Genomic DNA, 60,948 nt, shown 5'->3' with positions numbered 1-60,948 from the left:
TGGTCCACTGTGCTTCATTAAGTCCAGGGTCAACGCAGCCGTCTACAAGGAGATTTTGGAGCACTTCATGCTTCCTTCTGCAGATGAGCTTTATGGGGATGCTGACTTCATTTTCCAGCAGGACTTGGCACCTGCCCACACTGCCAAAAGCACCAAAACCTGGTTCAATGACCGTGGGATTACTATGCTTGATTGGCCAGCAAACTGGCCTGACCTGAACCCCATAGAGAATCTTTGGGGCATTGCCAAGAGAAAGATGAGAGAGATGAGATCGAGCAATGCAGAAGAGCTAAAGGCCACTATTGAAGCATCCTGATCTTCCATAACACCTCAGCAGTGCCACAGGCTGATAGCTTCCATGCCACGCCGCATTGAGGCAGTAATTGCTGCAAAAGGGGCCCAAACCAAGTACTGAGTACATATGCATGCTTATACTTTTCAGAGGTCCGATATTGTTCTATGTACACTCCTTGTTTTATTGATTGCATGTAATATTCTAATTTTCTGAGATTGTGGATTTGGGGTTTTCATGAGCTGTATGCCATAATCATCACAATTATGACAAATCACGGCTTGTACTATCTTGCTTTGCATGTAATGAGTCTATCTCATATATTAGTTTCCCCTTTGAAGTTGCATTACTGAAATAAATGAACTTTTGCACGATATTCTCATTTTTCAAGTTTCACCTGTATGTCTTATCAAGTGCATATTGTAGACAGGTGTATTAAACCTATAACACTCAAGCTGTCTTACTATATTTAAATTCTCACCCACAAAAAAGTTTAAAAACAAGAGTTCTAAAAAAGAGTTCATCTTAGATAAAGTAATAAATTGGAATACAAAGCAGATTTATTAAAATTAAAATATAATATGTTACTATATCTGGTAGCTTTTAATAGACTTGCTGATTAGAACTGAATGATGGGCTTTTATAATTTGATTATTGATAAGGGATGAGATAAGGAGAAGAGATTTTTTTACTGAAGTTATACTCTGGAGGAGGGGGAATCAACTTGTATATCTTTGTTTTTTGTTGTTTGTTTCTTTTTATTTCCTTTTTCTATCTCTTTTTACTTCTCGTTTTCTCTTTACTTTTTATATTTTTCTCAGTTTGTATTAGTCTTTGTATTTGCAATCTCTAATAAAAATTATTACAAAAAGCTAAGAGCAATTCATCTTCCATACACAAAATAATCTTCACATATTCCCATATACTTTTATTTTATATAGAAATTGGTCAGGGATTTGATTTTTTTAACAACATTTTTACGCTACTTATTCTATAATGACATAAAATATTTCTTAGAAACATTAACACAAAGCATACAAAGTGCAACGCTTTAAGGAAAATTCCACCTTAAATGTAATCATGAAATAGATATGTAATAGAATTGCAGCATTTTTCCACTTAACGGGCTGTGACACAGTGAAGTTCTTTGTTCTGTGACTAGCGAAAAAACTCTTCCATTATAAGAAATATATATATATATATATTTAAAGAGTTTGGACAGCATGATTTTATGTTGGAATAAATAGCTGCATGATTGGACTTAGGTTAACTGTTTATACTATACTAAATGAATAGGAAGCTGTCCATTGTAATTTCTTGACAGTAGAAACCTTGGGTGGAGTGATGACAACAAGTTTAATATTTGTAATTTATGAGTCCAAAGGGTACAGACTAAAGATGTGTGGATTGTTTTAAAAAAATGACAGCATGATCTATCTCAATGCTTGTTTGGCTGCTGAAAGAGAAATTTTCCTAATTCAAAGTGCCAAGTTATGCTTTTTGTGCAGTTGTGCAAAACAATAAGCCATAATAAAAATAAAATCTTCTGAATATATTTTTCTGACCAATGGTTTTCATTTTAAATGATCAAAATAATGAAAGCCAAGTGTATTTCTCACTTTAACACTTTCTGATCAAACTATTCAGCTGAGTCTTCTAGAAACATGTAGCAGTTAGCGCCCTAGTGTCAAATTAATGGTACATATAGTGGTCATTATTGCTGTGCAGCATTTTAGATTCCATCTACTGAAGGGTTCAGAGTATGTGTAGCAACAATACGAAAAACCTTAAATTAAGTACATCTTTCCTAGGAAAACACACAATTCCATTCAGATGTGCAAGCAAGTGCTACATTCATGTTCCCACATAACTGAAACACTCTTTGTAAATGGAATCCAAAACAATGCAATCTTATTTCATAACACAACTACACAATAGTGCAAATACCTGCAAAATGTTCCCTTTCACCAAGGTCCTAGTAGTCAGTATAACACAATCATTCCCCTCCCACTAATGAAGTTAATTGTGCATTGACAGAGAAGGCAGAATCTATTGCCGATGTTGCACATTTAAGTTTTCAGATAAGTTCATGATACTTCTGGTACCAGGTTGTTGCTTCATTGGCATGTGGTGGTACTTGATACCCCCTTCCTGTAGAGAGTAGGTAGTAGCGGACAGAGAATCTGCTTGCTCCCTGTGCAAAGAGTCTGCCAGCTGTACCTATATATAAGAAATAAAATGCAATGCAGTTAAAAATGGTTCAACAAGTCAAAAATAATGAATTCAGGTTTTATTGCAAATGTGTGATTTTTTACCTATTTGACTATACTAATATAGTTACTAATATATATATAGTCACATATACTAATCATGGTCCAGATTTAGTACAACTATAGACCAAAGGCTTAATTAAACTGGAATTCTTTGGTTTAATCAAGGGGTTGGACAAGTTATCAGGGAATAGATTGTTTTTAACCTATGTCATCAAAATTCTTTCTTAATTCTATTTTGAATCAGACATTTTTCTATTGTATTTTGCAACAGCTCCAATCTTTCTATGACAATCTTGCTTGGCATCAATATTTCAGTTTATTTGGATTTTCAAGTGCGAATAGAATAGAATAGAATAGAATAGAATAGAATAGAATCTTTGTCACTTTAAATGTACACTAATCAACATATTAAAATGAAATTTCATTGCATTCAACTCTCAAAAAATACCATTATGCATATGCCCATATATACACACACGTATATGACATAGAGAAACATCACAGTCTAGTTTGAATGTATACATATACATGGCAAAAAAAGGAATCCTGCGAATTTACAAGACGGATAGCATAAGGAACAAAGCTGTTACAGAATCTAGTAGTTCTGCTATAAATACTTTGAAACCTCCTCCCAGAGGGGAACAATAGAAACAGACATGAAGTGGGGTCTCTCACAATGTTTTGAGCTCTAAGCACATAGCGCTTATAAGTGGTATACTGAATAACAGGAAGTGAGCTTCCTATAATCTTCTCAACTTTCCTCACCTCTCTCTGTATGGACCTTCTATTTGAGGCACCACTAAACCAAACAGTGATGCAGTTTGTTAAAATGCTCTCAATCATGCCTCTGTAAAAGGGGCCAGGACAGAACGAGAAAGATGTGCTCTCCTCATCCGAGGCAAGAAATGCAAACGTTGGTTTGCACACTTCACTAAAGATAACGTATGAAGAAACCAAGTCAGATCAAGTCAATGTACATTTGGAAAATCAATCCAACTGAGTTCTATATCTCACATTAACACTTCAAATTTGTTATAAAAACTAAATGTGTTTTATGTCTAGTGATTGATAGCATCTATTAATAAGAGTTTATTACTGATAAAGTGGGTTCATATTTCCTACTTTAAGTTCACCATGAAAAATGACTTATTTTAAGTGCTAGCTTACTGGCTATAATATCAAAAACCATGAAAATCAAATCAGGGAGTTTCCATGTAGCAAAAGGAAAAAACAAAAGGAACAAGGAAGTTATTATGGTGCATAAAACAAAAGGAAGGGCACTTGACAAAGACAATGTGCTAAAGTCAGATTTAGAAATAATGACCTCATGTACACTGCCCATTTTCCTGCATAATAATCACATCAAAACAGTTTGTTCCAGATAACAAACTGTGAGAGGTAGGTGGTTAAGAAATATGAAAAATAAATGAACAAACATACTGATGGTTGCATGATGTACATAAAATATAAGCAAATTTTTCTACACATATACATATAGTACTGAAACTAATTTACAGTTAGCTTCCTCCTATGTTAGAAATATTTGAAATGTATATAATAGAGAATGCTCTTTTTACTTTCATGCTAAAGAACTGTTAGTAGAATACTGTAAGTAAATGTACTTCAGAATGAAACTATTTTAAATCAGTTGAAATCTTTAAATATAAAGGAGAGAGTTTAAACAGCAGGAACTCAGAAAATACAATACATTTTACTATCAAAGAAAAACTTTAATTAGAATAAGTTACCTAAGAGTCTTTTTTTGAATCCTTGCACAAATCAATAAGAATGGAAAATAACCTATCTGTCAATGCTGCTAACATCAGATGTTCTTGCTTGACAACATAGGGAGATATAGCCTTTTTCTTTAACTTGTATGTTACTTTTAGAGTTAGAATTGGTGGACGTTGGGGGGGAGTAGGGAGAATGTATCTCAAGACTGTTTGTAATAAGAGAAGATAAGAATTGGCAGGTTAAAGAAGGGAGGGAAAGTTTGCATTTTAAACTAATTGTAAAATGTGATTTATGACGTTAAATTAAGGGGAGTGAATTGTGCTTGATACTATGTGTTTAGGGGAGGGGAATTCACATTTCAGCTTCGACCATGTACATGCTGAAGCTATGCTCTTTTGATTAAAGACTCCTGAAGGCACGGGTTGGCAACCTGCGGCTCTGGAGCCGCATGCGGCTCTTTCAGCCGTCTCCTGCGGCTCCCGGTCCTCCTCCGCCATGTACAGTCCCGAAAAAAAAGTGGGATTAAAAAAATTCAACCAATCAATTCAAACTTCTCACAAAAAAAACCTCGCAAAGTTTGAATTGATTGGTTGAAATTCTTTGGTTTGTGTGACTGCCCACAAACCTCTTTTCTTCTTCGGACTGCACATGGTGGCAGCGGAAGAAGAGACTGAAGGACTGCTGGAAAGGTGAGTGGGCCCTTTTTCCACCTGTTGTGCCTTCCTCAGGCTGCCTTCTTCCGAACACACCGATGCCGTCTTGCCCAACTCCCTCCCCACCCAACTCTTTCGCAGCAGGGCCGTCTGGCCCTTTTTCCACCTGCTATGCCTTCCTCAGGCTCCCCTTCTCCGAACACACCATTGCCATCTCGCCTGACTCCCTTCCCACCCCACTCTTTCACAGCAGGGCCGTCCAGCCCTTTTCCCACCTGCTGCACCTTCCTCGGGCTCTTCTCCGAACACACCCCTGCCGTCCGGCCCCTTTTCCACCTGCTGCACCTTCCTCAGGCTCCCCTTCTCTGAACTCACTGCTGCCACCTCGGCCAACTCCCTCCCCAGCCCAGTGAGCAAAACAATGGAGGGCAGCAGCCCAGGAAGGCGCAGCAAGTGGAAAACCATGGGAATTGCAGGATGGAGAGGGCAGCTTGCCTTGGAGAGGGAGGGGGGAGCTCTCCTCGGCTGCCTTTTGTTCTCTCTCTCTCTCTCTCTCTGCCCTATTCCCCTCACTCCTTTTTTTAAAAAAATCTTTTTTTCTTTTTTAAAAAAACCAAAAGTGGCCAGGATTATGAAATCAAATTGGGAGGGAGAAGGGAAGAGTTTGCTTACTTTTGCTTTCCAAAGCACCCTCGGCGTCACCCAGCTTCCTCGCGAGGAGCTCAGCCTGGATCAGCTGGTGGGCAAGTCATGTGTCCTGGCCTGGCCGCTCTCCTCTCTCCCGCTCTTCTCTGGCCCAACCCGCTGCCCCAGTTGGCATGCTTGCAGATTCCACCCTCCCCCCCAAAATAAATAAATAAATAGAAAAGGCCAATTTTAAAGGTTGCCCAGCTAAAAGGGAGGAAAGAAGCTGGGCTGGAGCGCCCTGGAAAGGCGAGCAGGCAGCGCTTCTACACAGGCTAGTTGGACTTTCGGCAGGTTTTGCCTGCAATTAAGGCAGGGTGAGGTTTTTGGTTTAAGGGAGGTTGAGGGGGGAGCTGCTTGTGGGGTCACGTCTGCTCACATGTGCGAATGTGGTTTTTTTGCAGGGAGGCTGCTATGCTGAAGGTTATATATTCCTTCCTCTTCCTTCCTTCCCTTATTCTTCCTGACTTTCTTCTTCTTTTCTTGTCTTACTTCCTTTTCTCCCTCCCTCTTTCTTTCTTTCTTTCTCTCTCTCTTTCAATAAGCAAACAATCTGGGCTCTGACTGGCTGCTCCATGCTTCCTCCTCCTCCTCCCCTCCCCCCAAGTAAACTGCATGCAAAAATCCCACAAAAACCCCAAATCCCGCAGCAAGCTGAGATAGGTAAGTCTGAGCAGCAGCCTCGGAAGATTTGCTGCAGCAGCTCCTTCTCCCCATTGGCCTCCTCTGCTCCCTTGGAGCAATCTTTTCCGAGGGGAGGAGAAGCCAGGATGGCAGAGCCGTCCATACCAGAACTGGATGGGGGCAGGGCCGGTGCATGTCTCACCTTAGGCTCTACTTTTCTTTTTTTTTATTGAAAAGTTTTAACATACATTTTATCTTTAACAGTCCCCCCTCCCCCTCCCCTCTCCCTCCCTCCCTACCCCTCTCCCCCTCCCCCCCGACTTCCCAGAGCTAAGTACAAGGTATAGAAAAAAAAACAATCATAAACAACCATATACTAACAACCATAAACTCTAAAATCTATCACTCTCTGGCTTATATAGGATAATACAAACACTAATAATATTAAATATATAGAGAGAAAAAAAAGGAAAAGAAAGAAAAAGAAAAGGAAGACTTATTCAAATGCTACATGAAACTTTTTAGTCCTATATTTGTTCTGGATATACTCAATCCATTTTCTCCATTCCATAATATAACGTTCTTGCGAGTGATCTTTCAAATAAGCCGAAATCTTTGCCATCTCTGCCAGGTCAGAAACCTTTAAAGTCCATTCTTCTATGGTCGGCAGTTCCTCTTTCTTCCAATACTGACCTATTAAGAGTCTTGCTGCCGTAATTAAATTCAACATCAACTTAGTGTCCACAACCGTAGCATCTGTAATTATTCCCAACAAAAAAAGTTGCGGACAAAACTTTATCCTTTGCTTGAAAATCTTCTGCATATTCCACCAAATTTTTATCCAGAAGGCCTTAACCTTTTTACAAGTCCACCATACATGAAAATATGTTGCATCTTCATCACCACACCTCCGACATTTTGGCTGATAATTCGGATACATACTTGCAAGCTTTTTAGGATCTAGATGCCATCTATAAAACATTTTATAAAAGTTCTCTCTTAAATTTTGAGCTTGTGTAAATTTTACGTTCCTCACCCAAATCTTTTCCCACGTATCCATTGTAATAACTTCTTGAATGTTTTGGGCCCATTTTATCATACAGTCCTTAACAAGTTCTGTTTCTGAGTCAATCTCTATCAATGCAAGATATATCCGTTTAATATGTGCTGGTCCCTGATTTCTAATTTGCTTTATCAGATTTTCATCAGTCATTGTAAAACCAATTTTCTGATCTTCTTTCCACCTGGCCTGTAGCTGAATATATTGAAACCAAGTTTGAACAATCTCCTCATCTCGCAAGAGGATATATGGTTTCAGACTCCAGACATTTCTTTCCAAGCTTAAAATCTCTTTATACGTAGTCACATCATGTTTAAAACCAACATTTATATTTTCTATTGCGTGTTTTGGAATTGCCCACAATGGTATCTTACAGTCTAACTTATGTCTATACTTCTTCCAAACTCTCAGCAATGCCTGTCTTAAAATATGCACTCTAAACACATTATCTACCTTCTTATCATACAACAAATATGCATGCCAGCCAAACAGCAAATCATGGCCCTCAAGATTTAATAATCTCTCTTGTGTCAAATTAATCCAATCACTTATACCTGCTAACGTAGCAGCTTCATAATATAATTTAAGATTAGGCATTTTAAGACCACCTCTTTCACGAGTATCCTGCATAATCTTAAGTTTAACTCGTGGCCTTTTCCCTGCCCAGACAAATTTATTGATACCTCTCTGCCATTCCTCCAGATTAGAATCTTTCTTAAGAACCGGTATCATTTGAAATAAAAATAAAAATTTAGGCAGGACATTCATTTTTACTGCTGCGATTCGCCCCAACAAAGACAATTGCAGTTTTTCCCAACTCTCCATTTCTTTTTGGATTTTTCCCCATAATTTTTCATAGTTATTTTTATATAGTTTTGTATTAGAGGGTGACAAAAGCACCCCCAAATATTTGACCCTTTTGACAATCTCAAATCCAGTTAACCCTTCTAAAAGGGCCTTTTGCGATGCTGTCATGTTTTTAACCAAAAATTTAGTTTTTTGTACATTAACTTTAAATCCAGAAACCTTCCCATATTGCATTATTATCTCCATCAGGTCCACAACAGAGCTCTCCGGCTGGGTCACTGTAACAACCAGATCGTCTGCGAACGCTCTCAATCTATAATCCTGATCTCTAATCTGTATACCCTTAATTCTTTCCGAGTTTCGTATTTTTACCAATAATATATCCAATGTTAACACAAATAACAAAGGCGATAACGGGCACCCTTGCCTTGTACCCTTCTCAATATTACATGCTTCTGACAAACTATTATTAACTATTATTCGAGCTGTTTGTTTTTGATATAATGCCCTAATTGGTTGCAGAAATTTATCCCCAAAATTCATTTTATCTAAAACTTTCATCAAAAATTGCCAATTCAATTGATCAAAAGCTTTTTCAGCATCTAAAAAAATTAGCGCCGCAGGGATCTGGTTGTTCCTTTCCAAAAATTCCAACACATCAACTATATGCCTCACGTTATTTTTCATTTGCCTACCACTAATAAACCCAGTTTGATCCCCATGAATCACCTGTTGCAGAACCCTCATCAATCTATTAGCCAACACCTTAGCAAATATCTTGTAATCTGTATTTAATAGTGATATCGGTCTGTAGTTTTTTACTTGAGTAACATCTTGGTCTTCCTTCGGAATCAAAGAAATAAAGGCAGTTCTCCAAGACGGAGGCACCTTTCCCCCTCTCTGGATTGTCTGGAACAATTCCTTTAACGGTTTAATCATCTCTAATTGTAAATTTTTGTAGTAGGCCGCAGTCAGACCATCTGTACCTGGCGCTTTATCCACCTTCAACTCCTTAATTGCTGTAAGTATTTCTTCTTCTGTAATCAATTGATTAATCTCCTCTTTTTGTACTTGCGTAAGAACCGGAATGCTAGCATTCTCCAAATATTCATCAATGTCTTTTTCGTTAATCTTCTCCTTAGCATATAATTTAGAATAAAAATCCACAAAGGCTTCCTTAATAAGATCCTGTTGAAACACTACCTTTCCCTTATGTTCAATTTTGTCTATATTAGAAGCCCTCTGCTTTTTCCTTAGTCTATAAGCTAGCCATCTACCTGGCTTATTAGCATTGCAAAAAGTGTTATGCCTGGCAAACCGCAAATTGGTAGCCACCTGGTCAGCCATTAGTTTATCAAATTGTCCTCTTAATAGCTTAATAACCTCCTTAGTCTTCACATCCAATGGATTCAGAATCAAGGCATTCTCTTTTTCCTTAATTTCATTCTCCAATTCTTTCCTTCTAGCTTCCAAAGTACGTCTGTGTTTATTATTCATATATATCAACACCCCTCTCATATAGGCCTTGCTAGCATCCCAAACCATATCCATAGAAGTATCCTTATTCATATTAATTTCAAAAAAATCCTTCATTCGCTGTTTACACTCTTTCACATTTTTCTGATTTCTAAACAAGTTCTCATTTACGCGCCACGAGCGCCTATCTCTGTTGTCCTTATTGATCTCTAACCATACTGGACTATGGTCAGAAATAGCTCTTGCACAAATCTTTACCTTCTTAATCCTAGAAAAAAAATCGTTAGTCAACAAAATAAAGTCAATCCTGGAAAAAGATTGATGTCTATCAGAAAAAAAAGTATAATCCTTTTCATGCGGGTGTGTGTCACGCCAAATGTCTCGCAATTCCAAATCATCCTTCATTTCAAAAAAAGATTTAGGCAGTCTGGCATGACACGGAACACGCTTAAAAAAACCAGCCTTATCCATCTGTACATCCAAAACACCATTCCAGTCCCCCATAAAAATAAACGATTTGTAATCCAACTGAGTAAGCTTTGTATGAAGTAAGCTAAAAAAGTCAGCTTGTTGTTGTTGTTGATTAGGAGCATACAGTCCAACTAAAAGCGTTTTTTTGCCTTCTAGCAACAAATCTATCATTACGTATCTTCCATGCTTATCTGCTTCAATTAAGTCCGCTGTTAAAGCACTTTTAACATAAACAACCACTCCGTTTTTCTTATTCATTGCAGAGGCGACAAATTGCGTACCCAACCTTGAATTCAGTAAAAACTTTTGGTCCATAGCCCTAATATGCGTTTCTTGCAAGCATATAACATCAATCTTAAATTGTTTTAAATATTGAAAAACTTTCTTTCTCTTCTGAGGCGAGTTTAGTCCATTAACATTCCAGGTTAGAAATTTAGTCGCCATACTTATCATCCCGAAGCTGTTGGAGCACATCTTTAATAGCCCCTCTGTCGACTTTGGGCCGCGCTCCTCCCACTGCCTCACTGTAAGTACGCTTTGAAAGTTCCATAAACTTCTGCTGGTCTTGTTCTTTTATTTGTTTTGCTCTTTTTAAAGCAGCACGCGTCACCCTCAGCTCTCCAACATCAGCCAACGAAGTTGTAGTTTGATCCCCTCCAGCACCATTCTCCTCTGTCTGTCCATCTTCAGCCTCTTGAAGTTTTCCTTCTCCAGATCCCTTTGCCGCTTCCAGAAGTGATAGTGGGGTTGCTTTTAAAACATTATTGTAGAAATCACGCGCCTGTGTCACAGTAACCAGACAGTATCTTTTACCTTCATGCATCGCCACCAATCCAACTGGAATCTCCCATCTGAACCTTATATCACGTTGCTTAAGTTCCTGCACAAGAAATGCAAAGTCCTTTCTTCTCCTTAAAATCTTTGGAGGAATTTCCTTTAAAACCAAAACTTCTTGGTCAGCAACCACTACTTTAGTATCATAGGCGGCTTGAATAACTTCATCTCTAGTTTCTCTCTTTGCAAAATAAACCACCACATCTCTAGGTAGCTTCCTCTGTCTAGCAATCCATGAATTTACACGAAAAACTTTATCCATGCATCCCTTTATTTCAGGTGCTGGCTGACCCAATACTGCTTCCAGAGCTTCAGAAATCAGCTGCTTTAGGTCTTCTTTAATATTTTCTTTTAAGCCTCTGATTCTAACAGCATACTGCATCTGATGAAACTGAACAAGACTCAATTCTCTGTCCATTTTATCTCTTAAATCTTCATTCTCCAATACCTTTACTTCTAGTACAGCATTTTTTGAGTCAAATCTTACACTTTTTCTTCCAAACCTTGCACACATTCAGCCACACTTTCCACTGTAGACAAAATGTCTACCCTCATCGCACTAAATTTCTCTTCCATCCTCTCTTCTATCCTCTCCTCCATTTTCTCCATTTTCTCCTCCACCTTTGCCAATTTATCACCCAGTGTTTCTAAAATTACCTGGGCATGTTTTTCAAGAGCATCTTGTAAATCCTTCGATGTCAATGCAGCAGGAGGAAGCAAGGCTTGCAACGATGTCTGTTGCACCGGGGAAGTTCCAGCACTCCGAAGAGTTTTTGAGGGAGGTTTAGCCGCCATCTTTTTACTTTCACTTGTTACGCACTTTCACTTTAAGTTTAAAAAGTCCATTAAGCTCGAGAGTAAAAATAAAAGTCCTCTTCACCTTTTCCTCCTGTACCGCTCTGCCTGCTCCTTTTATTCCAGGGTCTTTCCTTCTGGCAGGGGTGGTCGCAAACGCCTGGCTCTGCTCCAAGAATTCCGGAGCAGAGACGCTGAACAGCTGGGAGCAACCCAGGCTACGGGGGAGTTCAATCCTTCAGCCGCCCAAGCTTTAAGCTCAGGCGGCCCCGGAGAACTCAACCCCTACCTGGGGCCTCACCCCCTCCTCTTCTCCCGGGGAGGGGGCTTCAAATTCACCCGAACAGCTGATCGGCGCTGTTTCAGGTGAAAACAACACAGCTGAGCAGCGGGCAGCCTGAAACGGCTGTCTCCGGCGCCGCGCCACCACCGGAAGTCCGCTCTACTTTTCATTCCAGCCTCCTGTTCTGCACATGTGCACGTGCATGCGTGGGCACTTTTTGCAGCTCCCAGCTTTTTTTTTTGTGAGGGAACCGGTTCCAAGTGGCTCTTTCACTGTTTCAGGTTGCCGACCCCTTCCTTAAGGTAAACAATGCCTTGAGGTTGCTGATTAGTGTACATTTAAAGTGACAAAAGATTCTATTCTATTCTATTCTATTCTATTCTATTCTATTCTATTCTATTCTATTCTATTCTATTCTATTCTATTGATTACAGTCTTAATAGATTTGCTCAAAGGGCCTTTGTAGATGTCCTTTGGATGATATAACATTTCTGTAGACATAGTACTGCTGTTTATCAAAAAACAATCCAAATGATCCTTCTTGTATGACAGACTACAAAATTAGATAGCTTTAGCAGAAAGATGATATTAGGGAATATATTAATAAAATAGTACTGTCAGTGTGTGGATTATTCTTGAAAACTTAGATTTTTGATCTCTTCATTTTTGTTTGATGTAAGAAAACTTTACTTAGATGAGGGTTGATTGATGAGAGTTATTTATGGGAGGGTTGACTTCCTTGATTATGTAAACATCATACAGATGCAGAATTATCTAAACTATTGGTTACCATTGTAGTAAAACAATACTTAAATTTTAGAAAAATTTAATATTATTCAAAGTTACTGCAATCTGTTGAGGATTTTGGCTGGCAATCATTATGAATATCATAGTACAGGCATTGTGATGAATTTTTCTACATGTCTTAATTTTATCTGAAGATAAGAAACCTTTTGATTACAATAGAAACAGCATCTGAAGTAATATGTTGAATAGAGAAATCAGCATCTGTAGTAATATATTGAACAGAGTGAATGCAAATATCACAATATAGCAATTGGATTACATTACTGATGGACATAGTTTAAAGTTTAATATTAAAGACTAATTTAAATTAGATTGTGTTGATGCAGTAAAACAACTCCATTTGTACTTTACTTAAAAAAAGATATACAGTAGGTCAAGAAAGGTCCTACGTGCAGCCAGGCATAATATCAAATCAAATGACAATGAATTAAATAAAACTTGGGGTTCAATATGGTATAAAATAGATATATAATGTAATTCAAGAAATGATATATGCAATAAGTCTGCTATAGGAATTATTTTAAAAAGATAGGATGCTTTTGCTACATATACACATAGTCCTTGACTTACATCACAACTGAGCCCAAAATTTCTGCTTCTAAGCGAAACACTTATTAAGTGAATTTTGCCCCATTTTACAACCTTTCTTGCCAAAGATGTTAAGGGAATCACTGTAGTTGTTAAGTTAGTAACACAATTCGCCCAGGTTCGCCTGGTGCGTCAGTTGCGGCCCTATCTGGACCGGGATACCCTGTGCACGGTCACTCATGCGCTCGTGACCTCTCGTCTGGACTACTGCAATGCTCTCTACATGGGGCTTCCCTTGAAGACCACTCGGAGGCTCCAACTGGTACAGAATGCGGCCGCGAGAGTTGTCTTGGGAGTTTCCCGGTACTCCCATGTTACACCTTTGCTCCGCGAGCTGCATTGGTTACCAGTTGTCTTCTGGGTGAGGTTCAAGGTTTTGGTGATGGTTTTTAAGTCCTTACATGGCATGGGTCCGGAATACCTCGGGGACCACCTGCTGCCGGCGTCGACTCCCCTCCGCCCTGTGCGTTCCCACAGAGAGGGCCTCCTCAGGGTGCCTCTGGTCAGAGAATGTCGGCTGGCGGCCCCCAGGGGGAGGGCCTTCTCTGTGGGTGCCCCGGCTTTATGGAACCAACTGCCGGTGGAGCTCCGGATGGCACCGGATCTCCGCTCCTTCCGACGCGGGTTAAAGACCCATTTATTCGTACAGGCTGGCCTGGCCTGATGGGGGAGGGTTTTTATGGGTTTTTATATTTGACTGTTTTAATTGGGCAATTTATTTAATCTTTTTTTAACTTTTGTATCGCTATTTATATGCCCTGTTCACCGCCCTGAGTCCTTCGGGAGAAGGGCGGTATAAAAATCCAATAAATGAAATGAAGTAAATCTGGCTTCCCAATTGACTTTGCTGGTCAGAAGGTCACAAAAGGGGATCATACGACCCTGGCACACTGCAACCATCATAAGTAGGAGTCAGTTGCCAAGAGTCTGAATTTTGATCATGTGACAATGGGAATGCTGCAATGGTCATAAGTGTGAAAAACAGTCATAAAACACTTTTTTCAATGCTGTTGTTACTTTGAACAGTCATTAAATAAACTGTTGTAAGTCAAGGACTTCCTGTACAGTAGCAACATGCTCAGAAAATATTTGTGTACTTGCAGACGTTGATGTCAGTAAACTCATGGCCAAGTTCAATTTTTTCAACTCAGAAAGAAATTCCCTTCATTGCTGTATACAGAATAGAATAGAATAGAATAGAATAGAATAGAATAGAATAGAATAGAATAGAATAGAATAGAATAGAATAGAATAGAATAGAATAGAATAGAATAGAATAGAATAGAATAGAATAGAATAATAGCTTTATTGTCACTTTGTATGTACACTAATCAGCATACATTAAAATGAAATTTCATTGCATACAGCTCTCAAAAGGTCACCAACTCCAGTGAAGAATAAAGAAACATTATTACTTTTTCTTTTAGCTGCCCCTCCAGCTAAAAGGACATTCAAGTGAGATTTACATTAAAGTACATTTGTTCCAGCTCACCTGAAGGTAGCATTGCTGTGGAAGATGTTGATGCATAGATTGCAAAGATGAGGACTGAGATGGAAGTGCTCCGGAAAATCCTGGATGCAATCCTGCTTGTCTCATAAGCACCACTGGTGAACTGTTGCTGGAAGTTTGTGCTTCCAAACCTTGGCAAGATTGTATTTTTTGAAAATATCTGTGAAAAGAAAGTCTTACAATTTTCAGTAAAAACTCTATACAGCAAAATTTAAATGTAATTGATTATCTGTTAGGAACAACAGATAAAAATATGAAGCATTAAGTAACCAACCCTATTCATTTCTACCCTTCATGAAGAGTCTGCGTAACTAAAATCCTTTTGGTAAGCCTTCCAGCATGAGAGAAACTAAGCAGGGAGGACAGCAATGTTGTGAAGTCAGAAACTGATTTAACATTAACAGTACTTTTCTTTTGGTGCTGATAAGATGACAACTTATTCTGCCATTCTGAGTTAGAGGAATTGGAAAATATGGAATAGTATTTAAATTAGAAATTTAGGTTTTTGGCATTACAATGAAAATTAAGGAAAAACATCTTCACAATAATAAAGAAGAGTTGTTGAGGAATTATCAGTAGGAGAAAGCTATTTGGTCCAAAAGCTTACCATAATTATTACTATATCCTGGATAATCCATCCTGTGAAGCCCATGTTTTCTACATAAGCCTCCTGTTGTGAAAAAGCTATATGCTGTTCAGATATTGTTACAGACACAATTGCTTTACAAATCAGGACTACTATATAAAGGCTTCAGTTCCTAAGTGGAACTGCAGCTTTGATGGTGACTAAATTTGATAAAACTTGTTGCTAAGCAATATTTGCACTTACTGAATGACTCTATTTGCACTTACCTGAAGCTCTCCTGCGCCATATGCTTCATCATTATGAATCTAATTTTTGATGGTCTTGATTTTGTTCTATTAGAATTTACATCTTGCCTGGATACGTTGTTCTGCCCAAATGTGGACCTCAACTTTTTAAAATTTTGCTAAAATGTGAATTCATGACAACCATCTCAGCCCTGCCTTCCCAGATCCATTCATCATGTGACAAAGACCATGAGGTGGACCATAACTGTAGAAACCAGGACACTATGAGTTTTCGTCCTCCCTATGAGTTTTGGTCCTCCTATGGGCCAGTCACTCTTTCTCGATACTAGGAAGAAGAGGGTAATGACAAAACACTTCTGGAAATGTGGACAAGAAAACTGCAGGGATTTGTCCAGGCACTTGCCACAAGTCAATAATGAGTCAAAGACATGAAAAAAATTACTAGTAGTACAGTTCTATTATGACAGCACATATATTTCTATATCCATCACAAATTAAGGCCTATCTTAAGTATCAACAATCACAGAGCGAGACTTCCGGGTGGCAAGGCTCCGTTGATGGCAGTCGTTCCGACCGTCAGCCCCATTGTTTTCCATTGAATCACGAAAACAGCAACAATCAGCTGTTTTGCGGTTCGGGAACCCCCCCTTGGGAGAAGAGGGGAGGGTGAGCATTCAGGTAGGGGTAGAGCTCCCCTAGACCCCCAGAATTATTATTCTGGGGGTTGAAGGGTGAGAGCTCCCTCGGAGCCTGAATCAGCTCCTGACTCGGGGACTCCTCTGTTCTAAGGCTTTGGAACAGAGCAGGATGCTGCAACCATCCCTGCAATCAATATCGTACTTTGGATTACTTGGATGCAGGCAGAGCTGTGCAGGAGAATATTGAAATAGCAAGTATATGATCTTTAACTCCGGTGTATTTTAAAAGAAAGGAAGGAAGATTGCGCAGGAGTGAATTGCTAGAGAGAATGGTGAAGATCAAAAGGACAAGGGCAATAAAACAAAATAAAAGACTGAGTGGAAAGAAGAAATTGGATTATAAAGTGACTTTGTGCAAAATATTTGAAATTGGTTTAAAAGTGACTTGAAGATTTGGATATTTGACTGGGAAGTAATAAAGTTGCAAATTGGGTGGAAAAGTGAAAGTGAGAAACGAAAGTTAATTGGGTGTTAAAATGGCTTCTAAACCACCCAGAGTTTCTACTTCGAGAAGTGCGGGCGCATCACCAACTCAGCAACAATCTATACTACAGACTTTGATGCCACCCCCGCAGCACCTACACCTGCATTGACATTAAAAGATCTACAAGATGCTTTACAAGATGCTTTAAAAAGTCAATCTGAGCAAATGTCTAAGCAAATGGCAGAGCTTATTGATGAGAAAAATAAGGAAATATGAGAGGACATTTTATTGGCATTTCAGGGGCTGGCAGCTTGTATTGAACGTTTGGATGAACGTGTGGAAGAAGTAAATCAAAATAATTTGAGATTGGAGGCTAAAATGTCTGAAACAGAGAATAAAATGGATAAGATTGATGGCGATGTGGTTATGATACAATACAGAGACATGGAGTTTGCCCTGAGGATAAGAGGTTTGAAAGAGGATTCAAAGGAAAATTTGAAGATTTTAGCAGAAGCTTTGGAACCTATTTTGGGGTGTCAAGCTGAAGATATCACGGTGGATATAGATAAAATATTTCGTTTCAACTCCTGTATTGCCAGGCAAAGAAAATTACCAAGAGATGTGGTAGTTTATTTTACAAAGAGATCAATTAGAAATGTGATTGTTCAAGCTTTTTACAATAACAGATTTAAAGTGGCTGGTCAAGAGGTTTTGATTTTGAAAGAAATTCCTCCAAGAATTTTAAGGAAAAGGAAAGAGTTTGCTTTTTTGGCAGATGAATTAAAGAAAAGGCAGCTCCAGTTTTGATGGGAGATACCAACTGGATTGGTGGTGAACTACGTAGGTACAAGATATCGTCTTAATACAGTTTTGAAGGCACGAGATTTTTATTGCAATGTACTGAAAGCAGGTTCTCTGCCATCCCCGGAATTTAAAAGAAGGAAGGAAGAAGGAGTGAGACGGGCACAAATGGAAAATATACAGGGAGATGCAGAAATTATTTCATTGATTGCAAAAGAAGCTCAGCAAACTTTGGAAACTGCGCAGCCCCAGGGATTGTTAGAAGAATCTAAGACTCAAAGAGTGACACTGCAGCTAGACCAAAGCAACAAGAACAACAGAAATCTATAACTACAACTCAAGAACTTACTTATAGTGAAGCAGTGGGAGGTGCGCGACCAAAGAGGCAGGTGCGTGAGGATCTGCAAGACGCGCTCCGAAAGCTTCATGTCGCAAAAGATGGCGACAAAGTTTCTAACTTGGAATGTTAATGGTTTAAATTCACCGCAAAAGAGAAATAAAATATTTCAGTATTTGAAACAATTTAAAAATGATGTTACATGTTTGCAAGAGATGTATATTTGTGTATCTGATCAAAAATTGATAAATTCTAGATTGGGTACTCAGTTTATTGCATCTGCTTCAGAAAAGAAGAATGGAGTAGTTATCTATGTGAAGAAGGATTTATCAGCTAATCTAATTGAAGCAGATAAACAAGGAAGATATATTATAATTGAACTTTTAATAGAAGGGCAGAAAATACTTTTAATTGGACTATATGCACCTAATCAACAGCAAGGAGAATTTTATAAATTTTTGCAATAAAATAATTCAATGGGATTATAAATCGTGTATTTTGATGGGAGACTGGAATGGAGTGCTAGATACACAGAAAGATAAAAAAGGACCTTTTAAAAGCACACCAAATCATGCCAGATTGCCTAAATCTTTTTTTGATATGAAAGATGATTTGGAATTGAGAGATGTCTGGAGAGAACGAAACATGGATGAAAAGGATTTTACCTTTTTTCTGATAGACATCAATCTTTTCCCAGGATTGATTTTATATTGACTACTAATGATTTTTTTCTAGGGTTAAGAAGATTAAGATATGTCCAAGAACTTTATCAGACCATAGCCCAGTATGGATGGAATTGGACAAGGGAAAGGGAGATAGGAAATCTTGGAGGTTAAATGAAAATTTGTTTAGATATGAAGAAAATGTGGAAGAATGTAAAAAATATATGAATTTTTTATAACAAATATGCATAAAGGTACTTCTATTGAAATGGTTTGGGATGCAAGTAAAGCTTATATGAGAGGAGTGTTAATATATTTGAATAATAAATATAGACGTAGATTGGAATATAAGCATAAAGAGTTAGAGGAGGAAATAAAGATGAAAGAGAAGGCTTTTATTTTAAACCCATCTAATAAGAGGGTGAAAGAAGCAATTAATCTGTTAAGAGGGCAGTTTAATATGTTGATGGCAGACCAAGTGGCAACTAATTTATGGTATGCTAAACATAATACTTTTTGTAATGCTAATAAGCCAGGTAGGTGGTTAGCTTATCTGTTAATGAAAAAAACAAAAGTCACGTAATATAGATAAGATAGACTATAAGGGCAAAGAGGTGTTTCAGCAAAATTTTATTAAAAAGGCTTTTGTTGAATTTTATTCCAAATTATATGTTAGGGATGTAACTCAAGGTTTAGATATAGATAGATATTTACAAGGTGTGAATATCCCTGTACTTACACAAGAGCAAAGGGAAGGAAGGAAGGAATTGATAACTGTTGAAGAAATTATTTTTGCAATTAAACAATTAAAAGTGGGTAAGGCACCTGGAACAGATGGTTTGACAGCCATTTATTATAAAAACTTACAAATAGAAATGGTGGAACCTCTAAAAGAATTATTTAGAACAATTCAGTCTGGAGGAGAAGTGCCTCCTTTGTGGAAAACAGCTTTTATAACGTTAATTCCAAAGGAAGATCAAGATCTTACTCAAACTAAAAATTACAGACCAATATCGCTTTTAAATACTGATTATAAGATATTTGCTAAAATTTTAGCAAATAGATTAATGAAGGTTATGCAGCAAAAGATTCATAGTGATCAAACAGGATTTATAAGTGGTAGACAGATGAAAAATAATGTGAGACATATTGTAAATTTATTAGAATTTTTGGAAAAAAATAATCAAGTCCCCGCAGCGCTGATTTTTTTGGATGCTGAAAAGGCCTTTGATCAATTGAATTGGGAATGTTTATTTAAAGTATTGGAGAAGATGGAGTTTGGGGATAGGTTTTTACAACCTATTAGGGCAATATATCAGAAACAAACAACTCAAATAATAATTAATGGTAGTTTAACAGAAGCTTGTAAAATTGAAAAGGATACAAGACAGGGATGTCCGTTGTCACCTTTGTTGTTTGTTTTAACATTGGAAATATTATTGATCAAGATACGTGATTCAAATAAGATAAAAGGGAATTAAAATAAAAGATCAAGATTATAGATTAAGGGCGTTTGCGGATGACTTGGTTATTACATTAAGTCAACCGACTTTGTCAGTTGTAGATTTGATGGAGATAATTTTGCAATATGGAAAAGTTTCTGGATTTAAGATAAATAGGCAAAAAACTAAAATACTGTCTAAAAATATGACTATAGAACAAAAGGAAGTCCTAGAAAAATTAACAGGATTTGAAATTGTTAAAAAGATTAAATATTTAGGGGTATATATTTCAGTTTCAAATGTGAAATTATATAAAAATAATTATGAATTGTTATGGTTAAAAGTACAAAAAGAGTTAGATAGTTGGAGAAAATTACAATTGTCTTTATTGGGAAGAATTGCAGCAGTGAAAATGAATGTCTTACCAAAATTTTTATTCTTGTTTCAAATGATACCTATACTTAAAAAAGACTCAAATTTGGAAGAATGGCAGAAAGGTATTAATAAATTTGTTTGGGCAGGGAAAAGACCGAGAGTAAAACTTAAGATAATGCAAGATATACGTGAAAGAGGTGGTCTTAAAATGCCCAATTTTAAATTATATTATGAGGCTGCGGTTTTATCATCAATTAGTGATTGGTTTAATTTAACACAAGGAAGATTATTGAACATTGAGGGATGTGATTTATTATATGGTTGGCATGCATATTTGTTGTATGATAAGAAGGTGGATAATATCTTTAAAACTCATATATTAAGTTATGCTCTGTTGCGAGTTTGGAAAAGATACCGATACAAGTTAAATTATAAAATACCAATTTAGGCAATACCTAAACACGCAATAGAAAATATAAGTGTGGGATTTAAACATGATGTGACTACATATAAAGAAATTCTTAGAATGGAAAGGAATGTATGGCAATTAAAGTCGTTTAATATTTTAAAAGAAGAAAAAATAGTTCAGACCTGGTTTCAGTATGGGCAGTTACAAGCTAGATGGAAAGAAGACCAGAAAATTGGCATTTTGACAACTGATGAAAATTTGGTAAAACAAATCAGAGATCAAAGTCAAGCGCATATAAGAAGGATATATAATGCATTGATAGAAATAGATTCAGAAACGGAACTTGTTAAAGATTGTATGATAAAATGGGCCCAGAATTTTCAGGAGCCAATAACGATGGATATTTGGGGGAAAAATTGGGTCAGAAATGTAAAATTCACACAGGCACAAAATTTAAGAGAGAATTTTTATAAAACATTTTATGGATGGCATTTAGATCCTAAAAAATTAGCATGTATGTATCCAAATTATCAGCCTAAATGTTGGAGGTGAGGTTGTGATGATGCAACGTATTATCATATATGGTGGACTTGCAAAAAAGTTAAAGCTTTTTGGATTAAAATTTGGTGGAATATGCAGAAAATATTTAAGAAAAAGATAAGGTTTTCTCCACAGTTATTTCTGTTGGGTATTATTACAGATTGTACTGTTATAGAAACCAAATTGATGTTGAATTTAATAATGGCAGCAAGACTTTTGTTATCTCAATATTGGAAGAAGGAGGACCTGCCTACGATAGAAGAGTGGACTTTAAAAGTTTCAAACTTGGCAGAAATGGCAAAAATCTCAGCATATTTGAAAGAACAATCGCAACAGAGATATATTTTGGAATGGAGAAGATGGATCAATTATATTCAGAATAAATATGGGACTAAAAAGTTTCATTTAGCATATGAATAAGTATTAGTATTATAAGATGTATTATTATTTAGCTATTATTATTTAGTTATTTAGTTATATTTAAGGGGAGTTAAAGTGCGATAGAATTTAAAGTGTTTTTTTTAGTTAGTTAGCATATTTTAGCTTAAGTTTGTAAATGTTAATACCCTGTATTCAGCTCTGGGAAGTCGGGAGGGGGGGAGGGGGAGGGAGGGAGTTTATGTTTTTAAAATGTATTTTAAAACTTTTCAATAAAAAAAACAATCACGGAGCCAACTTACACACAAAAAAAAAGATTAGTACATGAATAGGAACAAAATAGTGTACCTGGAAAGTTGGGATTTGAAAGTTTAATCCGCGGATGGGGGAGGGGGAGATGTAAACTATACAAATAGCTCTTTTATTATTTTGAAGGGTTATAGTCCAGTGAGCAAGCACTGTTAACAAAACCACTGTTATCAAGACAAGAAAAATATATTTTGAGCATAAGGAAAAACCTGTAACCATTTTGCACAAGCGTATAAAAACAAAAATCTAACTCCAAAATTGCAGAACCATTAAAATCATTCTTTTGGAATCTGAGGTAAGGTATCTTTTTAGCAACAGAGGACACCTACACACAGAACCATGGATAACAAGGACCCCTTGTATGTTTAATATATAGCATGGACTGCATAAAAGAATGCTGTTTGTTTAATAAATTTTGAAACTTCCACGCCAACAGTTGCATGAGACATACTTTTCGCTGTGTCCAGCCACATCAACATCTGTTATCCTTGCATGACAGGATCCAGGCACCATTGGCTGAACAGGTTGACTAAGTAGCAGTCTAGATAACCAGAAATGAAAGAACATATTTAATGCCAAAACAAATAAATTGAAAGGAGGAAGGAAGGAAGGAAGGAAGGAAGGAAGGAAGGAAGGAAGGAAGGAAGGAAGGAAGGAAGGAAGGAAGGAAGGAAGGAAGGAAGGAAGGAAGGATTTGCAGGTTAGAAGGTCAGAAAATATCTGAACTTTATGCAGTTCTGTGTAACAGGGCACTGTGAATCATTCTATTACAGAGAGTCCTCGACTTAACAATCATGATGGAACCCAGAATTGTGGTGATTAAGTAAGTCACACCCCAGTTTATGACTTTTTTTGCAGCAGTCATTAGGCAAATCCATTTTCCACAATGTGTGTTTTTTTGCCAGAAATTGAAAGTAAATGCCGGATACCAGCAAAAAATGCCAGAAATCATGGTCATGCAACTGTGGGATATTGCAAACAGTCATAAATGCAAGCCAGCTGCCAAGTGGCCAAAATGGGATCACACGATTGCAGGGGAGATGCAACTGTCAGAACTTCAAAACTGGGTCATCTAGGTAAGTCTATCATAACTTGAAACAGTCACTAAACAACTGTTGTTAAGTGAAGACTGTACAGTCATGCAAATGACATGAAACAGCTCTCTTAGATCATTAAAGCTGTGACTTTTGCAAGGGTCATAAAGTTGCTTAGAAAGCTGATGATAATACTCTGTCTCTGTGTATGGGTGTGTGATGTCAACACTGCTAACATCAGATGTTCTTGCTTTGACAATATATGAAAATGCAGCCAATTTCCCCTTAACTTGTGTATTACTTTTAGAGTTAGAATTAGATGATACTTGGGGGGGGGGAGGAAGAATGTGTATGGGAATTAGTTAAACATAGCAACATCGTAGTAGAGTGTTTTTCAAGGTTGCTTGAAATAAGAGATGATAAGAAATGGTGGGTTGGAGAACTGGAAAGAAGGTCTGCATTTCAAACTAATTGGAGAATGCGATTTATGAGAGTTAATTAGGGGAGGGAATTGTGCTTTGATACTATGTGTTTAGGGGAGGGGAATTCAGATTTCGGCTTCGACCATGTACGTGCGGATGCCATACTACTCGAACAAAGATTCTTTAAGGTAAACAATGCTCAAAGTTCTTTGAAGGGTTTCATCTGTCAGGATCATGACATGTATATGTCTGTATGCACATTTGCTATTGTGCATTGTGAAGCTACTTGTTTTGCATATTGTGAAGCAACTAAAATACAATTCATGATATATTTTAGACAAATTTTGTTTCTATTTCATACATAGTTTTTTTTTAAAGAAATTGCATCTCTATGTGTATCTGTATAGTGGGCACTCTAAAATGAGTTTAAAATAAGGTATTTTCCCTATAAAAATAGATGGATTGCTAATGTCAACTTATAGATCAAAAATTAAAAAAATGTATTTCTGAATTTATTCTGTTTGTATATTTTTCAATATATTAAATTTCCTGATATAACTTTGGTACATGTCACCAGAAAAACTATGTAGAATGTATAAAGTTTTCTTAAACTTATGCTGGAAGTGTAATAAAAAATGAAGGAACATTTTACATGCTTGGTAGACATGTAAAAAGCCAGAAAAGTTTGGACTCAATTACATATAATAATTCAGAAGATTTTAAAAATTCACATCTTTTGCATTTTTGTCTTTGTTCTTTTCTTCTTTCCTTTTTTCATTCTAAATATTAGTTCTATTTAGTTTTTATTGTTTGTATTTAAAAAACATCTTCCTGATGAAAGAATACATATTTATATTCTACATATTTATGATGTTTATTTGTAGCATAACTCTTTTAAAATTTATACCTTTTCTATGCTCTGCATAACATTGCTTACATGAAACAGAATAGCAGGATAGATTATGCATGTATGTCTATATGTCTGTTACAGTGATAATTTAAACCTCTGATAAAAAATTTTAATATACTACTGCAAATAAAGATGAATATTTGTCTTAAAAAAAGAAAACCACAAGCTTATTGCAATTCTTTTACCTTAGTTGTTGATCATGGCCCAAGTCTGTAAGGCTTTGCTGGAGGCTGCTATCCTGTGAAATAGCAGAAGATGGTGCTATAGCCAAAGATGGTGAGAGCACAGAAGTATTGCTCAAGGGCGAGGTTAAATTGCCAGAAGAATGACAACCATCTTGAATCTCTTCCAAGGTTCTCACAGATTTCTTATCCTAGAACAGTTTAAAGTAATAACGTGTAGTGGCTCTGCCGAATACTTTTGTTATTTTGAGGAGTTTAGTGACATATTTTGATTTCCCCTTCATATTGAGAAAAGCCTAAAATATTATAAGGTAAAAAGGTAAAGTTTCCCCCGCACATGCATGCTAGTCGTTTCCGACTCTAGGGGCCGGTGCTCATCTCCGTTTCAAAGCCGAAGAGCCAGCGCTTGTCCGAGGACGTCTCCGTGGTCATGTGGCCGGCATGACTGGACGCCAAAGGCGCACGGAACGCTGTTACCTTCCCACCGTAGTGGTCCCTATTTTTCTACTTGCATTTTTACGTGCTTTCGAACTGCTAGGTTGGCAGAAGCTGGGACGAGTAACAGTTGCTCACTCTGTTACGCGGCACTCGGGATTCGACCCGCCAAACTGCCGACCTTCCGATCAACAAGCTCAGCGTCCTAACCCACTGAGCCACCACGTCCCTTAAATATTATAGGAATGGCATATTCAAGATAGGATGAAATATATTTGCTTTATTAGAAATTTATCAATAAATGTTTCTTCCCTGAAATTATAAATACTATATATAAACAGTGTTAATATGTGCATGTATGTCTGTGTGTTTGTGTATATGTCCATCCATCAACTAATCTCATGATAAGTACTGTATATTGTATATTTTCAATTCAGTAATTGCAACTTGCTGGATAAAAGAATTTGTTTAAATAATATATATATATATTGGTGTGTTCTGCTAACCTGTATATTGGAATCTTGTACCATGCAGAGCTGTTCTTGGATTTTCTGCAACTCTTCTTGCTGCCACTGAATGTTAGCTTGCAGTATAAGGGTCCGCTGCTCAAGTTGGTTCTTGATGGTTTGGAACATAGTAAATTGGGAAGAGAGCTTAAACAAGAAATAAAGATTTTTGAGTCTCTTTTTACTAAGTTTGGTCAATATCATAAAAGCTGTGGATCTCAAACATGCATCCCCCTCTGGTCATTTTGGGGGGGACTTATAGTACCTCTTGGGAAGGAATGGGCCAGCATGGAAGAATAGAGTGCGCCTGGGGTTATCAAGCTCAGGTGGCCAGAGTGTTCTCCCTTGGGCTCCAAATCCTGCATCAGCATGTTGTTGGAGCCCCACTTGTCCTCATAGTTTTGTCTTATTACAGCTGGGGTAGAGAATGGTCCCATACATGGACAGGACAAGCAGGGCAGAGCATTTTAGCTCTGGATGAACATCAGTGTTTCAATCTTGGCAGCTTTAAGATGAATGAACTTCAACTCCCAGAATTACCCAGCCTGAATTCCACCTATTTTAGAACTGTCAAGGTTAAGAAAACTGGTCTACATTGAGACATTTCTGCTGCCAGCACCGTTCAACTTGCTACTGCTGGCATGCAGAGTTGGGTCTGCTTTGGAGTGGCTTTTTTTTGTAATTTGATAAATTGATGTTTGGTACATGTTGCAATGCTACTAATATTCTGTATTTTTGACTGCTAGACATATTTATGTTAACATATAGGGGCTTCCCATGTACAAGTAGTCCTCAAAAGTACAACAATTGAGCTCAAAATTTCTGTTGCTAAGTGATACATTTGTTAAGTGAATTCTGCCCCATTTTACAATTGTTAAATGGATCACTGCAATTGTTAAGTTAGTGACATGGTTGTTAAGTGAATCTGGCTTCCCCATTGACCTTGTCAGAAAGTCACAAAAGGTGATCACATGATTGCAATCATCAAAAATCTGAACCAACTGCCAAGCGTCTGAATTCTGATCATGTGACCAAGGGGACGCTGCAACAGTCATAAATATGAAAAACAGTCATAAGTCACTTTTGTCAGTGCCGTTGTAACTTTGAATGGTCACTAAATGAACTGTTATAAGTCGAGGACTACGACTATTAGAGCCCTCAAGCTGTGTTTCATGTAACACTTATAGCGATTTCAGTTTGATACTTCGGGGGTAACTGTCCTAGATAACTCATATGCACAGTACAGATAAGTAGCTTTGCACAGCGAACATCCACATTTATTTACAGTGGTGAAAAAGTAGCTTTGTGACAAATTCTTATATTTACAGCCACTGCAGGTCTGTAAAACAAAGGAAAGTTAGTTAGCATAGTTGCAATTTCATTTGATGACCATTTTTGTTTAAGACCAAATCTGTTGTTGAAATTGTAGTCACTAAATGAAGATTACCTGTATCAGGGAAGCAATATAGTTTAATAAATAGGCTTTACTCATAATTCACTAATCTTTCTCTTTTATAATAAAATGCAGACATTTTCAATACAGCTTGGCTTCTTAAGATATTTTCCCTTGAAATTCAGGTAATTTATTTATTTATTTATTTATTTATTGATGGGATTTATATCCCGCCCTATCTCCCGAAGGACTCAGGGTAATGCTCAACTTACAACCATTTGTTTAGTTTCAGGATTTGGGTCTTCCGAGCTTTCGGACTTGTGCTAAAGCCCATCTTGAGGAAACTTCTCCAAAGCTCGGAAGACAAAACTTCTGGTACAAGTAATGTAATCAAAATTCAGGCACTTGGCAACTAGCATGTATTTACAACAGTTGCAGGGTTCCAGGATCATGTGATTGACATTTGTGACTTTCCCAGCCAGCTTCTGACAAGCAAAGTCAATGGGGGAAGCTGGATTCACTTAATGACCACATGTTTGATTTAACGTCTGCAGCAATTTGCTTAACAACTGTGGCAAAAAAATGGAGTGCGACTCACTTAACTGCCATGCTTAGCAATGGAAATTCTGGTCTTGATTGTGGTCATAAATTGAGGATTATCTATATCTTGTTATGTAATATATTTATTTTTATCCCACCTTTATTATTTATTATTAAATGTCTTAACTGAAGATACATTTCAGCTTTTGAATGATTTTCTCAGTTAGAGGAACCTTTCTTCTTTGAAAAACAATATTTAATACTGAAATATGGACAAGTAAGCTTTGTTCCTTTTCCTTGAAAATAGAACTAGGTCCTGTGTTCCTTTTAGAACTTGGGTCAGCCAACTAAATTACCTCTCCATCTCTCGTAAAATAAAATTATTTATAAAAAGTAATACAATTTGGACTTCATTATACATTAACCATTAAAAAGAGCCTACATGCTTTTATCATTGTTACTGCATTTATAAATTTTTCTAATTGTTCATTTTGTGTTCTATTACATGATGCCAGCAGTAGCAGCAGAGATCTTGATGTCCAGATGCTTTCTATTCTTCTAGCACCGGGGAAACCAATGGAAGAGAAAACTTCTAGGGGTAGTAAAATGAGCTGGTTTACAAGGCAGGGCAAGCTCAGAGAATTACTTCTTGTCAGTGTGAATAAAACTGTTGTTACATAATCTTGCAAATTCAATTAAAAATAAAAAATTCACATAAACTTTATGCATCCTCCTTGTTTGGAGCAGATTTATCTTCATATGTAAACTCTAAAAATATATCTTAAAATGTCAACAGAAATATATACATTTATTAAGTCTTACTTGAGCTGTAGCAGGTAAGTTAGACCTCTGTTTTGGTAAGTTCTGCTGTATGATAGGTGATCTTTGCAATGAGGAAGACTCTGGGATGGGCTTTGTTATTGTGGCTGTAAGATATATTCATAGTAAAAATCATTGTTAAACAATATTTAATCTTTTTACACACACCTACATCCCCTACATAGCCAGCTATACAACAAATAACTAGATTGCTCAGCAATCTGATTGAGTCATGTCTGAAGCGGTATATAAGTCTAAGTGTTATTGCTACTGCTATAACTTCATTCATTCAATTTCTATAGCTGTGGAAAGTGGCTTTGGATGACTTACATGGCCAATATTCATTATTTATTTATTTATTCATTTATAAATTTATTATTTATTAGATTTGTTGCCATCCATCTCACCTCAAGGCCTGAATTTAACAGATAGGGCCACTTTTAAAATCTTTGTCTCCAATGTGCATGTTCCGCATACTTATTACTTTAATGGTCTGGCAACTTACATGGCCATTTTAAAATAACAATGTGACCATAATAAATACGAGTCAGTTGCCAAACATCTGAATTTTGATCACATGACCATGGAGATGTTGTAATGGTCAGAAGTGTGAAAAACAAGTCAATTTTTTCAGTGCCATTGTAACTTCGAAGGTCACTAAGTGAACTGTTGTAAGACAAGGACTACCTGCGATAATATCACAGGTAGGGTTTGGGTGTTGATTATCTTTTCATAGAATAGAATAGAATAGAATAGAATAGAATAGAATAGAATAGAATAGAATAGAATAGAATAGAATAGAATAGAATAGAATAGAATAGAATAGGTTATAATAGAATAAAATATATTCTCATGTGTTTGGAGTCTTTTCATTTAGTGCCTCGGAGTTCTGATTTATTTGGTTCTATCAGTCGAAACCTTGACATAGGTTTTGGAGGAGGTTCGGAGTAAGATAACATTATTTATAAAATGTTATAAAATAATTTATAAAATTATTACAATGGAATAAAATATCCTCTCGTGTTTGGGGTCTTTTCATTTAGCTTTTTTTTGGAGGGGGTGCAGGGTAAGATAAAATTATTTTTAAAAGACTGTAGTGCAAACTTTTGTAATAATGTTCAACTTAAAATATTTGAGCAAATGTTTCACTTGGTATGACTATTCATTTTTCTACTACTATGCTATCATAGGTTTATAATGAAAATAGGTCAGCATTTATTCAAGCAACATTCTAAGGGATACTGTTTATCTAAACATTTCAATCTGCACTGTTCACTTGGTTCAAACCTCACTTCAACCATGCACTCATTAGGTAAACTTAGTAGATGGCTTTATGGAAACTGTGTAGCTGGATATAGGCGGTACACAGGCAATCTAATCAGGACCAAGGACCAAGTGACACTATGATGGTCAGTGATAGTCAACGATATATAAAATAATAATAAAATCCTCATGATACCCAACTGCAATAATATCTTTGCAGATATTTTCCAACTTATATTGTTCACAGTGCTCTATGAACGTAAGAGAAGAGCACCAACAACAATCTTATTCACTGCTATGAAAGAAAATATTGAATATTCAGCTCAATTTCTAATTTTTTTTTTGACAAACTAGGAAATTGATAACTGGGAATGTATTGTTGTTGTTGGTTGTGAAGTCGTGTCTGACCCATCACAACCCCATGGACAACGTTCCCCCAGACCTTCCTGTCCTCTACCATCTTCTGTAGTGCATTTAAGCTCACACCTACTGCTTCAGTGACTCCATCCAGCCACCTCATTCTCTGTCGTCTCCTTCTTCTCTTGCCCTCAACCTTTTCCAGCATTAGGCTCTTCTCCAGGGAGTCCTTCCTTCTCATTAGGTGGCCAAAGTATTTGAGTTTCAACTTCAGGATCTGGCCTTCTAAAGAGCAGTCAGGGTTGACCTCCTCTAGGACTGACTGGTTTGATCGCCTTGCAATCCAAGGGACTCGCAGGAGTCTTCTCCAGCACCATAGTTAAAAGGCTTCAATTCTTTGGCGCTCAGCTTTTCTTATGGTCCAACTTTCACAGCTATACATTGCAACTGGGAAGACCATAGCCTTGACTATATGCACTTCTGTTGGCAGGGTGATGTGTCTGCTTTTTAGTGTGCTGTCTAGATTTGCCATGGCTTTCCTCCCCAGGAGCAAGCGTCTTTTAATTTCTTGGCTGCAGTCCCCATCTGCGGTAATCTTGGAGCCCAGGAAAATAAAATCTGTCACTACCTCCATTTCTTCCCCATCTATTTGCCAGGAATTGAGAGGGCCAGATGCCATGATCTTGGTTTTCTTAATGTTTAGTTTCAACCCAACTTTCGCAGTCTTCTTCTTCACTCACAACAAGAGGCTCTTTAGTTCCTCTTCGCTTTCTGCCATTAGAGTGGTATCATCTGCATATCTTAGGTTGTTGATATTTCTCCCAGCAATCTTAATTCCAACTTTTGATTCATCTAGCCCTGCCTTTCTCATGATGTGCTGTGCATATAAGTTAAACAGGCAGGGTGACAGTAAATAGCCTTGCCGGACTCCTTTCCCAATTTTGAAACAATCAGTGGTTCCGTGTCCAGTTCTCACTGTTGCTTCTTGACCCGCATATAGGTTTCTCAAGAGACAAATAAGATGGTCTGGTACGCCCATCTCTTTAAGAACTTGCCACAGTTTGTTGTGATCCACACAATCAAATGCTTTAGCATAATCAATGAAGCAGAATTAGATGCTTTTCTGAAACTCCCTAGCTTTCTCCATGATCCAGCGTACGTTGGCAATTTGATCTCTAGTTCCTCTGCCTCTTCAAAATCCTGTCTGTACTTCTGGTAGTTCTCGGTCCACATACTGCTGGAGTCTAGCTTGCAGGATTTTAAGCATAACTTTATTAGCATGAGAAATGAGTGCAATGGTGCAATAGTTTGAATATTCTTTGTCACTGCCTTTCTTTGGAATTGGAATGTAAACTGATCTTTTCCAATCCTGTGGCCACTGTTGAGTTTTCCAAATTTGCTGGAAAATTGAATGTAGCACTTTTACTGCATTGTCTTTTAAGATTTTGAATAGGTCAGCTGGAATACTGACACCTCCACTAGCTTTGTTGTTGCTCAGCTTTCCTAAGGCCCATTTCACTTCACATTCTAGGATGTCTGGCTTGAGGTCAGTGACCACCTCATTGTGGTTATCAGGGACATTAAGCTTCATAGAACTGGTCAATTTCATCCTCTTCAGCACCGGTGGTTGGAGCATAGACGTGGACTACTGTGATATTGAATGGTTTGCCTTGGATTCAAACTGAGATCATTCTGTCATTTTGGGGGTTGTATCCCAGTATTGCTTTTCCTACTCTTTTATTGACTATGAAGGCTACTCCATTTCTTCTGAGGGATTCTTGCCCACAGTAGTATACCTGATGGTCATCTGAATTAAATTCAACCATTCCTGTCCATTTTAGTTCGCTGATTTCTGAGATGTCGATGTTCAGTCCTGTCATCTCTTGTTTGACTACATCCAGCTTGCCTTGATTCATGGATCTTACATTCCAGGTTCCTATGGAGAAAAAATCTTTACAGCATTGGACTTTCCTTTCACCACCAGATACATCCACAGCTGAGCATCCTTTCGGCTTTGGCCCAGTCATTTCATTCTTTTTGGCACTACTAGTACTAGCCCTCTGCTCTTCCCCAGTAACATATTGGACACCTTCTGACCTGAGGGGCTCATCTTCCAGCGTCATATCTTTTTTCCTTTTGGTACTGTCCATGGGGTTTTCATGGCAAAGATACTGGAGTGGGGTGCCATTTCCTTCTCCAGTGGATCATGTTTTGTCAGAACTCTCTGCTATGACCTGTCCGTCTTGGGTGGCCCTGCATGGCATAGCTCATAGCTTCATTGAATTACACAAGCCCCTTCACCACGACAATGCAGTAGTCCATGAAGTGGGGGAGAATGTATAACTGGAGAATATTATGTGACATTTTAGTAATATTTATATCAGCCTTGGTGGAGCAGTGGGCTAATGCCTCCTTAAGTAACACCAGCTGCCTGCAATTAGTGCAGGTTCGCATCCTACCAGGCTCAAGGTTGACTCAGCCTTCCATCCTTCCGAGGTAGGTAAAATGAGGACCCAGATTGTTGGGGGCAATTAAGCTGACTTTGTAATAATGCCGCTTGGGGGTGTGTGTGAAAGCCCTAATAAGCAGGCATATACATAGAATGAAGGCTACTGCTAAGCTTGTAAGTCTTCAGAGAAGGGCGGGATATAAATGGAATTAAAATAAATAAAAATAAAATAAATCAAGTAGCAGCCTGATCTCTGCATGTATTTTGAGCCCTGTTTGATGGGCATGTGAATCCTCAGATCTGGAATTTTAATTCTTGCATTCTTTTAATTTTCTTTTGCAACTATATACTCCCTTCTATTCCTTCTATTCTTGCTATCTTTATGATAGTAAACCTATATTAGTTTAATCTTTCAATTTTCTTTTATACAAATTATAATATTTATAATTTTTCCTACACTGGGTCAAATAATACATTTCAGTTCTTAATTCCAAATTAGTATTTTGAGAAAAACCATAACTTACTTGCCGTTGCAGGCAAGGATGAAAGCAAAGATTTGTGTAAACCATGAGAAGACATAGAAAATATCTGGTTGGTGTTGAGAACCGCTGTGTCTAATTCAAGTGATTTAAAATGCTGCTGAGGATTCAAATCCAGGACATTGTCCTTGAAAATAAAGCAAAAATATATATTATGGTAAGTACAAATGTAGACAGAAAAACGTTGAAAGAGTGTACAAGGGAAGAAAGTACTTTTGATGTTAACCACACACTCTTTTGAACAACATTTGTCTGCAGCTTTTCAGAAATGCATATGGAGTTCCAGATATCCCGTGAGCACAAACAAGAGTGACCCAGAGTCTATCCTCTCTTTACATTTCAAGCATTGCAACGTGCTTCTCAAAATGAAAAGATTCAACAGGTATGTTTCAAAGTATAGATAGGACACTGCAAGTTATAGTAGTCAAACCTCAGGTGGTTGGCAAATCCAAGATGAAAGAACCACATGAATTTCAGAAAAGCATTTTTAGCACTTTTCAGGAATAAAAATATCATTTTGAAAACTGTAAATTCCTAGGCAAACCAGTTAGGGCAGGGTCTCTTTGATTTAAAGCATTTCCTGTCCAAATCCTGGTTAGGGTTAGAATTAGGATCTTGTCACACTCACTAACCTCTTTCTCCACTTCCTTCCCACTGTCTTCTATAACAGTACCCCAACCTGTACATTAACTAAATTATGTGGTACTCTGGCTACAGTCGAAACATAACTTCATTTATCACTCTGCTTTTTCTCTAAATAATGTAATACAAGAAAGGAAATGAATCCCTGCAGATTTAACATGGCTAGTCATTATCAGGTATAGGGAGCAGCATTCATTTTCATTTGGAGGTCATGAGCCAGTGCTGTCAGAAGACGTTTCCACAGTCATGTGGCCAGCATGACATTGTGGAGCGCTGTTTCTTCTCCACCAAAGTGATACCTATATATCTACTCACATTTGCATGCTTTCAGATGGCTAGGTGGGCAAGAGCTAGGCGAAAACGGGTGCTCACCCCATCATGCAAACTCTTTCCAGCCAACTAGCTGAGCATCTTAATTGCTGAGCCATCGCACTACTCAATATAATACAATATAATACAAAAACTACCTAAAATTTGAGAGTCAAAATCAAAAACATTTGAGCCAAAACATTGGAGAAAACTTTTGTCTCTATGTGTGTATGTGTATGGGCATAAATTCACATTAATTCAGTCCAAATGTTTTATAACTGCTGATGCAAAAAAATGGAAATATTAAACGTAGGCATTCTGTTATACCTTTAATACTGAAGAGATGATATCTATAGGTGCATCTTCTAAAATCAGATTTTGCTGCCTTTCCACTCGAACATCTGCGTAACTGAACATTATAATTTTCCATGGAGAATTATATTCGTTCTATCATTTTCAAGCTCTAATACATGTAATTAATTATTTAATACATGAAACTGAAAGTATTATTCAATTAAAACATGAAGTTTATCTAATTCAAACATGTATAATGGATTACATGTTATATCTATAATAAGTTTATCCATATGCAAAAGAAAAAGAAAATATTGTCTCTAACCATAGCATATATCTTCATAGGACTAGGCTTCAGACAAAGAACATAGATTTGGAGTCCTTTACTAGTTCTTTAGATCCGTAAGTACAAGTTTTGTAACTGCATATAAATAATACATAAAATACAATGACATGCGTTGCTTTCTGCTATCACTGGCCATATTTCTACAGTATGCTGCTCCAAAATGTATTATATAACCTACCAAATTACTCTACTTTCCGAACAGGCAGTGTTTGGATTTAACTTTGATATTTTCTTTGGAATCCAATTAACAAGTCACTATCATCAGTTCATAATAAACATTAGAATTCCTGTTTTTATACCCTATTTTGAGCCAAACCAGGTGTTATTTCCAATGTCACACCACACTCAATGCAATCATCAAGATTATCTTAATCTAGCTATCTTCCCAGGACACTGAAAAGAAACAATTTGTTACATTCCTAATCATCATTTCTCTTCCTACTCTCAGAACTTTTTAAAATATTTCATAGATTTAAGTAGTCATTATACTACTTTTAACTCTTTCATTACAACCACTACCATAGAGAGGTCAAGTATCTTATTAAATACAATTTATTTTAAAATTGTTAAATAAAGTAATGTAAAATATTATAATAAATTGAATTAAAATAAATAAATAAATAAATAAATAATGAATAACTTATTAAAGTTAATTATTAAGTTTATTTACAATTCCTGAGAACTCAAAATATTGACTGCAGTTTTCCATATCACCTAGAGAGAGTCAGCCATTATTGTATATTGAGTACCCTTAAGCTAGATCTTCACATTCTTCTAGTACATCAAGGTCTCTCCTTATAGCATGTTAATTGATTTTCCATACCTCACTACTGTATGAGTGCACACAATGAATTCTGGTTTGGAGTTCCACTGATGGTAGGTGATATAGTAATGCGTTTGTAGCCAGATCCATTGCTGTCCTTTGGTCAGAAATCTATAGCAGCAAGATTTCCCTTTGCCAAATTGCATCACTATTTGTGGATAGAAAAAAAAATTGCAAAAATATTACAAATCAGTCAGTTAAAAAGTATTCTGGGATATTTATAAATTTCCCAGCACTGTCAAATTTTCCTATGGATACAAGAATTCTGTTGCTAAACGTGAAATAATGCATAATACATTAAAGTACATAAATTTATTTGGTTACATGCAGTTAATAACCATGCACCATGGAAAATATTATATGGATTATCAAGCTGAAAAGAACATTTTAAGTATGATGTGCTTATGCATTTCTATCTCCAGCACATGTCCCTATTGAATAAAAATCCTACATAATCTGTGGTAGTATTCAACCAGTTCGCACCACTTCAGCAGAACCGGTAGCTAATTTTTTTGTTGCCCAGGCCCAGAATGGACTTCCAGAAGCGGCATCCACACAGTGAACCAGTTGTTCACATATATGAATCGCACCATTGTACATAACATATACTATAATTAAATTGCATTATTAGTGTGTAAAACTTGTAAACAATTTGTTCAATTGTACTCATTGAGGGTAGCTGAATTTTATTGCTATATTATAATTTTATTGCTTGTTATTATGGTACTATTATTTTATATTTCCTTTTGATTTGAGAATGTAAGTAAAATTTGATATTGTGGAAGTAGTAAAAGAAAAACTGCTTGCATACTAATGTCTGTGATTTATTAAATGAGAAGGAATTGGGCCTTGAGTTTCCTTTCTAAAACAGGAGAATGAAACACAAATCTGACCTGTCAAATTAAATGGTTTTAAACTGAATGTTGCACGGATAAATAGTATAGACCAATTGGCTTAACCATGACTTGTAGATTTAGGATTAATATTACATGGAATGGGCCATATTCACTTTTATAAAGTTTCAAATTAGCTTTTCCACATTTGAGTTTTTTGCTAATTAATAATTGCTGACTGCAGGACTTCTGGTTTTGCATCACAGTGAGGCGGGACAGAATAAGGCAAAGCTCTGTCTTCCGCACCCGATTGTGCCCTGCTGGGGGCCCTGAAAAAGGCCTAAAGTTGCCCAAAGAGGCAATGAAGAAAGAGGGGTGCCTTGTTGATCATGGAGAGATAGCAGTGTCTCCATTCAATCCAAGGAACGCCCTTTAAAAACCAGCAGGAGAAGACTGGCCACACCTCTGTGGCCCGCCAGTAGCTGCTGACAACTGAAGAACAAACGCTTTAATTAGCACATTGTAAACAGCATGTTTGGACTGGGTGAGAATATTGATCCTTTCTTTACTATTTTACAACTGAATTTCCTGGGAAAGGCTCCCAAGAAGCTTAAAACCTCCGGATATGAACGGAAGCAGTGTTTTAATTTTTTTATGGGAGACAAAATACATAATACTGAAGTGAAAGTGATACAAAGCTACAGTTTTGATAAATCTGAGAACTGAGATAATTGTTAAGATTTTCTCTTTGGGGAAAAAAAACTTTTGACGTGAAATATAAGAAATATAAGAAATCAACCCTTTGTTTTAAGAGTGGAAATTGGACTTTGAATGAAATCTAGTGGTGGATTTGAGTATAGCACTATAACTAGCTCCTTGGCTTCTTGGTGATTTTCAGCTTAAGGGAGAACATCTGGCAATAAAGGAAAATATTTTGGCATATTTATCATCCTGACCTTAATGGACTATAAATACCTACTGAGCTTGGACTTTTAATCTCAAGAGTTAGTGGGAGAGAAATAAAAAATGACTTTTGAATAAGTCTGGCTGCAGGCAGGTTGAACATTTTGAACACTGGGAACATTGTGGATTACAACCTTGCCTGACTGATAATTTTCAGGATACTTGAGACAAAGGATTACTATAAAATATTGCTATTGGGATTGGATTATGAAGGCTATATATGTAGACCAAAAAACTAGAGGAAATTTTGTTCCACTGTTACTAAGACTGGTGATACTAGAGGATTTCTAGGAATTTCAAGAAAAAACAAATACCTTTCAGAAGGAAATACTTTCTATGCTACAGCAAATTCATCAAACAATTCTTGCACACAAAGAGAACATAAAAAGAAACCATAATGAGACTAAAAATAACCTAGATGATATAAAGTACCAAATCTCCAAATTGAAGCTACAACTGGAAAGCTCCCAGACAACGACTACAAAGTATGAACAAATAAACCAGAAATCAGAGGATGAAGCAAAAGAAATGGACCTAGAAATGGAGGTGATAGAAGAAAGGAAATATGGGCTGCCATACACAAATGAAATAATCATGACCTATCTATAACAATTAAAATACAAAAGACCCTTTACTCCATTCTGCAAAATACACCTAATGACAAGGAAGGAGATTCTAGAAAATGGAACATAGTGCGGGCAGGGGAAATGTCTAGGGAATGTGGATGGGTGGAGTTCTTCCCCAAAAATAATCTATCTAAATTGTCTTTCTCATGCCAAGCAGCTTTCACAAAAATAGAAAGAAAATTCTTGGGCAATTTAATTGCCTTTGCGGGAAAAGCTGCTTAGCAAAGAAAGAAAGTGAGAGTTAGACTTAAAAAACAGAGGATTTGATCTATCAGAGGGGTCATTATCTGTTTAATATACCTGTTTGAATATGATTAGAAGAACAGATGACCCTTAGATATAACTAGATTTTTAGAATAGAAGATATGATTTAGAATTAAAATAGCATTTTTTTGATATGGGAAATTTGAAAATAGGAGGATTGGTATGAATAAAATTTTTAGCTATATAAATGTAATTAATATAATAACAATCATAACTGACAAAGATACTTTAAATATTGATGGGAAATCAAACTTTAATAAGAGCATGAAAAACAGGATATTGACATGAATTGGTATTATTGTTATTTCTATAATATTAACAAAATATGATGAAGATGTCTATATCTAATTTTGTATACATCAATAGTACTAAGAATTATAATTATTTAATGAGGGGAAAAGGGAAAAAATATGGGGAAGAAAGGAAGATCAAGGAAAAATACTGGATTGTGCAGTACTGAATAGATTCATATTGAAGAAGTTAATGTTAAATATGTGAACCAAGACAACATGTTGTTTACTAAGCTCTAAAGATTGTAATTTTAAAAAATTAATAAAACCTATAAAAATAATAATTGCTGAGTGCTATTTGTACTATTTTACGCCTATCACTTCTAAGATTTAATAAAAGAAACGAAGAATAAAGTGCAGCCAAAATTAACTCACATTATTTCAATCACTTGTCTTAAATACCATAGTTTTTAAAAAATACCCTTTAAATTCTAAATTACAGATATTTAATATCTGCATAATTTTGAATAGATGACAGGTTTACAATGTTATCAGCCAAACACCTGGTTTACACTTTTAATACAATACAGACAGGGCAACAGCTGTCTCATTGGATTCTAATGCCCACAGGAAAGCAATACTCACAGTGTTCATGGCATTGTGCCAAGAGCTGTAGGTCATCTATATGATAGTAATCATAGCCAGAAGTTCCCAGCACTTCAAAAGGCAAATATCCTATAATTGGTGGGGCTCTATATTAAGATAAATAATTTTGTTTAAGTATTACAAATATTAAGAACAACATTTGAGTTCTGTGGTGCAACAGAGAAAATTCCAACATACAGAAGCACAACTAACACAAAGGGACAGGTGTGTTACTGCTGTATACTACCAGAAGACAGGAGGAATATATAAATACCTTGCACAAATCTTACCAAATCATTTTTAAGTATTGGAATATGGAAACAAAGCAGAGGAATTAAAAGCAAAAGCAGTGGGAAAAAGTTAATTAATTGGTGACTGGGAGCAATACAAACTACAAGACTGGTCTCAAACAAAAAAGACCAAATTCCAGGTTGAATTTAAAAAAGAAAAATATAATGATAAAAAAATAATGTAAATAATTTTAGGCCACACTGCTGTAATAGATTGGGGAAAGTACTGCTAGAACCTGGTAGTCATGTCTTAAAGTCTTTTAAAGGAAGGTTCTTTCTAATTAAGGATAATGGAAAAATATCATATATCCTATCTATATAATTTGATATCACAAATTCTAGGATGAGATGTGTGATACGATTTTTTGGTTGTGGTTGTTGATTTAACAACCAACATTAAGAGTGTAGATAACAATCTCATATAGAATTTTTAGAGTACCGTATTTTCCGGCGTATAAGATGACTTTTTAACCCATGAAAATCTTCTCAAAAGTTGGGGGGTCGTCTTATACGCCCAGTCGTCTTATACGCCGGAAAAAAACCACATAAATCAATCGAGTGTCCCCGTTCTTCCAAAGCAACTTCAAGCCTCCTTAGTCCAGTCGTCCCTCCAATGTGACTCTCCCTTCCCACCCCCAAGAGCCTCTAAGCCCCTTCCCCTCCCCCTTGCAAACGCCAGACCCCGGGAGCAGCAGGAAGCCCCTCCCCCTCACCCAAGCAGCATCTGAGCATAAGCAGAGCGCGCCCTGCTACCCGCTATCTCTCCTGGCAGTCTGGACAGCGGTACTTGGCAGCCTGGCGCCCCTCTTGCCCGCAGACCACGCAGCAGCCATCGCCAGCCGGCCTCGGCATGGCCGCCCCAAGCCCGGCTCTCCAGCGCATCTTCCGGGCCCGCCTGGCTGACCGCCTCCTGGGCAGGGCTGTTGTGATTCAGGGTCAGCCTGTGGGTTCGGCAGTTGGGTCGGACGAATCAGAGGAGGAGGTGGGTGTTGAAGACCTTGCTGAGGGGGTTGAAGATCTTGCTGATGATAGCCCTCAGGCAGGCCCCTCCCACTTGGTCACCATGGAGACCCAGCTGTGTGAGCCTGACAGTGTGGATGAAGATGACCCACAGCTGGCCCTGTTCAAGGACGCCCGACGCAGGAGGCAGTCAAGTAGGAGTAAACAGAGGAAGGCTGTGGGGCTTCTCGGAAGGAGGCAGAGAGAGGCCACGCCCTGAACTCTTTATAAAGGGAATGTTTGGGGAGGGCTGGTTTGCTGAAAGCAACCGCTCAGATAGTGTTTCAAAGCTCCGGTATCTTGGTGTCTTGTTTGTTTTTGTAATAAATTTGGCAGACGTATTCCAGCCTCTTGCCGTCTGTAAAGGGGTTGCCTTTTCTGCAAGGCCGGTAGCAGGCTGGTACAGAACAAGGGCTTGGCTCCAGACACGTGGCTGCTCCGTCTGCAAATCCGCTCTCAAAGCTGGATTGCGCTCAGCTGTGCAGGCTGCCAAAAGGCGGGGACTCAGAGTTCCCACGGTGGTTGCGGCTTCTGGCGTGCCGTTTGCAGAGCCTGGCCTGGAAGAACGTGTCTTGTGAATGCAGCTCTTGCGTTTATTCCAAAGGGTGGGTGGAAGGAAAAGCCCCTTTGGGCTTCAAAAGGGAGGCTTTGCACAGACGGGGCTGAATCAGGCTTGTGTCGAACACTTGGCAACTGGCATGTAAGTATTTTCCGGCGTATAAGACAAAAAATCTTGAAAATCTTCCCAAAAGTTGGGGGTCGTCTTATACGCCAGAAAATACGGTACCACGTTCTAAAGCAGAGGTCCCCAACCTTTTGGTCACCAGGGACCGGTTCCATGGAGAAAGGTTTTTTCCACGGACCGGAGACTGCGTGGTTTTGTGTGCTGCCTGCATCCCACGGATGGGGCTTTGATTGTTTGTGTGGACTGGTTGCTGGTGTGCCGTGGCCCGGTACTGGTCCACGGACCAGGGGTTAGGGACCTCTGTTCTAAAGGTCATAACACATTAGAAATAGGATACATATAAAGTAATAATGATTCCATTATTAAGACTATGTAGTATTTATCTAGCTGGGTCAAAACTTTTGATTAACTTTAATCAAAGTTAAAGTGGGAACTGATATTTTTTATAAACTTTGCAACCTTCCTCTTGCAAATCTTTTCCATCATTTTCTGCCTACCCAGTTGGCAACCTTATAAATTTTCAAAATATATAAAAGAGTAAAATTCTGGAGGGTGCCCAAATTTAAAGAGCAGCTTTTGAAAGATAGGCTACTTATGTGAGTAAGCTTAAGTGGCAAATATTTGGTCCCTTGTTTCTCCTAAGGCACCTGTGGTCCCTTTATTATGGCTAAAGGATCATCCAGAATTGGATAACCAAAGTTTATCAGTCAGTTTACTGATTTTGGGGTATTTGGATTATGCTTTATTTTTTAAAAAACAATAATTTATATTTATAAATTTATAAATTTATATTTATAAATTTATAAATTTATAAATTTTTATATTTAAAAATGGCTTTAAGTTTATCTAGTCTTAAAACTGCCCTGCAAATCCACCCTACCAAAATAAGAGAAATAGAAAGGGAATAAGGAACATTTCAGTTTTGTCCCTTTTTATAAGTGCACTTACTGAATTTAAGTGTCACAGAGGTACTTTTTTCAAGAGGCCACTGGGCTTTCTTGTTTTTCTTTGAAGATTTTTTGCTTCTCATCCAAGAAGCTTCTGTTGAAGAGCTGAAGAAGCTTCTTGGATGAGAAGCAAAACATCTTCAAAGAAAAACAAGAAAGTCCACTTGCCTCTTGAAAAAGCACCTTTGGTAGAACCATGACCTGGATGACTGAGAATCTCCATATAGACATTCTGAATTTAAAGAAATTACCTTTCTCTACTTCACAGAAAGAACATTGTTGGCTACATATCCACTATGTACGTATGAGTTTATTTTAAAATTCTAACAAAGGAAGGGTGAAGGATGAATAAAATGTCTAACATTTACTTTATCTGATCAACAGCCCCATAATTACGTTAACTTGGAAAATTCAATTCTTTGTTTATATAAGAAAATATGCCCTTATGAATACAGCATTATATTGTTTTTAATTTTTTCTTGATTCTAGTTTTTGCATGGACTTTAGGAATACAGTATATATCTATATTCTGCATATTCTTTGCCTAAAAGTCCAGTGCAACTACATCGGTTTATTTTCTTTTTTCTTATAATATATATATTCTACTTTATACCAACACATACAAATAACTCATACAATATTCATGATATACTTCCAAAACTTATAAAAATTAATTGTTGACTAACAAATGTTTGATTTAGTGATAATTTTAATAATGTATGCCATTATACAATTATTTACAGAACAAACAAAGCACTATTTTATAAAACTTAATTCATGTCAACAACAATAATCAGAGGGCGGGCATCGTTTTTACTAACCTGTGATCCAGAAATAAAAATTTCCATTCCAAACTGTGTCTTGAAGTGAATTCCTCTAAAGATTCTTCAACTATGCACATTTCCTATATTAGAATTAAATTCTGTTAAGTTGCAGTAGTACCTTTTGCCCCATTTCATCCATTCCTTATGAAAGAATGAAAATAAAAGGCTAAAAAACAACAACTATGTATTAAAAAAAGGGACGCGGTGGCTCAGTGGGTTAGGACGCTGAGCTTGTCGATCAGAAGGTCGGCAGTTTGGCAGGTCGAATCCCGAGTGCCGCGTAACAGAGTGAGCGCCTGTTACTCGTCCCAGCTTCTGCCAACCTAGCAGTTCGAAAGCACGTAAAAATGCAAGTAGAAAAATAGGGACCACTATGGTGGGAAGGTAACAGCGTTCCGTGCACCTTTGGCATCTAGTCATGCCGGCCACATGACCACGGAGACGTCCTCGGACAAACACTGGCTCTTCGGCTATGAAACGGAGATGAGCACCGGCCCCTAGAGTCGGAAACGACTAGCACGCATGTGCGGGGGAACCTTTACCTTTACCTTTATATATTAAAAAAATTCTAGTTACTCTATCTGGTTTATTAATTTTAACTGATGAAAAATATATGTATTTGGGGAGATTATTATGATATTTTATGATTTTTGAAAAGAAGACTAAGTGTTATGGGTCATTGTTATATTTAGATATTGCTGGCAATAAAGACTCAAGAAGATGCAAGAGAGGAACAAAAGAACAAGAAATTGTGAAGCAGAAGGTATTCTAGGTTTGCATGTTGTTTACACCATGCCAGATATGCTTAACTGAAGCACATCCCCACAACCTAGCAGTCACTGTAGAAGATAAACGCTGCCGCAATCCCTTAGCTTTTATGCTATGCAATTTAACTCACCTAAAATTAAAAGAGTTGACTGAATGCATGAAAAAACTCTTACTATACATTATGATCAAATAAAGGTTATTCTCCAATAGGAGTCTTATCCCTTAATAATTAGATCCTGTGTGTCAACCTAATTAATGTAAAACATTTAAAAAAACTAAAAAAAATTTTTGCAGACTTAATCACAATCAAAACTATTTTCTGATTTTGCCTATACATGCAAAAAATATTGGACAAAAGACGTAATTGATTAATGTGACATATGTAAGAAAAAACCAATCTCCAAGATAAAAATCCAATGTTCACAATTTGATTGGAAATGTTATCTGCACTTAATAACTTGATTTATTTTTAACACTTTCCGTATTTATACTTATGTCCATTCAGGAGCATATATATCAGCCTTCCTGGTTTGGTTTTCTCAGGGCTTTTTTTGTCATAGAATGCTCAGAACAGAGTTCCGGCACCTTTTTTGGATGGAACCTTGTAGGATAGGCAAGGTGGGTTGTATGACATGTGTGAGTTCCGGCACCTTTTTCTTTTACAAAAAAAGCACTGGGTTTTCTATAGGGAGGCTGGTACTACAACTTCCAGAATTCCTAGCCAATAAAATTAATATAACTTTCAAAGTGTTGCCACATCTTTCAGGCTGCTTTAATGAAAAGAAGTGCTGAGGTCGTTCTCAAATTCTCTGGAGTATTTCTTCTCAATCATTTCCAAGGCATGCACAATCCTAGACGTCGGTAGGATCACTATTGTTGGTAAGATTCTAAGACAGACAAACTTGCCTTTAAAAACTGAGGGGTGGCCAGCCGAACAGTAGCAACAAAGCAGATTTGTTTTCCTTGTGGTGTTCTGTAACCCCTAGGAACAGCATCTTCAGAGCTGCGACAGTCAGATAGAGGCACTGGATAAGAAAATTAGAAGGCAAAGAGTTATGCCTTTTATGCACATGAAATTTACTAATATGGAAATCCCACAGCGTTATTTCTGAATGTACTTTTCTGGCTGCATATATGTACATATAAATATGTATAAGAAATCTAGGCCATGTGCTAAGGTAGTAAAGCCCCATGTTTTCTAATGTGGACAGGAAAGGTGAAGTTCAGATGTGAAAATAAGTCAATTGAATCAGAATAGTACTGTAATTGGGAAGGGGATAATTTGCTATTCCAAAACACTGTGAGATGGCTCTGTTTTGGTCTATTTCATCTTGCAACACACTTTAAGTTTTTGAGGACTAACTGGAATGTTTCAGGAGATATGTGACTCAAAAATGCCTTGCTTTTTAATATATTCTCTAGGAAGGACATATTTATAGACTTCTATCATGATGAATAATTAGTCAGAAACAGGAAATCTATATTCTCATCAGTGCATACCTGGACAGCAACCTCATCATGGTTCTTGTCCAAGATCTTTTGAAATGTCCAAGCTCAGCTTTTAAAATCAGTAAGCCACTCTCTTACCAATTTAAAATTAACCACTATTTTACAAATTAATACCAATGCAACCTAATTAGATAAAGATCACCATTTTTGTGTAAAGAATAAACAATTAATAAAAATGTCAATAAATGAATAAAGCGGAGGAAAAGCTAGGAAATCATGCTGGTGCCAACTACGTTGATAATTCTAACATCTTAAAGATAAAATTTCTCTCGAGCTGAACTTGACTTCTGATATTCAGTATACTGATATGGATATCTTGTTTTCTCAGGAACAGTACAGAAAGGTTTGCCTTATTCTGGGATGTTTCTTTAACTTCCCAATCTTGCCTACAGCCCTGATATTTCTTAATGAAGTCCAGTCCCAGTATTGACCACTTCTATCGAACTTGGCTATTTGGAATCAGGTAGATGCTACTAATACTATATCTTTGGAGCATTTTTAATAAAAAAATAATGAATGGAAGATAAACAATAATTACCATGAAGGCAATTTAACAAGAAATATTATATTTGGAGTCCTCTTACTTGGGGTTTTTCAGTTACTGTATGTTTATTGGGCAATATATCATTTATGTAAACAAAGAAGAAAGGATGTAGCATTGAGAAATTTACTTTTCTCATAAAATGGGAATGGAAGATAAATATTTCTTATAGAGAGATAGCTATGCCAGCAATTTTAAAATGGTTAACTATACATTCTAGATCAGAATTTTTACTGAACTGCTAATTAAATTATACAAATATGACAGATTCAAAAACTGAACACAGCAAAAGTGTTCCCCCAAACAAGATGAATTAATGTGTTATTCAGAGGTGTTGCTCATTTTTCTTGCTTTTAAAATATTATGGCTAAAAGAATGCTAGATGTCTGAAGCAGATGAAAGAAAGATGTCCTGGAGGAGCAAGATATGGACAGTATGTAGAAAACACTGTTTGATTAAAGAAAATCATGAAGCCAATGGACTATCTCTTTTGATCTGCAGTGTGAGTTCCAGTCATAACCATATGCATTTTTAATTAATTCTTATAAAGCTCAATATATTTTTGCTTCCTAAGTAAAATGTTAGGAATTTCAATCTGAACTATGAAGTGCTAATTGCATTTTAGAACATATTCTTTGTGGTGCCAGTAATGTTAATACTGATCCTGAAACATTTTAATCCAAGTGTTGAATGTCAGCAAAGCTTCTTTTTTAATACCTTTTAAGTATTTTAAAACATTTTAAATAGTTCTTTTTAGAATTGTATTTCACCATGTAAATGTGGTCATAATTTCTTCCTATAAAACTGAAATGTTCTTACCATGATTGTAAGATAGAAAATTCCCTACAAATTTTATGTATTCATATGTTGGAAAATCCTTTGGGTTCAGACTTCCTCGTAGAAGATGGCAGTAAAATTCTAAATCCTCATTACCTGAAATTTAAATAAAATACTACAAGGCATTAGTAAAATAATTATTATTTGTTAATTACACAGTTTCTTGAGAGTTATATAATTACACAAAAGGAAAATCTCCAGTGAATTCAGTGATGCACAAGAAGGTTGCATGAATCTAGGTTGTTCAGAACTATAAATAGATATTTCTCATGCATACTTAAATCACGGATTTAGATTAACATCCCATTATTCAGTACCATTCTATGAAATAAATCACACAGACTTACAGATAATGAAAAGCAATGGAATGTAAAAGGCATTTCCCTTTTCTTTGCTATGTCTCATTTTCAAAAATAAAAAAGATAATTTTTAAAATGTATACTTCTTATTTCCCATTAATATTTTTCTTATAATATCATGTTTCAAAAATTATTTGTACTAAAGAACCATATATTTTGAGACTTTATGAACAGTCATATTAAAGGAATTCAATATGTAATCATAAAATATTTTAGTTATATGAATGTCTAATTTGTGATGACAATAAGAATTTTTCTTCACAAAGACTACAATTAATATATTTGAAATCAATTTCATGTTAAGATATAATAATAGTTTTAAATTGTACAGGTGAATGTTTCCTACAGATATCTTTAATTTGAAATTTTAAAATGGTACTTTTAAATGGCTAATCAACTCCTGCATTTATTGTCCTATTTAATTTTGCACTGATCACAATATCATAACCCAACTTAAAAAGTTATTTACAAACTTTTTTTAATCACTCACATTTTAGATAATCCGATGAAACCGTATCCATTAGAAGCATGTGAGATGATAATATTTTATAAATATCTGAATGTTCTTGTTCCGGGAGGAATTTTAACAAATTTTGATCCATGACTTCAGACTGTAAAATGACAAAACTGTATTAAAACAAAGACAGAAAATAGGCACCCCCATTCTTTGCAATCATTTTGAAAGTATTAAAATTTCAATTTTTACATTAAATCTACTTGTATGCCTATTATGTTATCCTATGTATTGGTATAAGCAGTAACCAAACAGGGATAATTTGATTTCAGGATCAAGGTGATTGTCTCCCTAAGTTTCAGGAGTGGTGAAACTGTTCTGAATTTCATTAATACTGACAGATTTCCAAGTCCATCTCTTATTCTTGAATGAACAATAAGAACATTTGCCTGTATCCAATCTTCTCACATCTCACCTGTTCTCCAAAAATCCTTAACAACTCCAGAAAGCTCCATTATCACTCTGGTATATAATTCATCTGTGCCTGGAAACTTGAAGCAGCATCTCCTTACTTATTCTGGGCTATAAGTTCCTTCTTACTTTTACTTTTCTTGTGTACAAAAGTAATGAGAGAAGGCACAGCCAAAAGAGAGATAATTCATATATCTTATTTAACACATTGGCAAGTCTTTGTTTTTCACTGCGTTGAATCAAAGTCAAATAAACTCTGTTTTTGTTAGGTTGCCTCAGGATTTTTTTGTCATTTTGGACTTTAGCTTTCCTGAGACAAATCTAACAAGTCTGGCAACTCTACTGTATTTATCCTTGCCTTTTTCATGTTATATTCTTTTAAGTCTTATCTCTCAATTTCCTGTATAATCATATAGGTTTTCCGGTTTCTCATCCACTTGGAATAGTATGTGCCTTCATAATTCAGTTGCCAGAATTTCTGATCTCAGCCTCTCTGTTCAGCACATTTTTTACTCCTAGTATAGAATGTTTAGTTTTTCCAAATCCTTGTATACACCCTCAACTCTCACATTTTATTCTAACAACAGTTCCGTATTGTTGCCTCTTTTCAAGGGCTTCCAAATTTGGCTTGTAAAATTCTACATAACCACAAAAGGACAGCAAAGAGATTTAATCAGAATTGTGGCATTCTGATGCAAGCTCCATCTCTTTTTATATGAATCATGATATACACATAAAAAATGTAAAGGTTCCCCCGCACATGCGTGCTAGTCGTTTCCAACTCTAGGGGCCGGTGCTCATCTCCATTTCAAAGCCGAAGAGCCAGCGCTTGTCCGAGGACATCTCCGTGGTCATGTGGCCGGCATGACTAGACGCCAAAGGCACACGGAACGCTGTTACCTTCCCACTGTAGTGGTCCCTATTTTTCTACTTGCATTTTTACGTGCTTTCAAACTGCTAGGTTGGCAGAAGCTGGGACGAGTAACAGGCGCTCACTCTGTTACGCGGAACTCAGGATTTTATACACATATTTTATATTTTATACACATATTTTATACACATATAAAAGGCAAATTCCTGCAGATGTCCAAAATTTCATCAACTAGTTTTTCTTAAGTTGTTCAAAGTAAAGTTCATGACGGCACTTAACAGTGTTTATGGTTTTTTAAAGTCCCTTTAAGACTGTTGGTGCAGGGTAAGTAAGATACATTTGAACCACTCACCGGCAAGTGTCCAAGAAGAGGTGTGATGCTGTCAGAAACATACATGATGCTTCCATCAGTGGTGACTGCTATAACAAACCCATCCAGTGCCTATAGGGGGAAAAACTATGTTAATTCTCTAAAAGGAGATAGGAAAATGATGCTTGTGTTGTCTATTGAGAAATGCAAACAAGAAGTTGCAGAACACTCTTAACATAGCATAGAAGTTAGATATGTGAATTCCAGAGATTATGAAGAAGCAGAGATTTTGGCCAGAGTTTTCGGGATGATCAAAAATACATGCAAATTATATGCTGCCTGAACACTTTAAGAATTGATATCCAAACCTGGATTATAAACTGCCTATTCCTTCAAGCTAAAATGTGAGTGGTTTACAGCATTTATTTATTCCTATTGCACCAAAAGATTTATATAACATATAGGTATCCTATAAATAAGCAATATAGTCAAGTAATGTTGCACATTATTACTACATTGTGACAGTAATTCCCTTCCCAGTTGCTATCGTAACCCAAGGACTACAAGTAGCTTATATTTTGTTTTCTGTTCTTGGCAATCATTTTCTATAATTACTTGGCATGCATAGATAATGGCTTTTTACTTATTTTTCTCTTACAAAAATCCACCATCAACTATAGTTACAAATTAAAATAACCAGTGTCAACACTATGACAATGGATGTTCCCGCCCTGACAACTGAGGGAAATTGCAGCCATTTTTACTCTGCTTTTAGCTTGCTTTTTCTGCTGTTTAGAAATCAGGTGAAGGGGGTGGTATGCATGCTTGAGCTCAGCTAGCCATAGAAATAATGCAATTTTGTGGGAACTCAAGGACACAGACCTACAACATTTTGGCAGGCTGAGGAGCTGGAGAGGGAGACCACGTTTCAGGTTAATTGGAATGTGATTTATGACTGCTTCACAGGGGTGGGAATTGCAACTTGTTACTTAGTATCTGGGGGAAGAGACTTTAGTTTTGGGTTCAGCTATCTAGTACTGATACTTTGTTTCCTGAATAAAATGTTCTTTAAGGAACAATTCTTGCCTTGAAGTTCTTTAATCGGTTTCAGCTATCGGAACTATGACACCCAGTTTATAGAATACCACCAGATATTTTTTTAATTAAATATTCTAAAACTGGAAATATTCCAAGCATGCTGATCAATTCACAAGCCACCACTGATAACTCTGGGAGCTGAAGTCAATATATCTTAAGGAGACAACTTCTTTAGAGGACCATTCATATTCAAAGTTTTGTAAAAATTGCAATTTTCACCTCCAACATCAGTTGAGTGAATTCTTCATTGCTGAGAAAAGAGGGCTTCCATTCCTGATGAACATCACAAAATTCTGTCTGTACTGAGAATTCTAAACAAATTAAAATATCTTATTATAAATCTACTAATGATTAAGTCACAGCATAACTGTTATAAGTTTTTTTAACAAGTTTATCTTGACTTCTATAAGGGAGCTACAAAGATAAGGATTTTGAGTTCAATTGCAGAATGAATAATTTGCAAAATGTATCCTCAGTGTAAGGACCCACTTCAATCTACATCTTAAGAAAACAGAACTCTTGGAAACGGTCTCTTCCAACAGTAATTTTTATTAACAGAAATTGACTGTAGGCATACTAGACAGGATCTGAGGGATCCCCCCACCATTCAATGTTTTAAAGCGTTCCCAAGCAGCCCCCCACCCCGCAGTTCTTCCAGGCGATTCAAACCGGCAGATTTCTAGGTGTTAACTTCAGGAAAGATAACATCAGTCCAGCTCCGTCGGCACAATCATTCAATCCTCTTTTTACCCAGATCCCAGGTGTTGCATCTTTCCTCCTCCCTTTTTCCCTCGCTGTCGGTAAAGAGGAGTTTCAGAGGGCATAGGATGAAAGGAGATGGCCACATTGTTATGGTTAGCAGACCCGAAGTGAATCAACAAAAGGTTACTTTGTAGTGAATAAAGGAAATGAAAGTAGTAAAAACCCCATGCATACCCCCTCCCCTTTAGTAATATGACAGAATCAGATAGTAACGATTGGTTTTAAATCAGAGAAGATAGATAGAAATGAAATATAACTGAATTCTGACACTTCCCCTTAAAATGGCCTTCAGTTTCCACAATATGTAATTTTAACTTTTAATATACGAAGTCTCCTTTTTGCTTTACTTGCCCTTAAAGGAGGAAATCACACAAAGTAATCTTTATTCTCTTTCATCAGCCTTTCAAACCTGAAGTTTGTTATAGTGACAAAAACTTCCTTAATGTTTATTAATACCTGCCACACGATGGGGTAATATTCTAGGACATTTCTTTGCATGCTAATTATTTGATACATACATACTGTATATACATATACATGGACCTGGTCTGGCTGAGCATGGTGGCATGGTTGTCGGCTCTGTGGTCACACTGCTGAACAGCCGGTCAGCTCCATGGCCAGCCTGCCGACCAGCTGTTTGGTGCTGAGAGGTACCAGGAAGTCAGAAGCCTGCCACGCATCCCGATGAACAGCTGTTCGGCGCAAAGATGTACCTGGCAGTCAGAAGCCTGCTGTGTGTCCCAACAAGCAGCTGATTGGCGCAGGGATGTATCAGGCAGCCAGAAGCCTGTAGCACATCCCGAAGAACAGCTGAGCAGTGCAGGGAAGCTATGCAGAGTCGGCAGCCTGCAGGGCATCCTGCCTCGCTGCTCATATCACCTCACACATATTGGTTAGGTGAGTGGATTGGGGTGGAAGCCAGGTGGGAAATGCACATGTAAGGCACTGGGAGGCAATTGCTCCCAGCGCTTTGTTTGCCGTTGTGCATACCAGAACATTCTGTGATTAAAGTCACCTGTGAACTCAACTCAATTCAGCATTGTTTCTTGTTGGAGCCAGGGGTGTGGTAAGGACTTCTGACACTACAATCTTGTCTCTGACATCCTTTGACAGCTATTTTGTCTTGGCCATGGTGAAGAGTTTGGAATCTGATTTATTGATTGCTTCTATGGACAGATGTCTTTTATATTGGTAACAAGCTGAGGAGCACTCCCTTTAAGAGAGTGCTCCTAATCTCACCTTGTTACCGTATAAAAGACACCTGGAAGCCAGAAATCTTGCTGCTAAGGGATCAAATGCTTATTTTATTCATTAAAATGCAAATCAATTTATTAACTTTTTTGAAGTGCATTTTTCTGGATTTTTGTGTTGTTATTCTGTCTCTCACTGTTAAACATAAACCTACCATTAAAATTAATAATGATGATGATGATGATGATGGAAGGGATCTTGGAGGTCATCTAGTCCAACCCTCTGCTCAGGCAGGAAACCCTATACCATTTCGGACAAATGGCTGTCCAGTCTCTTCTTAAAAACTTCCAGTGTTGGAGCATTCACAGCTTCTAGAGGCAGGTTGTTCCACTGGTTAATTGTTCTAATTGTCAGGAAGTTTCTCCTTAGTTCTAGGTTGCTTCTCTCCTTGATTAGTTTCCATCCATTGCTTCTTGTCCTGCCTTCATGTGCTTTGGAGAATAGGTTGACTCCCTCTTCTTTATGTCAACCCGAGATATTGGAACACAGCTATCATGTCCCTGCTCGTCCTTCTCTTCATTAAACTAGACATACCCAATTCCAGCAACTGTTCCTTATATGTTTTGGCCTCCAGTCCCCTAATCATCTTTGTTGCTCTTCTCTGTACTCTTTCTAGAGTCTCAACATCTTTTTTACATTGTGGTGACCAAAACTGGATGCAGTATTCCAAGTGTGGCCTTACCAAGGCATTGTAAAGTGGTATTAATACTTCACATGATCTTGATTCTATTCCTCTGTTAATGCTGCCTAGCACTGTGTTGGCTTTTTTGGCAGCTGCAGCACACTGCTGCCTCATACTTAAGTGATTGTCCACTAGGACTCCGAGATCCCTCTCACAGTTACTACTATTGAGCAAGGTACCCCCTATACTATACCTGTACATTTGGTTTTTCTTGCCTACTGTAAATGGAGAACCTTACATTTTTCACCATTGAATTTCATTTTGTTAGATAGCGCCCAGTGTTCAAGTCTGTCCAGATCCTCCTGTATCTTAAGCCTGTCTTCTGGAGTGTTGGCTATTCCTGCCAACTTGGTGTTGTCTGCAAATTTGATGAGTTCCCCATTTATCCCTTTGTCCAAATCGTTGATGAAGATGTTGAAGAGCACTGGGCCCAGAACAAAGCCCTCGGGCACCCCACTACAAACTTCCCTCCATGTAGATGCAGTTCCATTGAGGACCACATGCTGAGTACGGCCTGTCAGCCAGCTATGAAACCATCTGGTGGTGATGCTGTCTAACCCACATTTTTCTATCTTATCAAGTAAAAGGTTGTGATCTACTTTATCAAATGCCTTCCTGAAGTCCAAATAGGTTATATCCACAGCATTCCTCTGATCCACTAATTTTGTCACTTGGTCAAAGAATGCAATAAGATTTGTCTGGCATGATCTGTTTTTGACAAACCCATGTTGGCTTTTAGTAATGACTTTGTTTGCCACTAGGTGCTCACTGATTCATTTTTTGATTATCTTTTCCAGAATCTTTCCAGGTATTGAGGTCAGGCTGATATGTTTGTAGTTTCCTGGATCCATTTTTTCCTTTTTTGAAGATGGGAACTACATCAGCTCTTTTCCAATCCTCTGGTAGTTCCCCAGTGTTCCAGGATCTTTGAAAAATATAGTTCAGTGGTTCTGAGATCACATCTGCCAGTTCCTTGAGAACCTTGGGGTGTAATCCATCTAGTCCTGGTGATCTGAACTCTGATCATTTCTTTGTCAGTGGGCAAATGTACAAAATCAGCAGGTGATCAAATAATTTTTCCCCTCGCTGTACAAGTAATTTTCACCTTACAACCATGCATTTGACAATTGTTTGATAGCACTAAAAAGTGACTTATGACTGGTCCTTGCACTTATGATGCTCCAGCACCCTTGCAGTCTTGAGATCAAAATTTGATATTTGGGAACCAGCATACATGTAGCATCACATGACTACCATTTGCCCACTTTCCAGAGGATCTCTGACAAGCCAAGTCAATGAGGGAAGCTGGATTTGATTAATAACCACGTAATCCATTTAATGACCATGGCAAAAAAGATAGTAAAATTGGGTGCAATTTATAACTGCATCATTTAGCAACAGACATGGCAGTTACAGTTGTAGTTATAAGTTGAGGAATACCAAAATGTGGAATGGATATCACCATATAGAATTGGAAGCTAGAGATTAAAATAGTTGATTCAAAAGAGTGTTTGATGTTCTGGACTTCCAATTTCAAATCTACCTTTCCAATATGTCTTCTAGGAAATAATGGTTGTTATATGCAGTAACAATTAAGGCAGTCATTTTATGAGACTAGCCATGACTCAAAATTCCAACTATCCATATCTATTTAAATTCTTAATTTCTGGCAAATTGGTTAAACTGGAGTTTGCTAAAATGTGTTTCTTAAACAATTTAAATAATAGAACAATTGTAAAATAAATAAAATTTGACCCATCTTAAGTTTTAGATACCCTTATGTTAACAAAATGTTTCAAAGCAGAGCTGTTAGGAACTGAAAGATTTCAAAATGATTTCAAAGGAAAATAGTTGTTTTCAGCTAAATAACAACCTGTTGCAGTAAATGATTTCCATTCGACTTTTAATTACAAAGCAATGGATATTAAGACAACTCAATAGAGTAATTGTTAATTTGAGAGATAACACAAGAATTACCATTATGTTTCTGGAGAAAGCTAATGACTTTTTCAAGAACTGTAGTTTTGTCCATTTTACGTGTGTTTCCAGGAAGCATTGAACTGAGCTCCTTAATGAGAACATTGAACTGGTCGCGTCTCTTCTTTTCAGACTTATTACGTGAAGCCCTATGAACAGAATGACATGGAATCACTCATGCTTATTTATTACTATCATCTGTTCTTAAGAAAATTAGTTCTTTACATTAGAATGAAATGAACTAAAAGACAACAAAGAGCTAAGAGAACATAACTGCTTTGGCTGAAAGTATACCCTAGTGTTGTAAATTCAAATTCCTAAAGCTAACAAATGAAGGAAAGAATCCTGCATTTCTCACATTCCCATGTTCAATGCATAAATGCAAAAAAGAATGATACAAAACAATTATGGAGATTCTACTGCTTTTTAAATATTACCTGGTTTCTTCTCTTCTTGCTGTTTTTCTTCTAAAATAAAAAACTGTGTTAAACATACAAATATGTTTCCCAAAAAAACTGGCTACTGACCTCTTTGCCCTGTCTTTCTCATCCTCATCCATCAGATTGTCTGAACAGCGTTTTCTGTTGAAAGAATTAAAAATAATTTTAATATGTAGTTCACTAGATTTCTTTTATGCTTATATTTCAAGCAAAATAAATGTGCCATTACTTAACTGTGACACTATATTTAAGTCAGTAGCTCTATGAATCATCAATCAGTACTCTTGTTTTCTTCTTTTAGTCATATTACAATCTTTTCTGAACAATAATTTCCTTCCTTCTTTCCAGCCATTCATCCATTTATCCATCCTGATTATGGAAGGATGCCCCAGAAATATCTCGTTGCATATAGAATGTAACTTTTTTCCAAAGTTCCAACACAAAGGTTACTTGCAAAATAGCATTACAGAAGTGATAACATACAGTATGAGACCCTGGGGAGGAACCAGCTCCTGCATATTCAACATTAGATGCAATTCCCTGCAATGTTTTTGGCAACATTTTAGAAGTCATTTGCCATTGCCTTCTTCCTACAAATCAGAGAGGGTTATTGGCCCTAAGTTACCCAGCTAGCTTCATGTTTAAAGTTAGACCAGAATTCATGCTCTTCCATTTTCTAGTCCATTGTCCTCAACCTCTACACCAAACTGACTCCTCATACTCAATTAAGCATCCCCATGGTCATGTGATTAAAATCTGGATGCTTGGCAATTGACTCATATTTATGACAGTTGCAATTACTGGGATGATGTGATCACCTTTTGCGACCTTCTGACAAACAAAGTCAATGGGGAGCCAAATTAACTTAACAGCCATGTTATAACTTAACAACTGCCATCATTCACTTAACAGCTGGGCAAAGAAATGTCATAAAATTGGGTAAAATTCACCTAACAACTGTCTCACTTAGCAACATAAATTTTGAGCTCAGTTGTCATAAATCAAGGACTACCAAATATAGTTATGATGACATTTCTTTCTATCTAAGCTAGCATTAAAGATATATTAACTTATTTCTGCAACATCTGTTAGAACTAATTTCAACCACTGTGTATTTTAATAACGCATTTATTTCCCAAGTGCTTGGCTAAACAACTTGTTTATCCCAACCCTTGCCATGCAATCTACATGTTTCTGTATTACTTTTTACATCCCCAAGACTTTCTTTGTTCATGTGGCAAAGAAATATTACTTAAATAATCAAAAAAACCATGTTTATATTTTCCAATGAAACAGTTTAGGTACTTTTTTGAAATATTAAATGGTAATTATTATTCTCTGAATATTAGAAGTAAATAAAGCAATTTATAATGAAGTGCTTTCACAGTCGATGATATCAATGTATGTATGGCCTGGAGAAACATTCAAGTATTCTGATAAAAATACTGTTTGTTTTCATCTTTTTGCCAATGGCATTGGCAACTCTTTGAAGAAAGGAATAATTAACTAATACTTTTCATAGCCTTTTGATTAAAATCAACTATGGTAATCTTCCAAATTTGGGTCTTTCTTCACTGATTCAAATGTTAGATCTCTTTAGTTCAGGAAAGATTTGTCTGTTTTATATTTATTTATTTTATTTATTTATTTAGATTTATATACCACCCTTTCCTGAAGGACTCAGGGCGGTTTACAGGGCATTTAAAAGAAAGTCAATACAAACGTTAAAACAAATTAAAAAAGATTAAATAAAACCCTGAGAAAAATAAAAAAAACCAGTTAAAATTAAAATTAAAAAATTCTCAGCCTGGGCCAGAGCTCGAAGAGCCAGGTCTTCAGGTCCCGGCGGAATGAATGGAGGTCGGGGGCAGTCCTAAGCTCCGCAGGCAGCTGGTTCCACAGGGCAGGCGCACCCACTGAGAAGGCCCTACCCCTGGGTGTTACCCGCCAGCAATCTTTAACCGGCGGCACCCTGAGAAGACCCTCCCTGTGGGAGCGCACTGGACGAAGGGAGCTTGATGCTGGCAGCAGGTGTTCCCTCAGATATCCTGGACCCTCGCCATTTAGGGCTTTATAGGTCATCACCAGCACCTTGAATCTCACTATATTACTATATATTATATCACTATATTATATTATATTATATTATATCACTATAATCTCAATATATTACTTTATATATGTTGTAATTTTTTCTATTTCTAATTTTCTATAGCTTAAAATGCAGCCTGGTGCTTTCCTCGAGAAGGGCATCTACTTCTGTAACTGTATATTCAATAATACTGTATATATTTGTTAGTTGCAGATGTAAAAATTCTATATTTTAAAACATTCTCTAATAAAAAGGATTGAAATATAAATAAAGCTGTGAAGTCAGTTTTGTGAAAAATGGAATAGTTTTCTTTTCTAATTAAGCGTTTACAGAGAAGAGAGCATCAAACACTGTAAACTAATATGAATAAAGATATCCATCTATACACCTCAATGTATGCCTATCCCCATCCAGCGATGCCAAACAACCTTCTGAACACAAAAGAGAAAAAGTAGGTCAGTTGGGCAATCCTGTTGTGATGCAATTGTAATGGTTGTTTTGTAGTCTACACTTCCTGAGTTGATTGCAGCAATGAAGACTCTATGAAGATTGCCTTAGATGATATAAAGGCTTTTATTAACATGTGGTACGGGTTTAGCTTTTAAGACAAAAACAAGAGTAGCAGCCTGTGAAAAGATTAAGAAAAGGGTATAAAACTTGAAAACTCAGATTTTAGAGTATCTAGTATTCAGAAGGTAGATAATTTCATCATTTCCAAATAGCTATAGGAATACACACACACACACACACACACGTGTGTGTGTGTGTGTGTGTGTGTGTGTGTGTGTGTGTAAATTTTTTGGCTTGCTAACAAAGAATAAAGGGAGACCAATATGATCATTTCAAACTTATTTGTTCTCATCAGTCAGCCATACCCTTCTGAGATTCGAACCTGGGCCGACTGCGCCTTAAGCAGTTGTTTTAACCCCTAGGCCACAGGCTCTCTCTCTTTCTCTCTCTCTCTCTGTTAGCTGAGAAGCAAGGAAGATATGTGTTAAATGTTTGTTAAGCATTCAGAATACACTTGCTTAGTCCCAGACACGGGACAAATCTTATTTCCTGTTTCAGCCTAGCCCAGGGGTCGGCAACCTAAAAAAGAAAAAGAGCCACTGGGAACCGGTTCCATCACAAATTAAAAAAAGAGGGAGCCGCGTGCGTGTGTCCATGCACGTGCATGCGCCAAAAGGTTTTTTGCGCATGCGCGGACGCACGCGGCTGCCATTTTTTAAAAAATGAGATGGAACCGGTTCCCGGTTGCCCGACGGCGACGGCCCGTCTGCAAAGCTGCCGCTTTCGGCAGCTTTGCAGACGGGCCGTGGCAGCTTCCTCAAAGAGCGGCGCCCCTGCCCATTCCGAGAGGTACGCGCGCACCTCTCCGAACGACCGGAGTTGCGCGCGCACCTCCCCAAACCTTTGGGGAGGTGCGCGCGTACCTCCGTGCGAAGGGGCAGCGGCGCCGCTCTTTGAGGAAGCTGCCGAAAGCGGCAACTTCCTCAAAGAGCGGCACCGCTGCCCCTTCGCGTGGAGGTACGCGCGCACCTCCCCAAAGGTTTGGGGAGGTGCGCGCGCAACTCCGGTCGTTTGGAGAGGTGCGCGCGCACCTCTCGGAATGGGCAGGGGCGCCGCTCTTTGAGGAAGCTGCCGCGGCCCGTCTGCTAAGCTGCCGCTTTCGGCAGCTTCACAGACGGGCCGCGGCAGCTTCCTCAAAGAGCGGCACCGCTGCCCCTTCGCGCGGAGGTACGCGCGCACCTCCCCAAAGGTTTGGGGAGGTGCGCGCTCAACTCCGGTCGTTCGGAGAGGTGCGCGCGCACCTCTCGGAATGGGCAGGGGTGCCGCTCTTTGAGGAAGCTGCCGCGGCCCGTCTGCTAAGCTGCCGCTTTCGGCAGCTTCACAGACGGGCCGCGGCAGCTTCCTGAAAGAGTGGCACCGCTGCCCATTCGCGCGGAGGTACGCGCGCACCCCCGGTCGTTCGGAGAGGTGCGCGCGCACCTCTCGGAATGGGCAGGGGCGCCGCTCTTTGAGGAAGCTGCCGCGGCCCGTCTGCTAAGCTGCCGCTTTCGGCAGCTTCACAGACGGGCCGCGGCAGCTTCCTGAAAGAGCGGCACCGCTGCCCATTCGCGCGGAGGTACGCGCGCACCTCTCCAAAGGTTTGGGGAGGTGTGCGCGCACCTCCGCCCATTCGGGGAGGTGCGCGTGCACCTCTCCAAACGGGCGGTGCCACTCTCCATTTGGAGAGGTGCGCGCGCACCACTGCCCGTTGGAAGAGGTGCGCGCGCACCGGGCGGCTGGGAGCCGCAAGAGACGGCTCAAAGAGCCGCATGCGGCTCCGGAGCCGCAGGTTGCCGACCTGTGGCCTAGCCCAAGGCCATCTACAGGCAGTAGCAGCTCATATTTGTATAAATTTTTTGGCTTGCTAACAAAGAATACAGGGAGACCGATATGATCATTTCAAACTTATTTGTTCTCATCAGTCAGCCATACCCTTCTGAGATTCTGAATGCTTATATATATATACATATATACATATATACATACATACACACACACACACACACACACACACACACACACACACACACACATATATATATATATATATATATATATATATATAGAGAGAGAGAGAGAGAGAGAGAGAGAGAGAGAGAGAGCAAGAGAGAGCCCCTCTGTGATGGAGTTGTTTGGTAAAGAAATATACATACAAATTAACAAACACCTAATTTCACATGTGTGGCAGAACATGGGCATTCAAGCTAGATCTATTACATACAACATTTTCCTCTTTAATTTTCATAAAGTGCAGGTAATCTTCAAGTTATGATGACAGACTTGCAGCCAAGAAGGCTCCACACACATTTGCACTACTCAGGTGACCCTGAGGACTGAATGCAAATGACCATCTGTCTGCAAGGAATATAAATCCTTCCATTCCCCACCATCCAGTCAGAGCTGAAGAAGCGTCTTGTATGAGAAGCAAAACATCTTCAAAGAAAAACAAGAAAGTCCAGTTGCCTCTTGAAAAAACAGCTTTGGGACAAACATGACCTGAATGACTGACAATCTCTACAGACATTTAGCTATGCACTTTGGGATGAACTCCCTTTGAATGATGCAGGAATATAAATGGAAAACAGAAAACAGTGCAGAGTACAGGAACCATTTTTGCTTCAGTTTGAGAGGCAGACAACACAAACTCATCCCCAACAGCCTGCGCCTGTCTTCAACAGTGAAGGGATAAAGGGAAGAAAACATCCTGCAGCCAAGAAGGCTCCACACACAATTGCACTACTCAGGTGACCCTGAGAACACAGGTAAACCTCCAAATGGCCTCAACGACTCTCTAAAAGGGTGCAAATGACGAGCTGTCCTCAAGAAATATAAATCCTTCCATTCCCCACCATCCAGTCAGAGCTGAAGAAGCTTCTTGGTTGAGAAGCAAAACGTCTTCAAAGAAAAACAAGAAAGTCCAGTTGCCTCCTGAAAAAGCACCTTTGGGATTCTCTGGTAAAGCTTCAAAATTACTATTTCAAAAAAATTCTTAAAGTTCAACATAAAGCTTGATTCTTCATGACATGCATTCCATTTGATAGATAACTTTAATATTGATTAGTTAAGTTTTAAATTAAGGTATTAACATCATACAGGATATTTATGTTCATTTAATTTTCTATAACATAAAATTAGAAAATCTATTGTTTTCATTCATGTGTCCTCATCTATCCATATAATTTTCACATGTAGAGTAGGTTTAAGATACTCAATTAGTAAAAAGCAATAAATCTAAAAATAAATTATTTTAAATTAAATCCAGCGCTTCCCCAAAAAAGACAACAGAAGAACAAAAAAGAAGAGATGGAATA

At 37.5% G+C, this 60,948-nt stretch overlaps 1 protein-coding gene across 1 annotated transcript; it reads right to left on the bottom strand.

Moving 5' to 3' along the window:
• Positions 1-2,341: 2,341 nt before the first annotated feature.
• On the bottom strand, positions 2,342-55,130 carry NPAS2 (neuronal PAS domain protein 2; the record flags this gene model as incomplete). Its single annotated transcript, XM_083362995.1, has 18 exons — positions 55,084-55,130; positions 54,557-54,705; positions 50,104-50,195; positions 48,829-48,918; positions 47,171-47,291; positions 46,304-46,417; positions 44,341-44,459; positions 42,664-42,746; positions 38,922-39,028; positions 35,361-35,508; positions 34,225-34,306; positions 32,932-33,073; positions 28,342-28,445; positions 25,587-25,733; positions 24,649-24,836; positions 22,549-22,638; positions 14,874-15,051; positions 2,342-2,512 (listed from the first exon to the last, which is right to left on the bottom strand). Exons 1-18 carry the CDS (start codon positions 55,113-55,115, stop codon positions 2,342-2,344), a joined length of 2,157 nt encoding a protein of 718 aa, XP_083219121.1. The 5' UTR covers positions 55,116-55,130.
• Positions 55,131-60,948: the final 5,818 nt, after the last annotated feature.

Source organism: Vipera ursinii, assembly GCF_947247035.1.
Source record: "Vipera ursinii genome assembly, chromosome: 4".
In the NCBI taxonomy this organism is placed as follows: Eukaryota; Metazoa; Chordata; class Lepidosauria; order Squamata; family Viperidae; genus Vipera; species Vipera ursinii.
This window is presented reverse-complemented; position numbering and strand designations above follow the sequence as displayed.